At 42.7% G+C, this 72,089-nt stretch overlaps 2 protein-coding genes and 1 pseudogene across 8 annotated transcripts; 2 read left to right on the forward strand and 1 right to left on the reverse strand.

Moving 5' to 3' along the window:
• Positions 1-24,980: 24,980 nt before the first annotated feature.
• LOC137817723 (uncharacterized) lies at positions 24,981-32,269 on the reverse strand. Of its 6 annotated transcripts, none has more exons than XR_011082016.2 (7): positions 31,799-32,248; positions 29,960-30,105; positions 29,094-29,262; positions 28,339-28,437; positions 27,981-28,063; positions 27,589-27,795; positions 26,938-27,077 (listed from the first exon to the last, which is right to left on the reverse strand). XR_011082016.2 is itself a non-coding variant. In XM_068620956.2 (6 exons), the coding sequence occupies exons 1-6, from the start codon at positions 32,123-32,125 to the stop codon at positions 27,669-27,671; spliced, it is 951 nt and encodes a 316-aa protein (XP_068477057.1). In that variant the 5' UTR covers positions 32,126-32,269; the 3' UTR covers positions 27,501-27,668. The 6 variants fall into 6 exon arrangements, 4 of the variants coding, with proteins under 4 accessions (XP_090152401.1, XP_068477057.1, XP_090152403.1 ...); XR_011082017.2 differs by having other exon boundaries at positions 26,952-27,084; XM_068620956.2 differs by lacking the exon at positions 26,938-27,077 and having other exon boundaries at positions 27,501-27,795; positions 31,799-32,269.
• Positions 32,270-33,936: 1,667 nt separating this feature from the next.
• Positions 33,937-35,610, forward strand: LOC150023857 (uncharacterized). The gene is made up of 4 exons (XM_090296550.1): positions 33,937-34,072; positions 34,164-34,224; positions 34,320-34,538; positions 34,705-35,610. Exons 3-4 carry the CDS (start codon positions 34,362-34,364, stop codon positions 35,608-35,610), a joined length of 1,083 nt encoding a protein of 360 aa, XP_090152676.1. The 5' UTR covers positions 33,937-34,072; positions 34,164-34,224; positions 34,320-34,361.
• Positions 35,611-35,628: 18 nt separating this feature from the next.
• Positions 35,629-42,206, forward strand: LOC150023858 (uncharacterized; annotated as a pseudogene). Its single transcript, XR_016516341.1, has 3 exons — positions 35,629-35,649; positions 35,694-39,517; positions 41,987-42,206. The product of XR_016516341.1 is annotated as an uncharacterized LOC150023858 (transcript).
• The last annotated feature ends 29,883 nt before the right edge of the window (positions 42,207-72,089 follow it).

Below are 72,089 nucleotides of genomic sequence, written 5' to 3' on the forward strand. Positions count from 1 at the left end.
TGCCCACACATACACAACTAGCTGACCTTTTCACCAAAGCTCTCGGTGCTAAAAAGTTTGGAGCCATCTTGGTCAAGTTGGGCATTCAAGACTTACATGCTCCAACTTGAGGGGATATTACCGGACAAAATCATTATTAGACTTAATTACAGGAATATAATCACTATTAATGAGTCTATAATTAGACTTAATTATAGGAATATAATCACTATTAATGGGTCTATAATTAGGCTTAATTACAGATGTTATGTTAGAAAAAGAATCTGTACGGTTCTGTACGGTTCTAATGCTATGGTTATATATATGTATCATTGCTATAGATGAAAGACAGATTGAATAAAACAGAAAATATTTTTTCAATTTGCAAAGTAGTGGCAATGAAATTGGAACTGGAAACACCGAAACCAGTAATGGAATGAAAACATCAGTAAACATTGAGAACATTCCAGAGTTTTCCTCATATTTTCAGAGTGAATATGGGATGATGGGAGTAAGTGACCTAAATAGCATGTTTGGTAATGCCTAAGAATGATGAAACAGTTTGTTAATCTGAAAATAGCTAATGCGAAACTAGTGAAAAAAAATGTGTTTTTCCCCTTTAAAATAAGCTGAACCAAAATTAGAAATATGCTTTCAGTTACCTTTTCATGTGCTTGTGGAAAAACTTATGCAGGATAATGGAAAAGGTATTGGAGATGGAATTGCTGCTAAAACAACCATTTTACCTCTGTCTTTCCTGAAAGAAGGAAATCTGATTATCATACAGAAGCCAAAGCTGATGAAAGAACCAACTGATATCAACAGAAAGAGTTTGATTGAATCTGATTTACCATGGAGTGGCAACGAATTTGGAACTGGAAATTCCAAAACCAGTAATGGGAAGAGTACACCTGAAAAGCATGAGAAGGTTCCATTGTCCTTTGCACACTTCCAGAATGGCCACGAGAAGGAGGGAGTAAGTGACCTCAATTACTTGTTCGGTTTGTATATTTAAACCAACGATGATAAACTATGTGAAAAAAATGTGTATTTTCCCCCCTTAAACAAGCTAAACCAAAATGAAAAAGGATTTTAAGAGTGCTATTGAAAAATTGATGCAGGGCAATGGGAAAGGTATTTTAGCTCTGCCGGCCCCGGAAGAAGGAAGTGTGGTTGATGTAAGGAAGCCCCTGAGGAAGAATGAAGAAGCTGATAACAGAAAGATTTTGATTGAACCTAATTTCAAAAGGAGTGGTAGTGAAATTATAACTGCAAACATGACAACCAATAACGAGAAGAAAGGAGTCCATGGGACGAAGGGAGTAAGTGACCTTAATACCATGTTTGGTAGTGTCTAAATATGGAGAAACAATTTTTGTTTACTTGAAAATAGCAATGGGAAGACTTGTGAAAAAAAATTATCTCTAAAATAAGCTTAAAACCAGAATGTGAAAAATGTTATTTTTCCGCTTTTGATGCTTTTACAAGTGCAACTGGAAAATTCATGCAGGACAATTTGGAGGAGAATGCAGATGAAATTGCAATTGGAAAGATCAAATCCAAAAGGAAGAGTAGCTTGGAGAAGCATAAGCCTCAAGGTGACAATGACAAGATTCATGCTGAATTGGGCTGTCATGAAAAGATCAAATCCAAAAGGAGGAAAAGGTCAAAGAAGCATCATCCTGTAGGTGACAACGAGGAAAATATTGATCATAAGTCGAATTGTTTTGGCTTTGACATAGGATTTGGTAAAGACAAGTTGCCGGCAAGTGGAAAACTTAAATCTAAGGAAAAGAAGAAAGTAGTTGAGGATAAGATACTGGAGAATCATGATGACGATGATGCCGAAACTAGTAAATTCAAACACAAGAAGCGTGAACCTCAAGGTGACAATATTGATCCTGAGTTGTGTTGTTATGGCAGTGCAGGGAAGGGAGATCAAACTGCAGTTGAAAAGATCAAAACCAAAAAGAAAAGAAGGTCAATGAAGTGTGAGGCTCAAGTTGAGCACAAGGAGAAGATTGATCCTAAGCCATGTTGTGATGGCTATGACATTGGATTTGTTGAAGATATGCAGCTGGAAAATGGAAAGATTAAGTCCATGGAAAAGAAGGCTGTCGAGGATGAGTTGCAAGAGACTGATGTTGGCCCCAAAACCAGTATATTCAAACTCAAGAAATCAGAACCTGAAGTTCAAAACAATACAGTTCAGGTTGGTGTTAGATATGTTTCACCTTTTCAAAATGACAGTTCAAATAAGATTCATGCCAAACCATTGGATAATGGAATCAATCCTGAGCCCTCTGCTTTTCCTATCTCTAAAGACTTGATGGGGAATAAAGTGGAGGAAGATTGTAGCAGGGTACAGATTAATCAACAGGGACAAGAAGGGTGTCTTTTTTCTGTAGTTTTAACTTCTGCTGCAAATGGAAATGGATTTGAATCCATTAGCATTAAATTAAAGAAGAAAACTGTTGAGAGTGCCATGGTTGGAAAGGCTTGTCATTGCTCTCAGATTGACAATGTGGAGAAGAGTGTTGAGGTAGAAGCACTTGAACATGGACAAGGTTTGAAAGGAAATGGAAATGGAAACGATATCGAAACCATTAAAGTTAAATTCAAGAACAGAAAGTCAAATAATAAAAAAACTGCCAGGAGCATGAATGACGAGGTTCGAAAGGTTTCTCCTTGCTCTCACAATGACAATGAGAAAAGAGTCAATGTGAAAGCAGTTTATGATGAAAATGATTTTGATTCTGGTCCCATAGAGGGTTAGCACTAGATGTAGTGTGTAGCTTTTGTGTGGCTAGCTAGTTAGGGGTGTGTTTTGGATCAGTTTCCCACTCTCCCATAGTCATGAAGGTGCCACATTTAGACATATTATATTTTGTCACATATTATATTATACTTTGATATTTTTCAGTTTGGGTTATATTAGTTATATGGGTTGTCTTTGTAGAGCAGTAGAGCATCAAGCTGTTTTACTTGTTTATGGATTGTTGTGAATATTTTTTTAGAATTTTCTTCTGCTTGGTGTTTAATTTTAAGTAGAATTGAGTTAATAAATGTCGTTCATTTACAAAATTCATTTTCATAAACAAACTAACAAGTCTAATATGCCAGTGTGATTGTATGTTCAACTTGCATATAAATTACAATAAAATTTCATGTGTATCATTTTTCTTTTGCTTTCTAAATAAGACTTTTGATTCTAAATTTGATTATTAATGTTCCGTCCGGTTGACCGGGACGTCTTCGTGCGCGACCTCAACCGTCAGCTAGGGACTCCTTCCCACTGATTGCCTGTGTATTCCTGCAAAAAAGAGGACAAAGAGGCGCCCTAGCGGCCGTTTGCACTCCGACGCTCAAGTCAGCCAGCAAGAAACACCAAAACTGTCCACCTCCGTCTCTGAGCACCGCGTATGGCACTCTGAAGGTGGTAAAGAATAACTGTGTATTGTGTGTCTGTGTTCTCTCTCTCAAGCAACAATATTCCCCAGTCCCTTGTTCGTAACTGTTGAAGCACGAGCAAGCAACTAGAGAGCTCTGGTAAATTTGCAGAAAGTTCGAACCCTCTTTCCAACATTCTCCGCGCTATTTAAACTACCCAAGCATTTAAAGCGCCTTAAAGCGCCTTTAATTACAAACGTAACGCACTCAATCAGCGTATTTAATTTAGAAAACGTAGCGCATTTAAGACGTTGAAACGCTTGGGAGCCATTATAGTACCTGAATGCTCGAAAGGGAAACTGTATTGAATGACTTTAATTACCTGGCACCTGACTAAAGGGTGTTTCCATTCTGACATGGTTGTTGTACACGTGGAGGGTCTCACGACGCCGTGACCCCATTTGGGGGCGATTCTTCCCACCTGGGGACGTTTCTGCGTGTGAGTCCTCCTGCTTGGGAGTGCTACTGCGCTAGGGGTGACTTCTTGGGTGCCAACTCACGCCCCCCAATTATGTAGTCACTTACTTTGAGAGCGTATCTGCCTTCCTCTTGTACCCTGCACCCGGTAGCCCTGGGCGTGACTTTCCTCTTGAGTCGTATCTGTCCCACAGGCGTCTCTGGGGCGGCAGGAGCACTTCACGAGTCAGGCTGCCCTACACTGGTACTATTACTATGGCCTTGAAGCCACCTTTTCCTTTTCTTTATCACTGCCCCGGGTTATCGGGACCTGAGGCCTCCCCACGGCGTCGCTCCCTCCATGGTCTTTCCTACCCATGGGTATCGGGGAACCACACCGTGATTGCCTTGCTTTAGCACTGTTTGATCTGGCGACGCCCTGGTCGGGCGACGCCATCACCTAGGCGACGCCCTGGTCGGGCGACGCCATCACCTAGGCGACGCCTTGTCCTGGCGACGCTTCCTCTTGGCGATGCTGGCACTTGGCGTTTCTCCACCTAGGCGATGCCTTACGTTGACTTTGACTCTCCAGTCGTTGACTTTGACCCTCCAGTCGTTGACTTTGACCTTGACTTAGTCAACGCCCGGATACGGACGGTACACAAGCCCCCCAGTCTTAAGCTGAAGACTTGTCTTCAGCGTAAAGACTAAAGCCTCGCCCACGCCGTCCACGTGCCATCCTGATGACGTGTCATTCCCTGCTGACTCAACAAGTCTCGAATTGTTGACGGACGCTCTCTGAACCCTAGGAGCGCTCTTACTGACTGATTGGACCTCCTCTGAAATGATGATAATAACACCTTTTGGGGCTACCCTTCATCGCGCGCCACGTGGTCCATCTCACGGCCAACCTCTAGAGACCCTTGCGCTTCCCTGAGACGATTGATCCTTTGACACGTGGTACGATCTCACGGCCCTCAGTTAGCGCCTCTTGAGTTGCGGAATGTAACGTTTAAGTTACTCCAAACCCCGCGCTCACCCTACTGTTACATTCATTCTCTCTGTATCTCCGCACTGTTCATCGCCTTCAAACCCTTTTCTCTGCAATTGCGATTCTCTCTTTCCTGCGCTCTTCTACCGCCTCCACTCCAATAGCAAAGGTACGATTTTGAGTACTCACGACTCTTCCCTTTCGTCGCATTATATGATTCAATGAACTGCCTGGGACTGTTGTTATTCATGCATTACTGCGTTTCTCCACTTCTTCTTCCCCCTCTGAGTTTGCTCGCGTGGGTGATGTTTCCTGGGGCTCTCTCCCCTTCCTGCCATGGCTACACTTGCTAAACCCTTTTTCTTCTCTTCTTTCTCCAGCTATTTGTTTACACCATGACGCGCGCGAACGCGGAGCCTGATTCATCCCCCATGACCCCCAAGTCCAACTACAAAGCCTTCTACCCCTGGGCCCCCGACGAGCTCCTGAGCGAATGCACCAGCCTGACTTCCTTCCAGGACCTGGAAGCTCACCGTGGGGATCCCCATTTGTACAACTTTAACGCCTTCTGCCGCACACACGACGCCCACATATCCGTCCGTCCCGACAGGCCTGGGGAACCTGTTTGTTTGGACGACAGACCTAGGAAAGGGAAACCCTTCTTCTTCATGTACCAGACCGTGTTCAAACGCGTAGGAGTGCGTCTCCCATTCAACCCCTTCAAACGGGAACTTCTCACTGAAATCAATACTGCCCCCGCCCAGCTCCATCCCAACAGCTGGGCATTCGTGAGGGGTTTCCAAATTCTTTGTGGACACCTGGGTATCCCCCCTTCTGTAGATGTCTTCCTGCATTTCTTTGAGGTGAAGAAGCAGGGGAAGAGCTTCTGGGTAAGCTTTTCCGGGATCGCGGCAGGATCCTCCTCCCCCTTTTCCAAAATTCTTACAAGAACTGGAAAGGGAAGTTCTTCAGGGTGTGCAGCGCCAAGCACGATCCCACAGCTTTGGATGGCTTCCCCCTTTACTGGACGGAGCGCCCTAAACTGCTCAGGGCCAAAACCCTGGAAGAGCTATCTCCCGCCGATAGGGAGGTAAGCAAAGCGTTGGCCGGGTTGGGGATTGTTTTTGATACCTTGAAGCTGGTCGCTAGCGAGTACAATGCTCACGCCCTGACCACCTACTTTGGTAAGGGGCTTTCCCCTCATCTTTCTTGTTGTGAACAGCCTGCTATCGAACGTTTGTTCCCCTAGACTATTATGCTCGTTTTATATTGTGCCATGTTATTTGCATTTCACGCCTCCATGTGTGTTGTAATTTTGCATAGCTGCTTTGGTCCTAATTCTTGCGATTTGGTCTGCCTTGATGTAGGATCAGTGATGGGCGCTTCTAAGAGAATGATGTTGGCGAAAGCAATGAAGGAGGCACGTGCCGCCAAGGCGGGCGCCTCCTCCACCCCTGCTGCCAATCCGGTTCCCCCACCGACTCTGTCACCGCCTCCTCCGATCACCGCCGAGGCTCCCCTGAGTTCACCTCCGTCATCTCCACACAGCCTCGCAGCACTTCAGACTCCTCACTCTCCTCTACCTATCACCGTTGTTCCCCTAGTCACGGCCTCGTCACCGGCTCCAACCCCCCTTGACAAAGGGAAACGGGTTTTGGAGATTCTATCCGATGATGAGGACTCAGAAGGCGTGGCACCCTTCAGAAGAAGAAAATCTGCGCGGGTTCCTCTTTTGGTAGAGGCGTCGCCCCAGGGAGGGAACCCCTTCATGGACAACCCCCCAAGTGCGACCTCACTCCCTCCCATGACACTCCAAGAGGAAAGGGGCGAAGGCGCCGAATCTGCCCCGCCTCCGCCGCCGACAGAAGCCATTGCTTCCCCTGCTTCCGTCGCTGCCGCCCCTGATTTCATCGCCATCCCTCCTCCGATTATGCATCTAATGAGGGGCTTCAGTGGCGAGACCCTGCCAGAGGGCACCGACAGGAAGGAAGGCATGCCCTTCTACTTGGGGGCCTTCTTGGCGGTGGCCCTTGAATGGCGCGCCCAGGCCAGAAATGCGGTCATGCAAGCTCAAACTCTCCAGGCCTTAGAAACAAAGGCTACTACTCTGGAGGAGGAAATGAGGACCCTGGGGCGCCAGAACGAAACCTACCAAACCTCTTTGAAGCAAGCGCAAGAGTCCAAAGGAGAAACTGAGAGGCAACTGGCAGAGGCATTGGAGCTCCAGGCTGGCTTTTATACTCGTGAAGTCGCCCTCCAAGTCCAGGTAACAGGCCTTCAGGAATTGCTCAAAGCTGATGCAGAAATTCAAAAGGACCTAATGGACCGTTGTCGTGAGTAGGCTGACAAGACGGAGCGGATGGAGGGGGAAATGGCCACCCAGGCCAAAGCTATGGACCTTCTTCGGGCTGACTACGACAAATTACAGGTCGAGGTCAGTCGGCTTCGCGTGGAGAAAGAGGCTCTGGAGAAGCAGGTGACCTCTAGGGATGCCGCCGTTGAGGAGCTAGAGAAGGAGAAAAAGTCCCTTATCCAGGAGATGGCGGGTACTTTCGAGGAGGGATTCCAGGAGGCTCTGACCCAGGCGTCCTGCGAGAACCCTGGCATCAATATTTCGAACTGCGACCCCATGCACCATGTCGTCGACGGGAAAGTCGTGCCCATGGACGTGGATGACTGAACCGCTATCTCTCACCCGCCACCTTCACCTTCAAGCTTAATTCCTTTATTCTTTACGCTTGCTTTTGACTTTCTCTGTTTAAACTTGTAATTCTTTGAACCATCCGTACTCTTGTTACCAATTTGGGTGTTCGTATGATTGCTTTTGTGTCTTTGCCATATACGATTCTGCTTGTGCGATCTTATTCTCATCTTTTGCCTTCTTATGCTTCGGTTGTCTTGTTTGCATTATGCTCGCTTCTTTCACTTCGTTGGGCGGCTTTGTATGACCGGGAAAGGTCGCGTGCCAACCCTCACGCCCATGGAGAGGCTCACCTAGTGACGCCGTATCGTCCTCGGGGTGTCTCTAACACCGCAACGGTTCTCTCCTTGATCCTTAGCCCCGGTGCCCACGCCTAGGGAGAGGCCTGCTACAGCAGCACCGTATCGTCCCCGGGTGTCTAAAACGTCGAGTGCTTTGGGGGGGGGGGGGGGGGGGGGGGTCGTTCCCTCTATGGTCTTTCCTTCCCATAGGTATCGGGGAACACCCTGCCAGCACTTCGTTGGCGTTTGGCGATCTTATCTCCCTCCACAGTCTTTCCTACCCGTGGGTATCGGGGAGATAACACCGGCAACTAACTCTGCCCCCTTCAATCTCGTCTCCCTCCACAGTCTTTCCTACCTGTGGGTATCGGGGAGACGGTCCTGCTGATATTTGGGGTTGGCGACGCCCGCGACGTCTCATGCTGGCGTCGTCCTTTATGTCATTCCAGGCGACGCCTCGGGCGTCTCATGCTAGTGTCGCCTTGGGCGTCGTCCCTAATCTTGACATTGACTTTGACCTTGGGCTTGGTCGATGCCTGGGGCAGCGAAGAGCGCAAGGCTCTCCTCGTATCTTCCACGAGGCGCTCCCTGTATAGCTGATGAGACGTTCTGTCATTCAACTTGATCCACGTGGCGCTTTCGGTATGGCTGATGGGACATCCAGTCATTTCACTGAGTTCTGACTCCTGTTGTGCCCCTGACCCACTTTCGACGGCACATCGTACCACTGGGTATTCTGTTGATACGACGTTCTCAGATTTTAACCAGCGGTGCCAGGGTCAGCCTCTCATCTTCTGCCACGTGGCTTGATCGTGCGGTGCATCCATTCGCGTCGTTTGGCGCTCTAACCGCTTTATTTAACTCTTCAAACTCCGAAACTATCCTCATCATTTTCCCACTCTTCGTAACCTACTTACGCTCTCTCCTCTTGCACCCTTATTTCTTGCACCCTTTCTTTTCTCACGAAGGGTTGTTCCAGCATTCGCTCCCATCGCTCGACTCTTGCGTTTCCGGCAGCCCCTACACCCTTGACAATCCCTGATCTTGTTAAAGAATGTCTTCTCATGCTGCTTCGTCCAGGGTCAGTCCTAAGGACTTATACCCTTGGGCCTCGAGAGAACCTCTTGATGAGTGTTCATGCTTACTCGCTACCAGGGCCATAAGGGAGCACAAAGGGGATTCGTGTTCTTATGACCACCGGGCCTTCGCGAGGAGGCATGATGACGACATCGCTGTGCTCCTTTGCACTCTAGGGGAGCCAGTGTGTGGAGACGAACGGGCCAACGAAGGGGTCCCTTTCTTTTACTTTTACCAGGTGGTGTTCAAGACCATCGGAATGCGCCTACCCTTTTCCCGGTTCGAGAAGGAACTGCTGTCGGAGATCAACGTTGCTCCGGCCCAGTTATACCCCAACAGCTGGGCCTTTGTCAAAGCCTTCGACATTCTCTTCGGGTTTCTGGGTTGTGCACCCTCGGTTGACCTATTTCTTCACTTCTTTGAGGTGAAGAGGCAGAGACACAACCTCTGGGTAACTCTCAGTAATGTACCCGGGAGAGTTCTCTTCACACCCTTCCTAAGCGCGTTCTCCGGGTGGAAGGGTCGGTTCTTCAAGATCTGCCATACTGATCTTGTTCCCGACGCTCTGGATGGGTTTCCGCTGTATTGGGTGAGAGAGACGAGGGCCCTCAAAACCACACCCTTCAAGAAGCTGGCTCCAAATGATCAAATAGCTTGTCGGCTTCTTGCTGAGGCGGGAGGTTTTGACTCTGCCACTTTGATCAGCCTGGAGTTCAACGTTGGGACTCTCGAAAAGTACATATGTAAGAGTCGCTGCCCTAGAAACTCCGGCCCTTATTGTTCTCTGTACGTGCATGTCTTGCTTCATGGTATCTCTGACACATTTATCTCTCTTGGTGCAGGTTCGAAAATAAACCAAGAAAGGAGGACACGACTTACTCGAGCTCTGCGGACTGGGAAAGGGGCTTCGCCTTCCTCCAGTGCTGATTCTGATGACTACTGAAAAGTGGCTCTTTTATGACTTGCACGAGTTGTAATATTCGCCCCATTTGGGCTACTTCAATTGTATTGAACATTGCTTGTAACACCAACTTTTTCTATATCAATTGATTTTTGCAACGTCACTTTACTCTGCATACATTTCGCATATTGCGCGTTTTCCTTCGCCCTGCTCATCCACGGCTCCCGCCTCCCTCCAGGCGACGCCTTCTTTCTTGACGACGCCTAGACCTAGGCGACGCCTTCTCTCTTGGCGACGCCTTCCCTTACTTCAAATGGAGAAAAATACAGGCTAAGAACCAAGGCACTTCTTTTTCTCAAATTGGTTTTACCTTTATTAGGGTGACCTCATTAAAAAAACCCCCGAGAGGGAAAAAGAGCGTCCCCTTCAACTAAACTGTTACATAACTGGTTACATAAGTCAACTGAAATAAAATTTTAAGTTGGCTGCATTCCAACTGCGTGGAATAGGACCTCCATCTAAAGTCTCCAGGTTGTACGAACCGTTGCCCTTAGCCTCAGTAACTCTGAAAGGTCCGGTCCACTTGGGAGACAGCTTATTCTCCAACTCGTATGGGTAAGCTTTTCTCATCACTAGGTCGCCGACCTGAAACTGTCGCGGCTTCACCTTAGAGCTATATTGCCGCTCTACTCTTCTCTTCGTCGCTTCAGCTTTTATTCTAGCTTCTTCCTTGGCCTCGTCTAGCAGATCCAGGTTTACCCGCCTCTCTTCATTGGATTCCTCCGCCACAAAGTTTTGAAAACGTGGCGAGCTCTCATGTATTTCTACCGGGATCATCGCGTCCGACCCGTAAACCAAACTGAAAGGCGTCTCCATAGTAGAGGATTGGGGTGTGGTGTGATAGGCCCATACGATCCTTGGTACCTCTTCCGCCCACGCCCCTTTGGCTTTCTCTATCCTTCTTTTTAACCCTCTCAGCAGAACTCTGTTTGCCGATTCTACCTGCCCATTAGTCTGAGGGTGCTCAACTGATGCAAACACCTGTTTAATGCCTACCTCAGCACATAGGTTTCTCAACTGTTGACTGGCGAATTGGGTTCCGTTGTCGGATATCAACCGCCTAGGTACGCAAAAACGGCACACAATGTTCTTCCACACAAAATGTTGTACTTTGTGCGCTGTGATTTGGGCCACGGGCTCTGCCTCTATCCATTTGGTGAAGTATTCGATGGCAACGATCAAATACTTCATCTACCTGATCGCCAGTGGGAAGGGGCCCAGGATGTCGATTCCCCATGTATGGAAAGGCCACGGGCTGTATATGGACCGCAACTCTTCTGGCGGCGCCTTGTGCCAGTCAGCGTGCTTTTGGCATTGCCTACACCGCTGGGCGTGCCGTGCGCAGTCCTCTTTCACTTTTGGCCAGAAGAAACCTGTGCGTATTACCTTGGAGGTTAAGGATCCTCCCCCTACGTGGCTCCCGCAGATACCTTCGTGTAGCTCCACCATTATCCTGGTGCACTCATCGCCACTGACGCATGTTAGGATAGGGTGAGTGAAACCGTGCCTGAACAGCACACCATCCACCAAAGTATATCTCGCGGCATTTCTTTTGACTTTTTTACCTTCTTCAGGCTCCACTGGGAGACCCCCATCCGCCAGGTATCGCTTGTAGGGGGTCATCCAGGTGTCTCCCCTGGTCAGAACGGATACCTGCATCTGCCCTTCTTCGGGCGCGTCCGCGTATGTGCTGATGCGGGGCGCCCTCTGCGTATCCTGTGTCAAAGAGCAATGACTCCTTGGCCTTCCCCTAGATGTATAAACCTAGAGGACATCCACCCTGTTGTCTTCCACGAATCTACGCGGAGCTTTGAGAGTCTCCTGGATCACTGTCCTCTGTCTACCCCCCTTGCCTGAGCTGGCCAGCTTTGCAAGCAAGTCAGCTCTGGCATTCTGCTCCCTCGGGACATGTATTAGCTCAAGAGCGTTGAATGCTCCCTTCAACAACTAGACGTATTTCAGGTACACCGCCATCTGTGGGTCCTTCGCCTGGAACTCACCCGACACCTGCCCCGTAATCAGCTGGGAGTCGCTCTTCACCAGGAGGTTCTGTGCGCCCATCTCCTTGGCCAGGAGCATTCCTGCTATCAGGGCTTCATATTCTGCCTGATTGTTGCTTGCCTTGAAAGCAAAGCGCAGGGCCTGCTTGATCAGTATGCCGTCGGGTCCCTCCAAGACTATTCCCGCACCGCTCCCTTGTTGGTTGGAAGAGCCATCAACCGAGAGCAGCCACTGCGAACTCACCTCCACCTCTTGCTCACCTCCAGGCGACAGTTCCGCTATAAAATCTGCGTACACCTGCCCTTTGATGGATCCTCTAGGCTCGTACTGGATGTCGAATTCTGACAGTTCCACCGCCCAGCGCACCATTCTTCCTGCCACATCGGGTTTCTGCAGCACTTTCTGTATAGGGAGGTTGGTCATCACCACCACCGTAAAGCTGTGGAAGTAATGACGGAGCCTCCTAGCAGAGAACACTACCGCCAGCGCCGCCTTCTCTAGCGCTTGGTACCTTGTCTCAGCTCCCTGTAAGGCCTTGCTTACGAAATAGATGGGCTTCTAACTCCAGTCCTGCTCTTGGACCAACACGGAACTGATGGCCCGCTCCGTTACAGTAAAATATAACCGGAGGGGCACGCCCGCTACCGGCTTGCAGAGGACCGGTGAAGTCGCCAGGTACTCCTTCAGCTTAATGAAAGTCGCTTCGCATTCATCAGTCCATGCAAAACGACTGTTTCTCTTGAGGCACTGGAAATACGGGTGCCCCTTCTCTCCTCCGGCGGAAACAAACCTCGAGAGCGCCGCCATCCGCCCTGTCAGCTGTTGCACCTCCTTTACCGACGTCGGGCTCCGCATGGCGATAATAGCCGCACATTTGTCGGGGTTCGCCTCTATCCCCCTCTCGGTGAGCAGAAAACCCAAGAACTTACCGGCCTCTACCCCGAAAACACACTTCTCGGGGTTTAACTTGAGGCAGTACTTGGATATTGTGTTGAACAACTCCTCCAGGTCCGCCATGTGCTGCACCCTATTCTGCGACGCCACCACCATGTCGTCTACATAGGCGTACACATTCCTCCCAAGCATTGGCGCCAAGACCTTGTCCATTAGCCTCTGGTACGTGGCGCCTGCATTTTTCAGCCCGAAGGGCATCACCTTATAGCAGTAACTGCATGTCTCAGTCATGAATGCAGTCTTGCTCTCGTCTCTTGGGTGCATCTTGATTTGGTTGTACCCTGAAAAGGCGTCCAGGAAACTCAGCACCTTGCTGCCAGACGCACTGTCTACCAAGGCGTCGATGCTGGGCAGCGGATACGAGTCCTTTGGGCATGCCTTGTTCAGGTCCGTGAAGTCAACACACATCCTCCACTTTCCGTTCGCCTTTCTCACCAAGACGACGTTGGCGAGCCACTCAGGGTATTGAATCTCCCTAATGTGGCCAGCACTCAACAGCTTCTCCGTTTCGTCTTTCACCACCTGTTGTCGTTCCTCATTGAACTTTCTCCTTCTCTGACGCACGGGGCGGACCGTGGCGTCCATGCTGAGGTGGTGACACAGGAAATCGGGGTCGATGCCTGGCATGTCCGAGGCGGACCATGCGAAGGCATCCAGGTGGCGTGAAATCACTTCTGCCACCCCTTCCTGTTCTTCTGGGATTAGCGAACTTCCTAACTTGAAAGTCTTGCCGCCAATCTCCCTTTCTACGGCGTTAGCCGCGGGCTGCTCCCTGCTATCATCTTCGACGGGCGCCGCCTCTTCCACGGGCGCCGCGTCGTCAGGGCCTTCCTCCATAGGCGCATCTGCTTTGGGCATCGCCCTCTCCGCTATGGCCTCTTCAGGCGTCAACCCAGCGGGCGTCGCCTCTTCCATCGTCGTGTCCGCGCTCGGCGGACGTTCATACACCATGAACACGCCTCTCTTCGTTTTCAGGCTGTTTTCATAGCATTTCCTTGCCTCCTCCTGGTCTGACCTGATGACTATCACTTGGCCATTGAGGTCTGGCAGCTTCATCTTCATGTGGCGTGTGGAGGATACCGCGTTCAGACGGTTCAACGCCGGTCTGCCCAGCAAAATATTGTAGGCGGAGTTGGCGTTCACGACCAGGTACCGGATGCTTTCGGTACGGGAGGCCTCTCCGTCGGTGAACGTAGTCCTCAGCTCCAGGTACCCCCGGACTTCCACCTGGTTATCCTCGAACCCGTACAGGCACCCCGTATAGGGACTCAACAGATCGGGGGACAGCCGTAACTTATTAAAGGTCGACAGAAACATGACGTCTGCCGAACTTCCTTGGTCGACAAGCACTCTGTGCACCTTCCTTCCGGCTGTGACAACTGAGATGACAACGGGGTCGTTGTCATGGGGTACCACATCTCGGAGGTCTCTTCTCGTGAACATGATATCCGACTCCCACGGCTCCCCTGAGAGCCTCTCTTCGACTGAATTCACCCCCCTCGCGTATTTCTTCCGCTGGGAGGCGGTGGGTCCTCCGCCGGAAAAACCTCCAGCAATGGTGTGGACCTCACCAAGCACAGGCATCTCGTGTGCTGGTTCTTCCGCCGCCGGCGGCAAGGTGGCGGTCGTTGTGGGATCTGCGACATAGTCCTTCAAAAACCCAGTCCTCACCAGCTCATCTAGCTGGTAGCCCAACGACAGGCAATTATCAATGTGGTGCCCGAAAGCCTCGTGGAATTCGCACCAAGAGTCTTTACGGGGCCCTAACACCTTGTCGGTCTTCGCCGGTCGTCGGTCGCCTCTCAGCTATGTTAGGCACGGCGATCAAATCCTTCAACTCAAACACGAAGTTGTACCTCGCCGGTCTCGCTCTTTCTCTGGCGGGGCGATCGCCTCCTGCTGGACCCCGGGGCTGGGGCTTTCTGGCCTCGTAGGGGCGTCTCGCCTCTGGCTTCTTTCTTCCCGTCGTGGTCTCATTGACCCTGACGGGTTGGGCTCGCGCCGGTCCCCTTGGGCGTGAGGGCACGGCGCTGGTGCGCTTCACACATACCTCCCCTTCAGAGGCAATATGCTCTACTGCCCTACGCCGTAGTTCGGCGAAAGTCCTAGGGCGGTTGCGGATGATGGATTCTCCAAAGGGACCGGGGCATACGCCTTTCACAAATGCGTACACGATCATAGGCTCCTCTGTCGTACCAACCTTCACGACCTGGGCCCCGAAGCGATTGATATACTCCTTCAGGGTCTCCCCCTGATACTGCTTCACATCAAACAGATCGTAGGAAACCGGCGGCGGGGCCTTGTTGGCTAAGTATTGTTCCCTGAACAATCGCGACAATTGGCGGAAAGATGTGATATGACCCTCTGGGAGGCTAATGAACTAGTCCATGGCCATCCCGGTTAGGGTGCTCATGAAGAGCTTGCACTTGGCAGCATCAGAACCGCCTATCAGGACCATCTGTGTGTGAAACGCAGCAAGGTGCGTCTCTGGGTCCTCCATCCCGGTGAAGATCACCTTGGGTCCCGCGAACGTGTTCGGGATCGCGGCGTCTAGGATCTCCTGCGAGAAAGGAGTGGAAAACTCCCTTGGTGGGGAATGGTTCTCCATCTCGTCATGTCCAGGCCGCCTCCGATCATTTCTCAGGCCCTGGCACAACTCCTCATTCACACGGTGGAGCTCTTCGTTCCGCTCATGCGAGGCATCAAGGTCTGCCTGCATGCGTTCCTGTTCCATTTTCGAATCCGCCATGTCCTGCTGCAGCCCCCTCATTATCTCCAGGACCTGCTGCATGGATAGTTCTGCTGGGGCCGCGCGTGCTGTGCTTCGTCTGGTGGGGGCCATTGTCACTCCAACCTCCTTCAACGTTACTGTAACTTGGTAAATTTTCTCGAACTTGTGATGGGACTGATGTTTTATATCGGCCCCACGGTGGGCGTCAAATGTTCCGTCCGGTTGACCGAGACGTCTTCGTGCGCGACCTCAACCGTCAGCTAGGGACTCCTTCCCATTGATTGCCTGTGTATTCCTGCAAAAAAGAGGACAAAGAGGCGCCCTAGCGGCCGTTTGCACTCCGACGCTCAAGTCAGCCAGCAAGAAACACCAAAATTGTCCACCTCCGTCTCTGAGCACCGCGTATGGCACTCTGAAGGTGGTAAAGAATAACTGTGTATTGTGTGTCTGTGTTCTCTCTCTCAAGCAACAATATTCCCCAGTCCCTTGTTCGTAACTGTTGAAGCACGAGCAAGCAACTAGAGAGCTCTGGTAAATTTGCAGAAAGTTCGAACCCTCTTTCCAACATTCTCCGCGCTATTTAAACTACCCAAGCATTTAAAGCGCCTTAAAGCGCCTTTAATTACAAACGTAACGCACTCAATCAGCGTATTTAATTTAGAAAACGTAGCGCATTTAAGACGTTGAAACGCTTGGGAGCCATTATAGTACCTGAATGCTCGAAAGGGAAACTGTATTGAATGACTTAAATTACCTGGCACCTGACTAAAGGGTGTTTCCATTCTGACATGGCTGTTGTACACGTGGAGGGTCTCACGACGCCGTGACCCCATCTGGGGGCGATTCTGCCCACCTGGGGACGTTTCTGCGTGTGAGTCCTCCTGCTTGGGAGTGCTACTGCGCTAGGGGTGACTTCTTGGGTGCCAACTCACGCCCCCCAATTAGCTAGTCACTTACTTTGAGAGCGTATCTGCCTTCCTCTTGTACCCTGCACCCGGTTGCCCTGGGCGTGACTTTCCTCTTGAGTCGTATCTGTCCCACAGGCGTCTCTGGGGCGGAAGGAGCACTTCACGAGTCAGGTTGCCCTACACTGGTACTATTACTATGGCCTTGAAGCCACCTTTTCCTTTTCTTTATCACTGCCCCGGGTTATCGGGACCTGAGGCCTCCCCACGGCGTCGCTCCCTCCATGGTCTTTCCTACCCATGGGTATCGGGGAACCACACCGTGATTGCCTTGCTTTAGCACTGTTTGATCTGGCGACGCCCTGGTCGGGCGACGCCATCACCTAGGCGACGCCTTGTCCTGGCGACGCTTCCTCTTGGCGATGCTGGCACTTGGCGTTTCTCCACCTAGGCGACGCCTTACGTTGACTTTGACTCTTCAGTCGTTGACTTTGACCTTGACTTAGTCAACGCCCGGATACGGGACGATACAATAAATCTTTATTAAATTGACAAGAGTACGTTATAATCTATTGGATGTAGTCTTATTTCCTTTTCGAATTTGATGAAAATGTTCACACTTTCTTTTGACAACTTCAACAAGATAAATCCATTGAATATGATGTTGAATACTTGGTTTCTTTAGGAGATGGTAGAGAGGAAATATTTTAACAGAAATTCACTTTATTACAATATTTTTTACTCCTTTGAATTAATTCTCTTTGCTTATATTTGCGTATTTATAGATGATAAAACTATTTATAAATATGCAGCAATAAAGATATTTCAATAATTTATTAGTTTTTAGGTGAATGATAATGTTGGGAAGAGAAAAAAATTGAAGGAAAATGATGAATTTTTGTGTGTTTACAACAATGAAATAATTCAATTATATGATAGAAAGTATAATTTCAAAATACTAAATTACCATATTTTAGACTAATAAATGAAAATATAGAATCAATTTAATTGATTATAATATCAAGATTATATTTCGACAACCATATACGCTTCTCATAAACTACAACCACAACTCAATCTTCCATTACCCTATTGGAATCCTTATAGCGTTTTGCTTCTTGTTTTTTTAAGAGTTATTTTCCGCATATATATAAAAATAAAGGTGGACCTTCTAGCAACGAGGGAGTACACCCAACATGCATTAGAATACCACATAACTCAAGTGTGTCTTTGTACAAATAACCCTTCTTGAAGCTCTCTTGATGTTTATACTAGGTATAACTTGATGTCTGAAACTTGATTCTTACACTTGGCAAAATATGATGTTCGCCTTTCAAATATTTAAACATAGTGGTTTGTCAATAAATAATTGCTCAGAACACGAAGTTGAGCTAGAGATGATCAAGACACAAAATCAAACTAAAGATCCTTAAGTTGTAAAGTCGAGATAGAGATACTTACAGTGTGAAGTTGAACTATGTTTTAGGCTTAAAGTTGGCGTGAGGTTTAGGAATGACAAGTATATCCACCCTTGCGGGTGTTGATGGAAGACTGTCCAACTATCACATATTGAGCTGAAAGGTTGAAGAAGTTTGGGCCCTATTAGAGGGGAACACCCATATTTGAAGAGTCTTTTTCTTCTTCTTAGCCTTGTAAATAATTGTACAAAGGAGTTTAGAATATTTTTTGGCCTTTATTTTTGGGCCAAGTAGAATAGGATTTTAGGCCTTGTGTTTTAGGCACTGTAGTGTAGAATTTTGGGCTTTGTAACAAAAACCATGTTGGATGGCCTTATAAAAATCTTGCAAGACTCCAGGAAGGAAGCCACATATGGGAGTCTCCAAGAAGGCGCCACTTGTGTCTTGCTCTCCAAGTCTCTTTGCCACTTATCCATTTCTCATTAGAGTATTTTGAAGCTTGGGCTGCAAGTTATCCTTGCCACATGTCACTGTGAATGGTTAGATTTTTGAAACTTTCTCTCCAAGTTACTAGTGTCACATGTTAGTGCCACATGTCACTATATGAATACAAAGGATTATGAAGCATGCTCCCCAAGTTACTAGTGCCACATGTCATTATGTGAGTGGAGAGGAGTTTAGAAGCTTGTGGAACAAGTTTAGGTGCCTAAAACATTATAAATAAGAGTGCTTGCCTATGTAGTTTTCAAATTGGAATAAGAAATGTTATGCTGCCAAAATCATTGGTGCCTCTTATTGTTCTTGAGCCCTCTCTAGAGAAGTCTTCTTGCTCGACTCTTTTAGACTTCCTCCTAAGTGTTGGCCTAACCTCATTAGGAATCTAAACACCAAACTCCATCTCTCATACACGTCTCTTCACCTTCTTTTCAATGCTTTCTGTTGCATCTCTTACTCCATTCAAGATAAACAAAAGTAAAAAATCTTGAAGAAGGTACTATGCGCATGCAATTGAAACTAGAATTGAAACTAGAATTGCATCATTTGGAATCATGAGCTCATGTGTGTTGTTTTGATTTTGAGTCTTTCATCAATTTTAATCAGTAGAATTTGCTTAGAACTATTTGTTTTTCTATTTATGAGCTTTGCATGTCATGTTCAAAGTCTTGTGAATCCAAAATTGTCATCATTTTACTACTTGTGCTTAGTTTACAAATTGTTTGTATTAATGTCTAGTTGAATGCAGTGTAGCTATTTGATAAAATGCTCCGTGAAAAAAGAAATTGTGTTAGCTTTTGGTGCCTTTTCATTTTATGATTTTGAGTTTATAACTTACTAATAAATCAATAGTAGGTTTCATAACACATAATTTCTCTTTTGTCTTGATATCTTGTTCAATTTTACTTCAAGGATAAGGACGAGTATAGTCAAATTCACACTCACTCCACCTTATTGCCATCCCTAATAAGGTCGAATTAAATGTTTAAGACATTAGGTCAAGCTACAATACTTTAGGTGTGAGATCGAGTTACATAATACTCTAGATGTAGAGACAAACTAGAGATGATTAAGGCGCGAGGACGAGATCGAGCTAAAGACACTCAACACTCAAGGCCATGTTAGAGATGCTTAAAGCACAAAAGCATGTTAAAAAAAGTTTTAGGTGTAACCTATGTGATGTCATGTACTTTTATGTGGTTGAATTATGAACTATTTGATTAATGTCTTCGTGTTTATCACTGTGCATCAATCCATAATAAAAAAAAATGGTACTATAGTCAATTTTGCCTTAGTGACACCTATACCACGAGACAAATTGATGCACCTTGTCATTACCCACAAACATTATTTTGTTATGTTATGTTCTCTTTTCTTCTAGTTCAGATCACGAATGTGTTGTGTTGGATGTAAAATAGGACAATTGCAACAACAACATAATTAACTTTGAAGAAAACGAGTTGAAACTCCATGGAAAAACATGACACACCCTTGACCAACTTGAAATCCCTAAAACGTGTTTTCACATCTCCCAAATCCTCTCGCAACAACCCCTTTCACAAATCATCCCTCATGTGTTTCACCCATTTCCATCCTTCAATTCCAATATTTTAGTATTGGAATAAATTACAAATAAACCATTGCATTCACTCAATAGTATCACCTTAAGAAGTATGACCATATTATTGTCAACTCTAACTCTTTCATTACACAATTAAGTGGTTTTGACTAAGGGGAAACATTAACCTGGTTTTGAAAAAGGACCAAATTGAAATTTTTAATAATTATAGGATGAAATAATACATTAAACCATAAAAAAATATAGACAAAAGGAACAAAAAAAAAATTGTAATTCACTAAAATTAATGTGATTATAAATATAAAGTTAGTTTTAGTATATTCTATTAGCAATATTTTATTATGTGTAGAACTATATATAATTGCATAAGAAGTTTGTCTACAAATGTGTGACTAAACCCAAATGGGTAAAAGATACAATAGAAGAGAAAATTTCATTAAAGATTTTCCTGTGTGGCTACACCGACATAGCTATGAGAGGCATGCTCAGTGAAATTACATTAAACAGGTGTGGCTACACCCACATGGCCCTAAAAGGCATGTTAAAAGAAAAAAATTTGTTATAAATTTGTTTGGTTTTGATCTTAAAATTTTTAAAGATTGTAAAAATCATATAAAATAGGATATCAGGTGACGGGGCTTTGACTTTTGTACGAGGGTTGAAATATCCTGAAGTATTTCCTTTAATTATTATTTTATTTTTTTGCTGAAAAAGAAAAAAAATAGAAAAATTACTGTTAAAAGAGAAATTACATTAAAAGTTCACCAACCTAGATGTGGTTGTTTCCGTATAAGTGTGAGAGGCATGGTAGTACAGATATTACATTCAATTGATGGAATTCAATTTTTTTTTATCAGCAACAAATAAATGAAATAAAAGGGACACCTCAGGGGTGTCCCAACCCTTATACAAAGAAAGTCATCTAAGATACAATGCATAAAATAAAGCAATAGAATAAACAATACAAAGTTTAGCTAGAAAAACATCAGCATGAAGCATCGCATGTATCCTAGAAAAAAAGAGATACCTACACCTGGATAAAAAAACAGCATGTGCTGTCACAAAAAGTCCAATCTGCAGTTTTAAAGAGTACCTATGTTGCAGAAGCCACCGAAGACAAAACTTCTCCTACCTTATTGAATATTATCTACTCACTTCCCCCTTTCACCGACTCCAAATAGCATAACAGGGTGGCATCTCATAGTCCACTGTCATACCTTGTTTTTGAATCCAAGTCTTCCTTTCTGAACTTTCCTCTGAATCTGACATACCCCTTCCCCTTTACAACCTACCCCCTTACATTCAAAAGACAAACCATCAGAAACTTTAATTCCCCTCCGTTTAGGCACCATCATGACTTCAAAAGTTCCTCCCTCACATCTTTCGCCCTGCTTAACTCATCTGCTATGGTTTAGGAGTAACCCCCTGTGCCCTGAATCAGACTCAATAAAATACTACACTTTTGTATTGGAAACATCTTACTAGGTTCTGCCATGAAGATACGATTGCCATCACATGGTTTCTGGCTCCCCTACAAAGAAGATAGAATTAGCATTTTATACATTGGACAGGGTTTAGATGCCACTCCGCAAGAGAGTAATTAAAAGACCGCATCCTATGTTTCATCCATGACCAGGCTCTAACTTGTGCTAGATGAAAAATTTCATCATCATCCACTACACCATTTTTGAAGATTATAGTGTTTCGCTGCTCCCAAAGACATCTCACCACCGCTACCCACATGCCTTTCCACACCATATTCTGTTTGTAATTGAAAGCTTGAAAGCTGAACTGCTCCAAATGACATGTCAGCTCCCTATGTTGAGCACAGACAATTCCCATCCATCTAAAGCATCTATTCCACACACGTTGAGCTACCGAACACTCCACAAATAGATGTTGTACTGTTTCATTGCCACCCCCACACAATACACATAATTGGTTGTTTATCATCACCCCTCTCCTCATTAAGTTTGTCTTTGTTGGAAGTTTGTCTAGAAGGGCCCTCCACGCGGTTACCAGCACATTAGGATACGCTTTAATCTGCCAGAGCAAGTTAAAGATTGCATTTGGGCCATCTGTAGAAGATTTAGTAAGTCGTTCATATGCCGTCTTCACCGAAAAAACACCAGATGTGTCCCCTTCCCACTTCTGGGAATCCATCTCTTCCCTGATGAGTTTGGTTCTGCTTATCACTCTTAGCAGCTCATCTACTAGTTCAGACTCCCACTGAAACCTATACCTTCTCCAACCCAACGTCCATGTCCACTCATTGTCCTCCCATATTCCCACCTCAGACACCTTTGATTCCTGATTCAGCGATATAGAAAACAGTCTCGGAAAGTAATCCCGTAAAGTCCTGCTGCCAGTCCATGCGTCCTCCCAGAAACGTACCCTATCCCCATTCCCCAATTTCCAGCTAGTGGCACTATGAAACCAACTTACTTCTTCTTCCTCACCACAACTCTTGCACAGGTCTTTCCACCACCAAGAGGAATTCTTCTGGTTGTTACGGCTTGGATTTGAATCCATACCATACTTAGACAACAAAATATCTTTCCACACGCCTTTTTCTTCACTCATAAGCCTCCATTTCCATTTTGCTAAAAGTGCTGCGTTGAATTTCCTGATGTCTTTGATTCCCAGCCCTCCTTCCTCTAGTGGTCTGCAAATTTTGTCCCAACTCACCCACGGTATTGGCCTATTCTCCTTTCCCCATCCCAGAGAAATCTTCTTTGGATTCGTATAATACTCTCACAAACCATTTCTAGTGCCTTGAAAAAAGATAGATAATACAACGGTAATGACGTAAAAACCGATTTAATTAAGCAAATTCTGCCAGCCATAGATAGAAACCTCCCCTTCCAAGCACTAAGTTTTGTGTTTAACTTTTCTATTATCATCTCCCAGTACTTCTTCCTCCTTGGATTTCCTCCTATCTCCAACCCCAGGTATTTAAAGGGTATCTTCATAAGAGTGCAATGTAGGCTATTTGCATAAACTTCAAGAGTCTGCTCTCCGACATTAATTCCGGTCAACTTTGACTTGTGAAAATTTACTTTCAATCCTGACGCTAGTTCAAAGCATCTGAGAATTGCTTTTATGGTAATGACATTGGAATATAGATCTTCACAAAAGAAAATTGTGTCATCCGCGAATTGTAGCATACATGTCTCGACCTTCTCTCTTCCAACCTTTATTCCTGTAAGCAAATTGACTCTGAGCGCCTGCCTAACCAACCCAGATAACCCTTCAGCAGCCACAATAAACAAAAAGGGTGCTAGGGGATCTCCTTGCCTTAGACCTCTCGAAACTTTGAACTCCTCAGTAGGACTACCATTAACCAACACTGATACTGTTGCAGATTCCAAACAACCTCTCATCCACATAATCCATCTTCTATGAAATCCCAACTTTTGCAGCATGTCAAAAAGAAACGCCCAACTTACTGAATCAAACGCCTTCTCATAATCTATTTTGAAGCACAAGCCCCTCCTCCTACCCCTCCTCAATTCCTCAATGATCTCATTAGCTACTAAAACACTATCGAGTAGCTCTCTATCTCTCAGGAAGGCAGCTTGGCATTCATCGACAACCAAGGGCAACACCTTCTTCATTCGACATGACAGAACTTTAGCAATGATTTTGTAAAGCATTCCCACAAGAGATATAGGTCTAAATTGCTCAAGGGATGTCGGATCCCTCACTTTAGGCACAAGTGCTATGAATGATGCATTACTTCCCATGGGAAGGCATCCAGAAGCTTGGAAAAGGTGCACTGCTGCAATAATATCTTGTTTAAGAACCTCCCAATTATGTTTAACAAAATTAAAGTTGTACCCGTCCGGGCCTGGGCTTTTGGATCCCTCACATGACCACACGGCTTCCTTAATCTCTTCTTTCGTAGCTATAGATATAATACTCACACTTTCTTCCACAGATAACTTTTTAAACTGTACATTGTCTAACCTGACCCCGAAGTCATGTTTGGCTGCAAATCTTTCTTCAAACAATCTTTTTGCTTCCCTCCTTACAACCTCGGGTTCTTCGCACCACTGGTCCCCCACATGTACTCCTTTCACCTCATTCTTCATACGTCTCCATCTTAATGTGGCATGATAAAATTTGGTGTTGGCATCCCCATATTTGGACCAGCTTGTCCTAGCTTTCTGCCTATACAAAGATTCAGTCTTCTTATTTAAAACATTTAACTGTCCTATTAGGTCCAGTCTCTTCATCCTTCCCTGATCTTCAAATTCAGTTCCATCGTCTTGATTATCAAGGTTATCAATTTCAAATAACACCCTTTTTCTCTCTGTGATCAAGTGACCGAATACATCTCTATTCCACTCTTTGAGGTCGCACTTGAGGATTTTCAGCTTGTCTTTTAGCACTGTTATATGATCACCTTGAACCGTATATGAGTTCCACAAAGCTTTAACTAAATCTTTGAATCCTGGGTCCATGAGCCAAGCATCCAACGATCTAAAAGGTCTAGGTCCCCAATCCTTTGAGACACATTTCACCACTATTGCACAGTGGTCTGACACTTCTCTCGGCTGGATGTATTGCTTTCCCATAGGCCATTTTTGCAGCCATTCGTCCGACACCAATACTCTATCTAATCTGCTTTTTGATGTGCCATTAGCTTTGAACCATGTAAACTTCTTTCCCACTAATGGTAGTTCCACTAGAAGATTACTTTCTATAAAACTATTGAATCCTTTGATCTCGCTCTTTTGGCTTCCCCTTTCCCCTACACCTTTCCTTTCACCTGCAGACCTGACCGCATTGAAGTCCCCACAGAAACACCAAGCCCAACCCGGATTAGTGTTTTTCACGCTTGATAATTCCTCCCATAACTTCTTCTTGTCACTCATGTTGCATGCTGCATATACATTGACCACCGCACATTTTAGTCTAGAATTCACATGTTGGCCAAAGATCGCAATAAAACCGCTTCCCTCCACATGCCTTTCATATACAAAGAACTGTTTATACCACATTACTAGTAGACTTCCCGCCCCTCCTACTCCATCGTTGTGTATCCAACCCACTTCATTATTTCCCCACAAAGCAAAGCAACGAGCATTCGAGAACAAAGTTATTTTGGTTTCTTGTAGGCATGCCATTTCCACCCCCTCCTTCAAAATCAAATTTTTCAAGTATTTAGCCTTGATTCCTCCTCCTACCCCTCTTATATTCAGACTTACAATGATCATATGTAACCCCTTGTGTTCCCCTCATGATGTTTCCCAATTCCCACAAACCTCTGCTCCTTCTCTGAATAAAAGAGGATGCTTTATTGGACACCTCTGCTCCCAATTCTTCGCCCAAATTCGCAAGCTGAACACCGTGATTATCGTTGCCCTTTTGATTAGAACCTTCACCGCAAAATGATTGTTCACAACACACCTCCCCCTGCACAGACTCCTTTCCTGCTCGTTCGACGTCACCCTCTCTCCCCCTTGACCCTTTGTTTTTTACGCTCCTATCACCTTTGGTAACTAAAGATGAGTCCATGTCATCCACTCGCGTCCTTTCAGTCTTCACACGAAGTGGGCCTGATTTTGATTGGGCTGAAGTAGCAACAACCAATTCCTGACCAGCTTCATTCCACTTGGGCTCGGTTTGACTTTCTTGTTGGGCCTCATCCCTGCACTCCTCATGATTTACATACATATTTGTTTTACTACAATTTGAGGCCTCTAAAGCTACAAGAAAGTTGGTCAGTGCTACTTGGACAGAATTGCTTTTACATGCAATGTTAACCATGTGGGATACCGAAAAAGCTGACTCCCCTACCTCTGCCTCTACAAATTCTGCCTGCATCGCTTTTGCCTTATTCGTGTAAGCACTGTTACCTTCTACCTGCTCCAGATTTTGTAGCATTTCCCCTTCCTCTTCAAACTGTTCTTTTGTCTTATTAGGGATATTTCCTTGCCCATCTTCCGCTAGCTTCTCCGACCACCGCAGCGCCGCCTCTCCTGGCCTGCCCTCTTCTTCAACACTCTTTTCCGACCAGATTGTTCCCTCCACAAACGATTCCGAAGAAGTGATGCTATCTGAGGATTCGAAGAAATTGTACTTACACTTACATTTGCCTCCGAAGAAAACTGATTGCTCTTCCTCCATGTAAATGTTTAGGATTTGACCATTAATCTTCATTTCCTTCGCTAGTTTCACACTACACGTTTTGGGAATACGAACCTGAAGTCTGGCATACTCCAAGTTCTCCCAGTTTTCCGTTGCTTTGCCAACCTCCACCAAGGATGCTACTTCACCAACAACTTTCGAAAAGCAGTCCTTATTCCACAAGGAAATAGGAAGCCCGTAACACCTAACCCAGATAATTTTATGTCCTGCTACATGTGCATCGGTCCATGGTTCTACCGCCTCAAACACACTCTCAAACCATTGCTTATTGGTTCGAATGATATCCTCTACTCTAATTCCCTGGTTGGGTGTTATGAGAGCCATGTTGTCCCCCAGATATCTCACTTTTACCATGTTCATCCCTCCCAAGATAAACTCCTCACACACCTGATTGTAGCTCAGCTCTCCAGAGAAAAAGCCTACTGCACTATTGTTCAACCAAGGAAGAGTTTGTTGCTTTGTTTCAAAAATAGGGCCCTTCCATACGTTTAGCGAATCTTTTTTCACCACGTCCGCATAAGATTGATTTTTGTTGACCTCTCTCCACTCCTTTCTTTCCTTTCCCTTATAATACCTTCCCTCCTCCTTCTTGTTCCCTTCTCTGAGTTTGAACTTGTGACCGTTCCTTTCTTCCATGTTACTGCGTTCAGATTGCACTCCCTTTCCTCTGAGTGGAACCTCTGTGTGCACCAGATCAGATCTTCTGTAACGCGGAATGTTAACGTATAGCTTCATGTTGCCAACCCACGCTTGGTCCATCTCCCTTTCGAGCCTCCGAACATTTGCCACGTTGAACAGCCTGACGAACCCATATCTTCTCCCCCACCTATTCATTCTACGAGAGATAAAAACCTCTTTCACCCTTGCCCAGCGTTGGAACACTTTTACCATATCATATTCACCATAGTTGTCTGGGAAGTTCGAGAAAAAGAAAGTTGTGACATTGTTGAATGATTGTTGCGGCCTTCGTGACCTCCCGTAGCCGAACGGCCCTCCCACCATCTGCTTTCTATATAAACGTTAATTGATGGAATTCAATGTATCCAATTTGACGTTGAATTTTGTAAAGACCAATATAGAAGTATTAGTATTAGCATATCATCCTAAAATTTTCAGTAATATCTCACATCCATCAATGTTCTTTAAAAACCGCAAAATTAATAAGTTAGATCATTAATAGTGCACATGATTGAAGTTGCATATTCTAAATTGTTAGTGATGAAATTTGAGACATTCAAAATATTATATAGACTTACGAGTTCTTATGTTTTAGTGGGATATGTGATATCTTTTATCATATTAGGTGATGTCTAAGTTCTTGTAACCAAATAGTAAATTGAAGATAAAGTGTGATATGTTAAACTCTATCTCTCGGTGATTATTACGTAATTGATAAATATAGATTAGAGATTATAGAGCATGTTGTTAGGCTTAATCTCCTCTAACATAATAATATATAAGATATTAATCAATTACAAGATAATAATTGATCTATAATATAATTAATCAGTACCTCATGCGAGTGAGTATAACTATGCTTAGAGAGTGTTCACTTGTATTGGTTGGCATGGCAGTCATCACATGGAATTTCACTCACTCTGGTTCAACAGGAGTCTGCGAAATGGCCACTGTTGATAATGATGGCCGCAGGAGAAGGTATAAACCAGGCCCTAAAAATGGTATCAATGATATGGGAAGAAGCCAAGAACCTTTGTCAAACCTGCAAATTGGATTAGCGTTAAAATATATGCTACATTGTCTTTTACTCCCTCCATTCCACAATAACTGCAGTTTAAGGTTTTCCCACACATTTTTTTTAATCAAAATAGGTGAATGCAAAAACACATCGTTGTGTTGACTCTAATCTCAACATTGAACTAAAAACTTATATGGCAAGTAATGTACCATTTCCGCGCCGTCATGTCATTGTAAACCCAGAACGGTGCAAATGTGGAAAGTACAATAAAATCAATGGAGGTAATATGAATCTGCAACATGGAAACCCAACCTTAGCACCTAACATTTCCAATTTTATGAAAAATGGACAGTGTAAATCATGGACATGAGTATAAGACCAGCATTCTAATCTAGTCATAAACTTGGCCTAGTAGACTAGAAATTGTTGAATTTACATTAGCATATCATTTAGCAAAGATCATGATGACAAGATTGGAAAAGTCTATGGCATTGCTCATCTCATGCTTATGTAATGAATACAATGAATAGAAATGCCAACTTTTTGAAATGCTGAGTACGAACTTACAAATTTGCTTTCCCTGAAGTACTGATAAAATTCTTTCCACATATCTTGTCCTGCTAAACCAGCATAAATTATGATGGCTACTCCTGCAACAAGTGATATCTAATGTGCAAGTTCGGTAAGTTACATCCTCCAATACAATGAATTAAAAAGAAGAGACTACTGAGATTATGCCATACATTTGTCCATAAGCCTATCCCATGATCTTTCGTAATAGGGGCATGCGTAGAATGTTTAGGAAGAGAGATTTTCAATGAGGATTAATAGAGGGCCTTTTGTAAACTATTCCAAACCATCATGGTTCAGTTTCATCGTAAATCGATTTGATACGTTTCCAAATTCATATAGTGCAGGTAAGTTCAAGAATGAAAAGAATGGGAAGAGGAAACCAAAAAGTTAAAAATAGATTGATTCCATCAAATATTAAGGCAAAAAATAGTTTAATATAAAAACCTTCCAAATATTTTTCTTTCACTACACCAATGTATCCTGCAGGTTGTGTGTGTTTGTTTATGACATACAAGTATGATGTTTTTATATAGAATACTATGAGGCAACCTCTTCCATGGCATTTTTTAATCATTTTATAACTCAAATGTACACTGCATTTTAAGGTTTTCTCCAAAGATAAGCATGTGATTGCAAATGGGGTGTTTTTTCTTATGATCATGCAAAATCACCTAACTATGCAATCATTGTTCAGAATACTATAACTTCACTTGAACAACTTTGCAAGATGAGTTTTAGATGAGCATTACCGATGCAGTTACTTTTGATTCCAGAAAATTCAAGGGCCATGTTTTAAGCTGAGTTTCTTCAACAGGGGGTGCTGGTGGTTTCCAAAGTACAAAATAAGGAAGAAGTGCATATGCACCACCAAAACAGGAAAGTATCAGGAAGGGCCATACAGGAATACTGTTTTTTGAACTGTAGAACAACAAATGGAAGATATGAAATCAGCTTCAGGCATTGTCAAGTCAAATAGGACATATACAGAAGAAAACAAAAAATTATTGTATTTATCCCGGCACAAGGGAGGGTGACAAGGCTTAATAAAATATGTATTTACAAATTAATTCAAAAATGTTGGTTCACAAATTTTGTTGTATGATTCAACTAGGCAACAATTTGTATCATATATTGAATCTCAAATGGTTGAAAATCTCACATCGACTAAAAATATGATCAAATTCTAGTATATATATATATATAAGTGGATGCAAACTCTATAATACAAGTTGATTTTGTAAGGTTGAATTAGGCTTAAAATAGATGTTTTAAGTCATATGACATTGAACAGTATGATACATAAAAGATTTCGTACAACATGGTGCTTCCTGATATTAATCACGTGATTTGATTTGCTGTATTTTCTTTTTATTTTTCTTTTACCAATTCTAGTGAACGATATTAAGAATTTATATAAGCTTAAAATGTTAAATGAAAAGTTTCTTCCGTAAGGTCCCCTCCTTTCATTGTGTTCTTAAGTCATGCTTAATTCCTAGAACTAAAAATTTTCACAACACAACTCAACTAAAAGGTAGAGGTTTATGAGTGGCTTGAAATCTGATAGAAGAAATATATTATTTATGTTGGACAACTATATATACCAAAAGGGAAGTACCTTCTTCCTGTAGGAAGCAAGAGCATGCTATATACCAATGGCCACAAGCCCATTATATACCACAATGATACCAACACTTCATTCATTCTGAAGCCATCATCCCCTTTCAGATTCAGGAGTTTTTTAAGGAAATATGAGTCCCTTGACTGAATGAAAATAAAATCTCACAGGTTAAAACAAAAGGAAAGGAAAAATAAAGGCACAGGGAGATAGAAACTGCAAAGGCTACATTCTGTGATGAATCCAAGACCCTGGACTGGTGAGTGCATACAGTATAATCACATACTCTTACATCAATATACGAGTCTTTTACTCAACTGCGGGGTCAATATATAAATTTAAGGCTGCAAAAAAATAAAAATTTAATACAGTAATTGTAATTTCACAAAAATGAGGAGGTGTAACTATCTACCTTAAAATGACTCTGGGTGCCACTGAATACTTTTCTGCTCTTATTAGAGGACCAAAGAGTATATTGAATCCTTAAACATCCTACACAGTCTAGGCCTACACTAGCATAAAAGAGGCTGGCCAAATAATTGATTTGACCAGTGTAATGTCATATATTTTCATTCTTTTGTGGTGAACATAAAGAACTTTGGAAGCGTTCGTGGCTCAATAATGATTGTTATCTTAATTTGGAAGAACACAGATAATAACACCATTTACTTTTTCTACTGAGCCAAATAGAACACATGCTCCAAACCATGGTTTTAAACTGCACTTGCAATTGAATCATGGTTACTGAAATTGCAGGAAAGACCTTCCAAACCACAAACTCAACCAATCTCCAAACCAAAGTGATAACACACAATGGATGTAATCATATCAAATATCGTAATGTTACTTGAGTTTAATTTTGATACAATGTTGCTGTCAAGATTGAACTTAGACAGTCAAACAATTAGAAATCACACCGGAGTATTGTCTATGCACTGAGACTCTGTAAATAGTCTTTATATTGTCATCCGATTACAAGTGTCATATAAGACAAGTTTGTAACTACCCAATGATTCATACTTCGAAGAATTTTGATCAGCAAGTAATTATTACAATCCTTTAACATATAAACAATTTATGATTTGATGACAGTGCATCAGTGTTTTCTAATTAAATTCTCAAACTTTTACCATCGACTCTATCTACCCCTGATGTTGTAACTATCTACTCCAAAAACCTTTACTTCAGTCCTTCATTGTGTCCACTCTAGTCTTTTTCCGGTACTTTTCACTACTACACTAAACAAAAAAAAAAAAGCTAGAGAATCGGAAATTAAAAAAGAACACCCACATATCTCATTCACCAAAAAAACTAGAGAAATGGAAATTGAAAAAAAACACACACGTATGCCTCCTCATTACACTAAAAAAAACTAGAGTTTAGATATTGAAAAACAAAAGATGTGGACATTTTATTACTTAAGCACAAATGAGAAACCAACCCAAAAAACAAGTATATTAGTAAAAGAGCCTAATCACTTAAAACCCCACTGAGTTTCCTATTTTAGTTCATGAGGGACTCTAACATTGTTGAATCTTCTTATACCTGCCACTAGTTTCCCTCAGCTCAATGAGCCTTATTTTTGCTAACGATTCTAACAAAAATCCTTTTGTGGGTTATGACTATAATTTTGATTCTCAAATAATATTAGAAGGTTTTGCTGTTGAGGTTAAGATTCTATTTCCTCTACAAATTATTTTTGATTCTCAAATGAACTGATGTATTCAAATCACAAGTGATATACATATGAATATCCTATCCATCTGGAAATCTTGGTTCGAAAATACATCATATGATGATTAGCATATTCCAAATTGGAAAGAATAGGGAGGAACATACCGGGGTCTGGTTTGGGGTGAGAAAGAAGACATAGTAGATGAGTGCTGCCCACAAGAGAAAGAGCAAAAAGGAGGTTGTCCAGTCTCTTCCATCATTTCCACCAACCTCACTCTCTTTCTTCAAGCTATGGCAGATTTGGACACCACCCTTTTTCTGAAACGGAACCAAAAGGGTTTTGGTTCTGGTTCTCACACCAAGTGGTTTTGGCATTGGTGAAACTCTGAGAGGAGGAAAATTCTTGTGGGGTTGAAGTGAAGCTCTCAAATTTGTTTTCTTGGTGAGAGTAGGAAAGTTGGGAGAGAAGAAAATAGGTTGAGCCAACAACATGTTGTCTTATGGGTCCGGCTGGCTATTCCGACGACCATATGTATGTTTTAGTGCTTGCATCTTTTATCTCGCCCTCTCTCTGTCTCCTTAGAAAGAGACAATTTTATCAACATTTCACTCACCCTGCTAGATCATGTAATCTTTAATTAGCTAAATATATTGAGTTGTAAATATTTACTTTTTCATAACAGGAATAAGAGTACGTACGAACAAGGATTATAAGTAAAATGTTGGAATCACAAGTCGACATAAAAATATTTCGTAAGAGATAAAAGATGTTTCATAATAATATACAAGTGATTATAAACTAATTTTATAAAATTTAATTAGATTTAAAATATTTTTAATATGTATCAGCAATTCATAGATAATAATTTAGTATTATTACAAAATATTCTGCTTGAAGAATCAAATAATAAAGTTGCAGTATCATTGGATGAAAACTCATGCAATTTAAAAGTTTATATCAGCATAACTATGACCATAATGCAAAAATTAATTAGGATATTTTTGTAAATAAAAATGATGTCACTCACTATTCAAATATATTAAGTATAACCAAACAACTAACGTAAAATATGTATTAATAGAATAAAAGTTTAGCGATTAGATATGACATTGATTAGTAGTAGAACCACATTATAAGTGAAATAATATATTATGAAAAAAATATATAAGTAGAAGTTCTAAACTTACAAAAATTCCCACTTATGTCTTTACCAAACTTCCATCCTCTACATCGATCTTGAAGAATGTAAAAAAAATGTTGGTAGAATAAAATAATAACAATAGTATATTGTTTTTATGAAAATAAATAACATGTATTCTAAAAGTGTAAATCACTAAATGTTCTTGTCGGTTCACCTGTATTAATTAGATGTGCAAGTTCCGCTTTTAATCTGAACCGGTATTCCCTCCCGATACCTAAAGATTCGGTTCGGCCAAGGATGCATACCTTAATCAATATTCCCCTAATACTTATAAACTCGGTTCGGCTAAGAACGCATACCTTAATCGGTATTTCTTTCCGACACCTATAGCCTCGGTTTGACCAAAAACACATATCTTAACCAATATTCATACTAACACCTAAAATATCCGGTTCAATTAAAGATACATACTTTAATATTTTCTCCCAATACCGAAAGACTCGATTCAGCAAGATGCATCCATTAGTTTGAGATTTCCTTTGTTTTATAAAAAAAATTATATATGACCTTAGGACATAATCTTTAATTTATCATAAATTTAGTTATATATATATTTTAAATATTAATATAAATTTTTCCTGTAATATTTTAATTTTTTAAAAATTCATATGTATTTATGTTTTCTAAATATATTATTATACAGTTCGCGTAATCACATTTTTATAGTATATGATTATAATTTAATAAATATATTATGATAGTTAAGATATTAAGATATAGATATAAAATTAAAACTGATGAGTAATTTGAAAGGTCTGTTGTATAATTGTTTTTTGTACATATGTTGATATGTAAAAAATACAAATATAAATAAATTTATAATAATATAATATAAAATATATTTTATTTACACATATATAAAATAAAATAAAAAATAAAAATACATAAAATTTAGCCCTGGTATATTATTATTAAAATATAATTCATATTACGTTTTAACAGTAATGTATGAAAAACAATTAAAAAGGAATTATGAATGTGATTGACAAAAAATACATTAAAATATTTTTTATGAGTAGAAAGAGGGAAACAGTGGCGCGGTCGTTTTGGTTGCTCTTGAGAATATGAGTAGTTGCAGAATGGAGAAATACACAACCTTGAATCCAACAACACCAGAAACCCTTTTCCAGGGTTACTTCCTTTTTCCTTTTTCAAAACTAAATTTTGGGTTCTGGCTATTTAACATTACATGCTTTCTATCTGATATATTGATTGAATGCGTGATTTTGGGTTCTGGGTATTCAATATTAAATGATTTTAGCTTATAGTAATTTCTTATGTCAAGTTAAATTTTACATATTAACTACTCTGTCATGCCTGACTTGCAGAAACCTCTCATTTTGGCTCTCTCCAATCCTACCTCACAGTCTGAAGAGGCTTACCAGTGGAGTGAGTTAAAGAAACTGATCATCACATATTTCCCTAGACCTAGTTAAGCATTCTTTGATGCAAATTGTGCTTAACACTCTTACATTTTTTCCCAGACTTTGGTTTGTCTTTAGTTATAGCAGGAGAATTTTAGGAGAATGGAGTGCGTTTTAGCGCTGCCTGCCCAGAAAGAAGGACATGTGATTGAAGTAAGTGGGAAGATTAAAGAAGAAAGGGGAATTGGAAGTTACAAAAGCAGTAACGAGAGGAAGAAGACATCTAAAATGCATCAAAAAGTTCCAAACTTTAATAAGAACGACTATGGGAAGAAGGGAGTAAGTGACCTTAATTAATACGATACCTTCTTTTGTAATGCTAAATAAAAATGAACAACTTTTGTTTATCTGAAAACGGCTATGGAATGGGGGAGACTTCTTAAAAAATGTGTTTTTCCCCCTCTTTTTCCTTACTTTTATGAAGGCACGTGAAAAATTTATGCAGGTCAATTGGGAAGAGAATGGAGATGAGATTGCAGTTGAAAAGATCACATCCAAAAGGGATATAAAAAGGCTGAAGAAGCATGTGCACGAGCCTCAAGGAGATGACCAGAAGAAGGTTGATACTGGATTCTGTTGTTATGGCAATGAAGGGAAGGGTGACGAAACTGTGAGTGGAAGGATCAAATCAAAACATAAGAGAAGGTCAAAGAACCATGAGCCTCTTGGTGCCTCTGAGCGGAAGGTTGATGCTGAATCCTGTAGTTATGGCAGTGAAGAGAATGGACATGAAATTGCAACTGAAAAGATCGAATCGGAAATGAAGAGAATGTCCAAGAAGCGTGAGCCTCATCAAGGTGACAACGAGCAGAAGATTGGTCCTGATTTGTGTTCTTGTAGTTGTGACATTCGTTTTGTTGGAGATAAGCTGCTGTCAGATGGAAAGATTAAATCCAAGCAAAAGAAGAAGAAAACAGTTGAAGATGAGCAGCGGGAGAACGGTGATGACACTGAAACCAGTAAATTCATACTCAAGAGACGTGAACCACAGTATGACAACAGGGAGAAGATTGATCCAGAATTGTTCTGTTCTGTCCGTGACATTGGATTTGTTGAAGATACACTGCTGGTAGATGGAAAGATTAAATCCAAGGACAAGAAGAAGAAGAAAGTGGTTGACCATAAGCTGCAAGAGGATGACTTTGCCATTGGATTTGTTGAAGATAAGTTGTTGGTAGATGGAAAAATTAAATCCAAGGAAAAGAGGAAGAAGAAATTGGTTGACAATAAGCTGCAGAAGAATGGTGGTAATACCGAAACTAGTAACTTCCTACTTAGAAAGCACGAGCCTGAAGGTGACAACAGGAAGAAGATTGATCCTGATTCTTGTTTAAGAAGAGAAAAGCTGTGAAGGATAAGGTGAAGGAGAATGGTGATGATGCTGAAACCAGTAAATTCATACTCAAGAAGCGTGAGCCTCAAGGTGTCAATAAGGAGAAGATTGATCCTGAATTGTGCTGTTATGGCTGTGACATTGGATTTCTTGAAGATAAGTTGCTGGTAGACAGAGAGGTAAACTCCAAGGTAAAGAAGAATAGAGCAGGCGAGGAGGAGCTGAGGGAGAATGGGGATGATGCTGAAACCAGTGAATTCATACTCAAGAAGCGTGAGCCTCAGTATGACAACAGGGAGAAGATTGATACGGAATTATGCTGTGATGGCTGTGACATTGGATTTGTTGAAGATAAGCTGGTGGTAGACGGAAATATTGAATCCAAGGACAAGAAGAAGAAGAAAGTGGTCGACCATAAGTTGCAGGAGGATGACTTTGCCGTTGGATTTGTTGAAGATAAGCTGTTGGTAGATGGAAAGATTAAATCCAAGGAAAAGAGGAAGAAGAAATTGGTTGACAATAAGCTGCAGAAGAATGGTGATGATACCGAAACCAGTAACTTCATGTTAATTAAACATGAGGCTCAAGGTGACAACATGGAGAAGATTGATCCTGATTCGTGTTTTTATTGCTTTGACATTGGATTTGTTGAAGATAATTTGCTGGTAGATGGAAAGATTAAATCCAAGGAAAAGAATAAGAAGAAAAAAGTTGTCAAGGATAAGCTGAGGGAGAGTGGTGATGATGCTGAAACCAGTAAATCTGTACTCATGAAGCGTGAGTCTCAAGGTGGCATTAAGGAGAAGATTGATCCTGAATCGTGGTCTTATTGCTGTGACATTGGATTTATTGAAGATAACCTGCTGAAAGACGGAAAGATTAAATCCAAGAAAAAGAAGAAGAAGAAGAAAGGTGGTGATGATGAAACCAGTAAATACATACTCAAGAAGCGTGAGTGTCAGGGTGACATCAGGGAGAAGATTGATCCTGAGTTGTGCTTTATGGCTGTGACATTGGATTTGTTGAAGATAAGTTGCTGGTAGATGAAAAGGTTAATTCAGTTGAGGAGGAGCTGGGGGAGAATAGTGATGGCGCTGCAACCAGTAAATTCAACCCCGAGAAAATGGGACCTGAAGTTCACAAACATACAGTTCCAGTTGGTGTTCAATATGTTTCACCATATTTTCATGATGATAGTGCAGAGAAGATTAATGCCAAATCGTTGGATAAGGAAAGCAAGTCTAATCCTATTGCATTACCTACTTCTGTAGAGTTGTTGGGGGATAAACTGGAGGAAGATGGTTGTGCTGTACAGATTGATCAGCTGGGACATGAAGGTTATGTTGATTCTGTTTATTTATCTGCTGCTTCTAGAGACTTCTTTGAGGATCAGCTGAAAGAAAATGGAAATGAATTCAAATCCATTGGTATTAAATCCGAGAAGAAAAAATCTAATAGCCAGAAAACTTTTTTTGAGAGTGACAATGCTAGAAAGGTTTCTCCTTACTTTCAGAATGACAATGTGAAGAAGACTGTTGAATTAGAAGCACCTAATAATGGTGATAATAACATTGTCGCTTCAATGGGTACTTGTGGATGCATGGTTCAAGACAAGGAGGAAGTGAATGAAGATAAATTTGCAATTGGAAAAAATAAATCCAAATGCATGGGAAGTTACGAGAAGCTTGAAATTGTTGAGCATGATCCAATTCAAAAAAATTCACCTTTCATTCAAAGTGACATTGAGAAGAAGGTTGATGCTGATTCATGTTGGTGTGAGATTGAATCCCTTGCTTCACCGGGTATTGGTAGAAGCTTCTTTGGAGATAAGATGCGGGCTGATAGAAATGAAATGGAAAATGGAACAACTAAATTCAAGAAGATCAAAGATTTCAGAAATAAGTTGCAAGAGAATGGAAATGATGCTGAAACTAGAAATGTTAAATTCATGAAGACAGAGTCTGTGATTCAGAAAAATACAGCCCTTTGTTTTGAATACGTTTCCCCTTTATTCCATAGTGACAGTGTGGAGAAGATTACAGGCAATTCGTTGAATATGAAAAGCAGTTCTGATTCCATTGCTTTACCCATCTATGGACATTCCATTGAGAATCAACTGGAGGGAAAACATGGGGTGGAGAAAATTAAAGAACGCGTACTTGATAGTTGTATTGACCCTCTTGTGTTTCCAGTTGCTTCTGGAGACTTTGTGGAATGGCATGAAAATGAAAATGAAATTGAAACCCTTAAAGTTGAATCCAAGAAAAAGAGAAAATCCAGTAATAAAAAAACTGCTGAGGAGCAGGGCAGGGTTCGGAAGGTTTCTCCTTTTTCTCAGAATGACAAGAAAACAGTCAATGTTGAAGCGCTTGATCATGAAAATGATTTTGATTCTATTGCCAACTCTGGTGATAAAATTGCAATTGAAAATTTTAAATTCCAAGGTAATAGAACATGTGCAAAGAACAAGATAGTGAAGCATGCTCAAAATCTAAAGGTTTCTCCTTTTCTTCAAAGTAACAATGGGAAGAAGGTTGATTATGGATCATGTTGTTATGACAGTGTGATTGGATTCAGTGCCTTATCAAGTACTGGTGGTGATTTCCATGAAGATAAGCTGCCAGAGGATGGAGATGTAATTGCAAATAATCTGCAAGTGAATGGAAATGACACTAATGCTTGTTATGTTAATTCCAAGAATATGAAATCCATGGCTCCAGAAAATGTAGTCCAAGTTGGTGTTAGATATGTTTCCCCTTATTTTCAGAATGACAGTGGGAAGAAGTTTAGTGTTCAACCACTGAAAAAGGAAATAAAGTCTGAATCCATGGGTTTACCTATCTTTGGAAATTTCATGGAGGATAAACTGATGGAAAATAATGGAGGGAAGAATGTTAAACAGCATGTTCATGCTGATTCTGTTGCGTTTAGTTCTGGAGATTTCTCTGAGGTTGAACCTCAAATAATTGGAAATGAAATTGAAACCATTAAAATTGAATCATTGAAGAGAAAATCCAACAGCACGAAAAGAGCCGAGGGGCATGCCAAGGTACGGAAGGTTTCTCCGTATTTTCAGAATTACAAGGAGAAGGCAGTTAATGTAAAAGTCCAAGGGCTTGAAAGTGACATTGATTCTGTACCTTTAATGGGTGCTTGTACTTTGGGAAATAAAATTCCAATTGAAATGTTTAAATATGAAAGCAAGAGAACATCTAATACGGAAGGGACAACTGAGCTTGCTCAAATTCAAAAGGTTTCTCCTTTCTTTCAAAGCAACAATGTGAAGAAGGTTGGTGCTGAATCATGTTGTACTGGCGGTATGCTCCTTGAACATAAGCTGCTAGGGGATGGAAATGTAATTGAAAATGGATTGATTAATATCAAGAAGAAAACAATTTCCAATAAACTGCAGGGGAATGGAAAAGATACCACTAGTAAAGTTAAACCCAAGAAGACAAAACCTCTAGTTCAGAAGAATGCTGCTCATGGTATTAGATATGTTTCCCCTTATTTTCATAATGATAGTGGGAAGATGAGCGTGAAATCAAAACCTCTAGTTCAGAAAAATGTTGCCCATGCTATTAGATATGTTTCCCCTTATTTTCATAATGATAGTGGGAAGAACATTGACGTGAAACCTTTGGATGAGGGAAGCAAGTTTGAATCTATTGCTTTACATGCCACTGAAAATTTCGTGGAGGATAAACCAGAGGAAAATAAATCTAGTTGCAGTGAAAAATCTATTGAAATTAAAAAAAATCTTTCTGCTTCTCAGAAGTGGGACGAGGCTTACAAAAGAAAAACTCCTGATATTACATGGAAGCCTCCCCGCTCTGCGACTGTTCTCATTCAAGAGGATCATGCTCATGACCCTTGGAGGGTGTTGGTCATTTGTATGCTTCTCAATCGGACTTCTGGTAGACAGGTATCAATTATTTGCATAATAATTTCACAGCATCTGTAATCTTACATTTTTTGCATAGTTTATTTTGCATTTTAGCCCTTTGTTTTACTCTTGGCCCAAAGCTGGCATCATATAATATGCTTTTAAGTCCATCTATTTGGAGGAACATAAATGTTTCCAGCTCTTGTATTTGTAGCTGTTATATGGCATCAGTGAGTTCATCTGTTTATCTGCAATAAAAGACACGGTAAAAAAAGGGCTATAGTTCTTGTTATTTCCTTTCTAAAATGATTTTATGTGGGGTTACTATTGCCATCTTTGAAATGAAAGATTAGACGTTAATGTTTTATCTCTTTGGTCTTAGGGAATTATATTTTATTCTCACTTGGTCTAAGAAAATTAGGGTTTATCTTGCGGTGAGTGGTAGAATTGTTGCTTCTAATAAAAGCCTGATGACTAATTTTATAGTGATAGTCATGTTAGTTCAAAGTTCTCAGCAATGCTAATCTCATTGAAATTAATATTTAGTTCTCCCCTGTCATCTTATTAGCGACTTGCTAGATTTGCACAAGTTTTGGTGACTTGTATATACCTATCACATGAAAGGAATATTTAAAATCTATTGATGCACAATATAGTATGGAGTTCTGTTGCATTATTTTTCCTCTTTGAAGTTAGCTAACATTCCATATTTATAATATGATTGTGTATAGTTAATGTTGAATTTGGGGACCCCAGTCAATCTGTTAAATCTCCTTGTAATCTGGCCTAATAAAATCTCAACACCCTTCTGCAATTATATGCTCGACAAGTAGCATATCATAACTTTCCCCAAGTGATTCTTTAGGCCTTTTTTACAGAGCCTCTTAATGCAGACACGTGGTTCTTGTTATTGCAATACGTAGATCATAATTCTTAGCTGAATAATATTGTGATTGTAGTTTTGGTGAGTCAGCCATTATTTTCTTCCTTAATATTTCCAATATCTTTGTATCTAAGTAAGAACAATTAAGCCTACATAGTCATCTTTCTTGAAAGAGGAGTGCTAACAACTCTCTCTAACACTCCTAATACACCCCACTATTTGATAAAATTTATTGGAAACTACAAAATTAGGAAATATTCATAAAATAAGCAGCAAGACCAAAATTGTAATTGCAATAAATTTTAGTTAATAGTAGAGATTGTGTTTAAAAGAGTGTGTACTATTTTCTTTATAAATTTACAAGGATTAGTTTTGTAAGTGAAAAGGTGATGCTAGGTTGTTAATAAGTTCTTCACTCTTCCTACCTTGTAGATTTGCTAACCGTGCTTGTATTCTATTCACCATTTCTTATGAGTGATGCCATGTTGCCTTGAATAAATAGGTGATCATTGAACAAATGAATGAAATCATCATTCAGGTGTCAAGTTCTTGACATGTTTCAAAAGAGAAAAAATAGTTTATGGATCTGTGTATAGAGTATAGAGGAATATAGATGCCATCCTTTTCATATCTTGAGGGCCTTTTGCTTGATTGCTGTCAACGAAGAATTTTCAATATTATGGGGAAGACATTTGAATGGGAAATGTTCCATTTAATCTACGAGTTCTTTTAAGTCACATTTTTACTGTGTCAACTTTTAATTATTTACTCAATCAATTCTATTATATCCCAGTTTATTCTTCAAATTGGGTTTCATTTCAATCATAGAGGTGCTAGCGAATTACAGTCTTGCGTGTTTACTTTAGTATATCTCTTTCAGCTAAACTATGCAGTTTAGACCATGGCTTCTTCTGCCGGTTTTTTCTTGGAAATCTTTGTTTTAATTTCTTACCTACTCTAATCTTCAGAGTTTCCTCCTTTCCAAACTCATTCGAAGTCCTAAGCTTTCTTCCAGTGTTTTGTTTGGATGTCTACACGTAACAGGATTGTCACATATCACTTTCTGCAGATTTTAGGTACTTTTCTTCTGGTGAATACTTCAAGAGTGCTGGTCATGTATTCTTCCGATTCGTGTTTTAACATTGGTTGCTGAAATTGGATATTGAATCCATCAATTTAGTGTGTTTGGTTTGACATTTGCAGCCTTAGATCCACGTTTCTGAAGTGAAAAATGAAACTTATCCAAAGTAGCCTCAACTTGAATGTGGTTCATAAATCTGAGTTTGACTTGATCTAATGCGAAACCAAACATGCTGTCATTTATGGTATATATGGTGAATAGTGTCAATTAGGTAGGTAAGGTGACTGTTTGAGAATGTGTTAAATTAAGGAATCATGAAGCCTAGTCAATCCCTCTTGATGAAACCATTCCATATTTGTTATTCTACAATTAAAATTGTACCATTAGAACCGGTGGTTGGTTATTGGCAGAGTTGAACTTCTGCTTTTGTTGAAAACTCTAATGCATTTTGAAGTTTCCTTTCAATTAAGATGGGCAACTAGGTGTAGTTTAAATGTTGAAATTATATCTATATGTACTAATGGATTATTTTTGCAAAATGCAGACAAAAAATATTGTGTCAGACTTTTTCAAGTTATGCCCAGATGCAAAATCTTGCACAGAAGTTTCACGCGAGGAAATTGAAGAAACAATAAAGACATTAGGTTTTCAACACAAAAGAGCAAAAATGTTAAAGCGTCTCTCTGAGGAATACTTGGACGAAAGCTGGACTCACGTAACTCAATTGCATGGGGTTGGGAAGTAAGTCATCTTGTCTGCTATATATACTAATAATACATATTACCTTGATTGTGTCAAATTTTAGAAAAAAATTAGCAATAAGACAGTAATCAAGTAGTTCATAAATTATATATATCTTTACAAGGCCGGTTGACCCTATAAAACAACTGGTTAACTGAAATTCCTAGTCTAACTGATGATCTCCTCTATTGTCTCGGTTTTGGATTCGTTTGGTTCTCGACCTTGGAGCGGGGTACCTACAATGACACTCCATGCTCAAGTTAGTGTTATACAATGATGGATGTTCAAAATGAAAACGTTCAAAACACTCCATGCTCAAATTAGTGTTATACAATGATGAATGTTCAAAATAAAAACGTTCAGAAGTCCTTACCTTGGGGTACCTCCCTGTTTATACTCAATTTTTATGGGCTATATTTCTGAGGAAGGCCCAAGTACTCCTTAACTGTAGTTTCAAGTATGTTTTGGAGTAATGTAATGTTGTTGCTAACTGCGTTTAATTATTGGGAGGAGCATGCGTCATTAAGTATGTCGGGAGCGTGTTGTATGTTTATGTCATCTAGATATAGCGGCCTCGCTTGCGGAGGATGATTTCGACTTTATCAGTAAAATATACACTTTAAGAATTATATATTATGACTATCTTAATTAATATAAATTGAGTATTAAGTAATTTAGAATTATATAATTTTTGTAGTCATTTTCTTAGTGACAAGAACATTCAATCCATGGTGAGGTTGTATGAATGTGCCATAGTAGGTGTGTGTAACTTAAATTTGTGATTTGATCCCTTTCCGTGTGTGTGTATATATATATTTATGTGTGTCTTTTATTGGCTCTGTGTGTATATATATTTATGTCTTTTCTTGCCTCTGTTGTTGATGATACTCTGATTCTTTTTCAATCAGGCATGCAGCAGATGCATATGCTATATTTGTTACAGGGAAGTCGGATAGAGTGAGACCTACAGATCACATGTTGAACTATTATTGGGAATTCCTCCGTAGAATCTATCAAGCATGAATTGGAAAGACTTGGGATCATGGAATGGAATTTCTAATGTTGCTTTGTTTTTTTCTGTCTTCTTTTGGTATCAGTTAGAAGAGTGTTTTCCTTCTCTTTTTGGAACCACAAGTCTTAAGTTTCGAAATTGTAATGTTTTGAGGAAGAATGTTCTATACTGTTTCATTAAGTATGCCGGACAACATTTTGCATAGGATTTTTTTATTTTACAGATAATTACTTCTGTACATCACTTTCTCTTTTGGTTCAAGTTGTTTTTCATTTTAAATGTACAAAATTCTGTTTCTTAATCGTACTAAATCCTTATCTATGATAATTTTACACTACTATCTAATTCAATTCACTGTTGTAATGATTTTTAAGACATTTATTGCAAATGTCAGTAAAATTAAAATATATATATATATATATATATATATATATATATATAATATTGTCATTGGATGAATATGTAATATTATTTTACATTTTATTAATCTATTTTATCCCTTAAGCTTTCTACTGTCATTTTCAGTTAACCATAATTTTTCCATCAACCTCTGATATATTTTAAAACTCACTAGTTACCAAATCTTGTCATTTGTTGCTCTTGACTGTTTAAACTGCTGGCAATTAGTTATTTCACTTTTTCAATTCTGTTTTACTTTTCTATCCAAGTTCTGTTATTTGAATACCTTTTGGTACTTTATCCTTCTATTAGACAAATTCTCCCTGCACCTCCATTGCCTCCTTCCTGCACCTCCATATAATTTTGACATATCAAACACATCCTTGAGAATAATTTTTATTTTATTTTGAATATTAGTTTGTATATTATTATTTACAAATCGATTTATATAATCCAAACAAATCAGTTTGTATAATTTAGTATACAAGTCCGTCCGAATCAGTTTGAAACATTTGGACTGGGATATTCAAGTAAAAACTTTAAATTCTAGAATGCTAATCTGGTATGAAAATTTGGAGCTCTAGTGATTTTGTATCACATTTCCCATACAACCAATAGTTCTAGTGGTATATATATATTAGTCATTAAGACCTACCAAATATGAAATAATCAATTTTTTTGTTAGGAACAAATTTATAGACAAGTAGCCTTTCTCTCCCTTCCAAGCATAAACAAGTAGCATAACTAAATTTGTGTGCTGAAGCTTGGCCACTAAAAGCACTTCATTCTTAAATTTTGTGCCTCCTTTGCTGGATCCCCTTGACAACCTTTTGACTGCAATCATCTGTCTGGGGAGCCTAGTATGGTTTAGCATGTTTTGATTGAAATTTGATGTGTTTGAGTTATGGAAAATGTTGGTTGAAAAATCGATTATCTAATTGCTCCAGTGTACAACTGCCCAGGTGGCAAAGAAACTAATATTAAAATGTTGTGCGGGGCCAACTATTTTTTTTAAATGTTTAATATTTGGTTCAAATTTCCATTACGGTTAGGATTTACATTTACCCGAAGTCTCCCTTTTTCAATTTCTTCTTCCTTTGGTGTCGTGGTTCAGCAGTGCACTGTTCCCTCTTTGAATTTCTTCTTCACAAAGGTGTCGTGGTTCTCCAGTGCACTGTTCCCTCTTTTAGTTTTTTGTTGTATTGGTTTCGTGTCCCGTGGTTTCGTGGTGCTGTTCGTCGTCGTCGTCATTCGGTGTGAGCTTGGTGGACGCCCTCCATATCTTTTCACGGTGGTTAGGTGATAAAGGTAATATATTTTTTATTCAATGGATTATGAAGTGAAACATTGTTGTTGTGTGATTTTGATGATGTTGTGTGATTTTGATGATGTTGTGTGATTTTGATGTTGTTCTAGAGGGTTGACTAGGATTGTCATATTACAACATTTGTTAGAGTGACAATAGTATGGTTTGATGATTCAATTTTAGTTTGAGTTTCTTGAAGCTTTTCTTCCTTGAATGCTGAACTGTTGGTATTTTTTTTATTAGTAGACACACTGATATAAAATTGATAAATGTTTTTCACAGTGATGAAGTTAGAGCATATAAATTGTATGGTCTAATCGTTGAACAAACGAGTTTTGTATTTGTTGGTTTAGGGTTTAGTATGAATATATGGTTGGGGTGGTTAGAGTCCATCAAGTTATTGAGTGTGATTGTATAAGTTGGTAGACCATGAACATTTGCCATGTGCTCCATTTCCTGCATGTATTGCATCTTGAGCTTTGAAGCTATTGTTAGTAGAGGATAATTGTTTGAAACACTTTGCAGGCAAGGCCAATGGCCAATGTAAGAATATAATTCCAAACAGCTTCGTACAACTAGATTAATTGAAAACAAGAACACGATAGGGTAACCTCATCATAAAAACTACATGCAAATTACTTATTACCCCAACTTTGTGTTGTGCACAGATATGTATTATGTCTTTCATGCTATTGACAACCTCTGAAATCTGTCAAGCTTTGTAGTAAGTAATATATTGGTTGAGAAAATACATAGCATAACAAATAAGAGGTTTTGTCTATAGCACTGAACACTGTACATACACTTTCAGGTAGTATTTAATATCATACCTGCAAACATCTCACATATCTTTTAGAAAAACCCAAGTGATTCAGCGATTGCAACTCCAAAATTTGTGGAAGCTGGCACCATGCTGTCAATACCCTGATTCAAAATAAACATTACATTAGGCTTTGAAGCTTGAGTCTAGTGTCATTGTAATTGTTTGTTACCTAGATGTGATATAGACTGTGTTGGGTCTATTAATGTCTAAGTTCAAGAGGGGAGGGGTGAATTGAACATATAAAATTTTCGCAAACACAAACTGTTTTCAGTATATCAGAGGTAAAAGAACAGATTGATTTTAGAATGAATAGATTGATTCTTCAAAACAGACTGACACAAACAGAACTGCACCAGATTGGGATTAAGATCAAATAGTGAAAGATAGCTAAATCAGATTGGTTCACTTTTAACAGTTTTGAAGAACACACTATACCAAAAGAACAATCAAATTATTCAACACAAAGCTTTAAAGGCAATGAATCTTTAACATGAATTTTATGAAGAAAACTGTTAGTTCTTAATTCAATTACAAACTTATATTCAAAAGATTTGTTTATGATTAGAGAATTTTTCCAGATTAAGATGAACAGTTTTTACTAAGCCCAAAATTAACAAATTTGATTTCAAATGAACAGATTTCGTTCTTGACAAAATTAAGCAAAAACCAAAAACAAATGTAGGGATGGGAAGAAAAGTACGAGAGAATTTTTATACTGGTTCACTCATCAAGAGCTACGTCCAGTTCAACTTACTCCAAGGTGGAATCCACTAAACATATACAATCAATTACAACATAGACAACAGTTCTTGAACCCTACAAGAACTTCAACAAGCAAGGCTGAAAAACACTATTTCAACACACCTTGCACTCCAAGAAACACTATCAAAGAGTGACTAACACTTACACCTATTTCAAGAATGAATAAGGGAAAGATTACACCTGAAAGTATGATGCAAGAACATAAACCAGTTGTTCTATTTGCTTCAAGACAACACCAACACCTTCATCCAGCACAAGGTTCTTTAAGAACAAGCACACATGTATTTTCCTATTGAAAAACCTTTGCAAAACCTTTTCAATTCTCTTTTTCACACAAGGAATGTTTTATCTCTGTTAAACTGTGATTGCTCAGCACCCTTCCATGTGAAAAAAAATAACTTTTCTCTATATAGAAAACAGTTCTTAACTACTTTTCAAAAAACAGTTGAAAATCTGTTATGAAAACAAAAGATTCAGTTTAAAACTAAACAAATTTATTTTAGGAAAACTGCCAACTCAGCTAACTGAAATAACTGACTGAGTTGTACCTTTGGTGCCCTAACCAACTTTCCAAAATCCTTTCAGCAAACCAAAAATAAACCTATTCTTTTACAGAGAAACAAATTTATTTTAGGAAAACTGTCAACTCAGCTAACTGAAATAATTGACTGAGTTGTACCTTTGGTGCCCTAACCAACTTTCGAAAATCCTTTCAGCAAACCAAAAATAAACCTATTCTTTTATAGAGAAACAAATTTATTTTTGTGCAATATCTTGATTTTTGAGAAAAACTCTAAAAAGCTTTTGGAAAAACCTTTAACCACTTCAAGTGCTTGATCTAACCTTGACTAGGCATCTAGGGCATGTCATGTACCAAAAGGCAACCTTACACATACACAAGCCTAAATACAAGATCATCTAAACCCATTACAAACTTCAAAGCAAACTAGCTATTTTCTACATCAAACACCCACTAAAACTAGGTAGAGAAGAAGCTTCATCCTTCTTCAACAATCTCCCCCTGTTTGATGGAGACAAATACCCTTTGCTTTGCATAGCTTTGAAGAAAGATCATGATCAATAACCTATATAACACTAGATACCAAAACAAATACAAGAGCTTTTAGATATTAAAACAGAATGTAATTGTACCGTCCCGTCCCCGGGCGTTGACCAAAGTCAAAGTCAAAGTCAATGCTAAGTCAAAGTCAACATATGGTGGGACCCCTTAAGAAAGAAAGTCAACAGATTGATCGCTTAAGGCGTCGCCAAGCTGGGGCGTTGCCAAGCTGAGGCGTCGCCAAGATTGAGACATCGACAGTGTTACCCCCCGATACCCATGGGTAGGAAAGACCGTGGAGGGGGCGACACCACGAGAGGCCTCAGTACTTCAGAACAGTAATAAAGAAAAGAGACAGGTGGCTTCAAGGCCATAGTTCTAGTACCAATAAGGAGTAACACGCCACCTCTGGGAGACCCCTGGGACAGATACAACCCATGAGAGGGCCACGCCCAGGGGTGAACCATGTGCATGGTACGAGAGAAAGATAGATACACTCTTAGGGCAAGTGACTAGAGGTTGGGGCGCATGAGTTGGCACCCAAAAAGTCTCCCCTTGCGCCAGATGCACTTCGAGGAAGGAGGACTTACACGATGGATTATCTTTAAGTTGGGTTACGACACTGTAAGGCCCTCCATAGAGAATATCGATCAAGTCAGAAGAACACATGACAGTAAGTACCGAATCATCAGGGTGTACACGTTGCCCTGAAAGTTTGCTAAGGTACGCGTTTATTTAGCTTACGCTTTGAACACTTTAAAGCACTTTAAACGCTTTAAATTATTTGAACGTTTTAAACGCGTTGAACGTTTTTAAGCGCCTTAAATGCGCTTTAAGACGCTTTAAATGCTTTAGACGTTTAAAAGGAGCTTTAGGCGTTTGAGACAAGGGGAGGAAAGTGAGAGACTCAGATTTACACAGACACTCTCTAGTTGCTTGCTCGCACACCCACTGTACACACTGGCAATTAGGGAAAAAGGCATCAGTTATTTAGTTACGCAGTTATTTTGACCACCTTCAGAGCATCCAGTCACGGTGTTCCGATATGGAGGTGTGTCACACTTGATGTTTCTCGCCAACTGACTTGATCGTCGGAGTGCAAACGGCCGCGAGGGCGCCCCTTTGTCCACTTCTTTTCAGGTACTCACAGACGGTGCAGAACGAAGGTGCCCTAGCTCACGAGGACAAGCCATGCACGAAGACGCATCCGGTCAACCGGCGAGAACATTTGGCGCCCACCGTGGGGCCGATTTAAAACGTCAGTCCCATCACAAGTTCAGTTTTCAGTTTCCAGTTCTCAAGACACTTTCTCTAAGACTTATCCAAGACCCACCGTTCGTCGCGAACCTGGGGCAGTTGTACCAAGTGCTCTGGGTTCAGTTCATTTCCTTTGGAGTTACACGACAGTCAGAAAGATTTCCAGAAACCGCAAAAGATGAGACCCACAAGGCAAGGTTCAAAACGCGCAGGGAGTGATGACCTAACCATGCAGCAGGTCATGGACATGGTGCAGGGGTTGCAGGAAGCGATGGTTGCGTCAAAAGTGGAGCAAGAACGCATGCAAGCGGAGCTCGCGACATCTCAGGCGAGGAATGAAGAGCTCCACCGCACAAATGAGGAGTTGCGCCACGGATGGCGCGACATAGAGGAGCCTGAGCAGTTTACTCCACCAAGGGGGGTTTCTCACACTGTTCTCACAGCCAATTCTGGGAACATTAGGCGCGGTCATGATGGTTGAACGACCACTCATTTCAGATACGCCGATGGAAGAGGTATCCAAGGGGGGCTCACCCATGGAGAAAATAGCGGAGGAGGCTTCGTCTGAAGAAGCCAATGAGGCGACGACTATGAGTGAAGGTAGCGAACCGGTAGACAATGTGGTAGAGAGACAAATTGGCGGCAGGATATTCAAGCTAGGGCGCTTGTTGAGCCAGGAGGAGCAGGATGAAGTGGCAGCAGTGATTGGACGCCACCTAGATGCGTTCGCATGGTCCGCCTCAGACATGCCAGGCATCGACCCAGACTTTTTGTGCCACCATCTCACCATGTACGCCAAGGTTCGCCCCATACGACAGAGGAGGAGGAAGTTCAACGAGGAAAGGTGCCTCGTAGTAAAGGAAGAAACGCAGAAGTTGTTAAGTGCTGGGCACATCCAGGAGATACAATACCCTGAGTGGCTGGCCAACGTCGTCCTGGTGAAGAAAGCGAATGGGAAGTGGAGAATGTGCGTCGACTTCACAGATTTGAACAAAGCGTGCCCCAAAGATTCATACCCACTGCCCAGCATCGACGCATTGGTGGACAACACCTCAGGCTGCAAGATGCTGAGTTTCTTGGATGCATTCTTAGGTTACAATTAGATCAAGATGCATCCCAGGGATGAAAGCAAAACGACGTTCATGACAGAGACATGCAGTTACTGTTACAAGGTGATGCCATTTGGGCTAAAGAACGCAAGCGCCACCTACCAGAGGCTAATGGACAAGGTCCTTGCTTCCATGCTGGGGAGGAACGTGAAGGCCTACGTAGATGACAGGGTGGTGACCTCACGAGAGAGAGGGCAGCACGCAGCAGATCTGGAAGAGCTATTTGCTACCATATCGAAGTATCGCCTCAAGCTGAACCCCGAGAAGTGTGTCTTCGGGGTTGAGGCAGGTAAGTTCTTAGGTTTTATACTGACAGAGAGAGGGATAGAGGTGAACCCTGATAAGTGTGCAGCTATTACTGCCATGAGGAGCCCAACCTCAGTGAAAGAAGTACAGCAGCTGACTGGGCAGATGGCAGCTTTGTCAAGGTTCGTATCTGCTGGAGGTGAGAAGGGCCACCCCTACTTTCAGTGCCTCAAGAGGAATAGCTGGTTTGCATGGACAGATGAGTGCGAGGCAGCGTTCCTCAAGTTAAAGGAGTACTTGGCGACGCCACCGGTGCTCTGCAAGCTACGGGTAGGCGTCCCCCTTCGTTTGTACTTCGCCGTGACTGAGTGGGCTATCAGTTCTGTGCTGGTCCAGGAGCAGGACCAAGTGTAGAGGCCCATCTACTTTGTCAGTAAGGCTTTGCAGGGCCCAGAGTCGAGGTACCAGTAGTTGGAGAAGGCGGCGCTGGTAGTAGTGTTCTCGGCCAGGAGGCTCCGCCACTATTTTCACAGCTTCACAGTGGTGGTGATGACAAACCTCCCCATTCAGAAGGTACTTCAGAAGCCAGATGTAGCTGGAAGGATGGTTCGCTGGGCGGTGGAGTTGTCCGAGTTTGATATTCAGTACGAGCCTAGGGGATCCATCAAAGGGCAAGTCTACGCAGAACTCTCACCAGGAGGCGCCCAAGAGATGGAGTTAGGATCACAGTGGTCCCTCTCAGTGGATGGGTCCTCCAATCAACAGGGGAGTGGCGCGAGGATAGTTTTGGAAGGACCTAACGGGGTGCTGATCGAGTAGGCCCTACGCTTCGCCTTCAAAGCAAGCAATAACCAAGCTGAATACGAGGCGCTGATAGCTGGAATGCTCTTGACCAAAGAGATGGGCACGTAGAGTCTCGTGGTGAAGAGTGATCCACAGTTGGTCACAGGAAAGGTGACTGGGGAGTACCATGCAAAGGACCCGCAGATGGCGGCATATCTGAAGTATGTCCAGGTGTTGAAAAGAGCGCTCGTCGCCTTTGGCTGGTGCATGTCCCAAGAGAACAGAATGCCAGAGCTGACCTGCTAGCCAAGCTGGCCAACTCAGGCAAGGGGGGAGGCAGAGGACAGTCATCCAGGAAACGCTCAAAGCGCCGCGAAGGTTCGTGGAAGATAACAGGGTGGATGTTCTCCACATTAGCACAGCAAGAGGAAAGCTAAGGAGCCATCGCTCCTTGACCCAAGATACGGCAAGGACACCCCGCATTAGCACATATGTGGCCTCGCCCGGAGAAGAAAACCAGACGCAGGTATGTGCCTTGGAAGAGGGAGACACATGGATGACACCCTATAGGCGATATATTGCAGATGGGATCCTCCCAGCAGAGCCTGGAGAGGGAAAGAGGATAAAAAAGAATTTTGTAAGGTATACTCTCGTGGATGGAGTGCTGTTCAGGCACGGGTTCACGCACCTAATTCTGACATGTGTGAGTGGCGAGGAGTGTATGAGGATCATGTCAGAACTCCATGAGGGAATTTGCGGAAGTCATGTGGGAGGAAGATCATTAGCTTCGAAGGTGATTCGCACAGGGTTTTATTGGCCCTCGATAAGGGAAGATTTGTAAGATACGCCCAACGATGCAAGCAGTGCCAGATGCATGCTGACTGGCATAAGGCGCCTCCAGAGGAGTTGGGATCGATTCACAGCCCATGGCCCTTCCACACATGGGGAATCGACATTCTGGGACCTTTCCCCCTGGCGATAAGGCAGATGAAGTACTTGATAGTAGCCATCGAGTACTTCACGAAGTGGATAGAAGCAGAACTGGTGGCCCAAATCACTGCACATAAGGTACAACACTTTGTGTGGAAGAATATTGTGTATCATTTCGGAGTGCCAAGGCGTCTCATTTCAGATAATGGCACTCAGTTTGCGAGCCAACAGTTGGGGAAGCTGTGTGCAGAGGTAGGAATCAAGCAAGTGTTTGCATCAATCGAACACCCCCAGACGAATGGGTAGGTAGAATCAGCAAATAGAGTTTTGCTGAGGGGGTTGAAGAGAAGATTAGAGAAAGCCAAAGGGCCGTGGGCAGAAGAAGTGCCAAGGATCGTGTGGGCTTACCACACCACTCCTCAATCTTCCACCATGGAGACACCTGACAGCCTAGTATACGGGTCAGGCGCTATGATCCCAGTAGAGATCCACGAGAGTTTTCCGCGTTTCCTAGGTTTTGTGGTAGAAGAATCCAATGAAGAAAGAAAGGTAAACCTAGACCTGTTAGACGAGGTCAGAGAAGAGGCGAGAATAAAGGCTGAGGTCGTGAAGAGAAGAGTGGAGCGCCAGTACAACTCTAAGGTGAAGCGGCGACAATTCCAAGTTGGTGACCTGGTCCCTGAGTAAGGGTTAAGGGATTCCTTCGGGACGCCCCCTCCTCAGGTATGAATAGCTAGCCCCGGTGTCAGATGTTAGACATAAGTTATAATCCGGGCGCCTAGTCCTTGAGCAGGGGTTAAGGGATTCCTTCGAGACACCCCCTCCTCGGGTATGAATAGCTAGCCCCGGTGTCTGATGTTTAGACACCTCGCGAGGAAGTGGCGGGGGGCGTTTCCTTCGAGCGTGGGCATCAGACAGTAAGAAGTTACGGAGCAGTGGAGAACCAGGTCACTTGGTGTTTTTAGACACCCTGAGGACGATACGGCGCTGCTGTGCCAGGCCTCTCCGCAGGCGTGGGCACCAAGCGCACAGAGATAAGGGCTAAGTTGCCTTGGTGTTTTAGACACCTCATGGACGATACGACGCTGTTGTATAGGCCTCTCCATGGGCGTGGGCACCAAAAGCGTGACTTTTGTCCCGAGGGTTTAGACACGCTGAGAACACCCAGAGTAGGTCTCTCCTCGAGCGTGGACACCCAGTACAGGTAAGATAAGTCCTCCACGCCCTCAAGCAATGTTGAGGCCATAGAACAGATAAGTCCTCCCTCGCCCTCGAGCGATGTTGAGGCCCTAGAGACGAACAGGTAAAGTCCTCCCCACCTAGGAGCGATGGCGAGGCCAGAAAAGAGATGAGACCCCCTTCTTAATCTTAAGCGATGATAAAGCTAGCAATGCCTTTTCCGCAGTAAGTACCTGGGGACTCAAGACAAGTAAGTAAAGGTCGAGTTGAAAATTTTTTCCAAGTTCAGAAGGCAAGAGAAATTCTAAGAGTAAGGAAGAAGGTCACGTGCTACCTAAAGAGTTAAAGCCAAAAGCGATGAAGAGATGTATCGAGGGTAACACATTCGATATGGTAAAGAAAACAGAAGCAGATAAAAGTGCAAGGAAGGTTGAGATCGCACGAGAATTTAAAGGCGACGTTCGAATAACATTCAAGCAAATAAAGTTAAGTGTCAGAATTACAAGTATAGTTTAAAGTATTGTAAATACAAATTTACAAGCAAGATAGAAGTCTATTGAGGGCAGTTCATTCTCCAAGGTCGAGGGGCACCACCTTCCCGTCAACGATATGATTGCCAGGGTCGCAGTTGGAAGTATTGATCCCTGGGTTCTCACATGTGGCTTGGGCCAGAGCCTCTTTGAAACCCTCATCAAAGGTTCCGACCATATCGTCGAGGAGGCCTCGGTTGGCTTTCTCCAACTCCTCGATCTTGGAGTCCTTGGTCGCTAGCTGCTTTTCCAAGAATTCCTTCTCCACCTGAAGCTTGTTCGCTTCAGCTTGAGATTTGTCATGTTCAGCTTGGAGAAGGCTGAGAGCTTCTGTCTTTGAAGCTAGCTCCCCCTCAACTTCGTTCAGCTTCACCCCAAGGGCCTTAGAGGATTCAGCCACCTCCCTCAGATTAGCCACCTCAGGCCTGCAGAGGGGCCATGGAGCCCAGAAGGTCGGCGTGCTTCTGGTCAGCCTCGCGCAGCCTCAGGGTGGCCGCTTCCTCCACTTTTCAGGTCTCCGCTAGGGAGGCTCGGTATGCATCCTCCAGCATCAGCTTTTCTTCCTTCAGGGTGGCCACCTCTCGCTTGAGAGCCTGAAGGGTTTGCATCTCGATGGCCTTGGTTTTTGCTTGTGCGCGGCAATCGAGTGCAATAGCCAGGAAGGCCCCCATGTAGTAGGGCATACCTTCCTTCTTAGCTTCGCCAGAAGAGCTTCCAGGCGACCTCTCGTTGAATCCCCTCATCAGTTGCATGATTGTGGGGGGAATCGTCAAGACCTCTGGGGCGAGAGCTCGTGCAACAGTTTGTGTTGGTGGGGGTGTGGATTCTGCCCCCTCCTCTTGGGCTACTTGTGGTGGGGGAGATGTGGCGCTGGGAGGGTTGTCCCTCAGCGACTCTCCATGTTGGGGGGAGGCAGATCGTAAGGAGATGACCTTGTTGGTCCTCCTCCTCTTGAAGACTTGCCCCTCGCCGGAGTCTTCGTCATCAGAGGGGGCCACAAGAACACCCTTTCCCTTGTCAAGGGGGGCTGGGGTAGAGGTACGGGCCACAGCCAGTGGGACTGCGGCAAGGGGTGGAGATGAGTTGGTTGTTTGGGTGGTGTGAGGTGAGTTGGTTGTTTGGGTGGTATGTGGTGAAGTTGGACTTTGCGGGTCAACCATTGGGGTGACGGAGGCGCCAACAGATATTGCCTTGGGGCGAGCCTTCAAGGTCTTGGCCAGTGCGATACGCCTCGATGAGTCCATCACTGATGCTGCACCAAACAAACGAAAGAGCAAAGGGTTAGAACTAATACCAGTCAAAGGCACATACAACACATACAGGAATTTGGACCAGACAAACAGCACATACAACAATCAGAGAAAGCACATTAAGAGGCGAATATAAAGAAGATAAGTAAAGGCGTAGATTTCCCTACCGAAGTACTCAGAAAGGGCGTTCGCGTTAAACTCGCAAGCTATGAGCTTCAAGGTGCTAAAGACGACTCTCAGGCCGGCTAAGGCCACGCATACCTCTTTATCAGCAGAGGATAGTTCGTCCAAAGATTTGGGCTTGATCAGCTTGGGCTTTTCCACCCAATACAGGGGAAAGCCATCCAGGGTTGTGGGGTTGTGTTTGTTTGCACACACCCTGAAGAATTGGCCCTTCCATCCCTTGTATGAGTTCTGGAAAAGGGTGAGGAGTATCCTACCAGCGACTCCAGAAAAGCTCACCCAGAGGCTTTTCCCTTGTTTCTTCACCTCAAAGAAGTGGAGGAAGACGTCCACTGAGGGTAGGAGGCCCAAGTACCCGCACAGAATCTCGAAGGTCTTGATGAATGCCCAGCTGTTGGGGTGTAGCTGGGTAGGGGCTGTGTTGATTTCGGTAAGCAGCTCCCTCTCAAAGGCTGTAAAAGGAAGGCACAGACCGACGCGTTTGAACACCGTTTGGTAAAGAAAGAAAAAGAGTTTCCCACCGTTGGACATCCCGTCCACGCAGACCGGCTCCCTAGGGGTCCCGTGGCGAACGAAGATGTGGGAATCGTGGCTACTGCAGAAGGCATTGAAATTGTATAGTCATGGGTCACCCTGGTGGTCCTCCACGTCTTCAACGGTGGTTAAGGATGTGCACTCAGCTAAGAGTTCGTCAGAGGCCCAAGGGTAGAGGGCCTTATAGTTGACCCTTGGGGGCCAAATGTTCCCGCCGGTTGACCGGATGCGTCTTCGTGCATGGCTTGTCCTCGTGAGCTAGGGCACCTTCGTTCTGCACCGTCTGTGAGTACCTGAAAAGAAGTGGACAAAGGGGCGCCCTCGTGGCCGTTTGCACTCCGACGCTCAAGTCAGCTGGCGAGAAACATCAAATGCGACACACCTCCGTATCGGAACTCCGTGACTGGATGTTCTGAAGGTGGTCTAATCACTGAGTAACTAATACTGTGCTTCCCTAATTGCCAGTGCGTACAGTGGGTGCGGGAGCAAGCAACTAGAGAGTGTCTGTGTAAAACTGAGAACTGAATCCCCTCGTCCCGAACGTCTCAAGCCCCTTTTAACGTCTAAAGCATTTAAAGTGTCTTAAAGCGCATTTAAAGCGTCTTAAAGCGCATTTACGTCGCTTAAAACGTTCAACACGCCTAAAACGTTCAAAGCATTTAAAGCGTTTAAAGTGCTTTAAAGCGTTCGGAACGTAAACTAAATTAAAGCGCGTACCTTAGCAAACCTTCAGGGCAATGTGTACACCCTGATGATTCAGTACTTACTGCCATGTGTTCTTCTGACTTGATCGATATTCTCCGTGGAGGGCCTTACATCGTCGTAGCCCAACTTAGGGATAATCCATCGTGTAAGTTCTCCTTCTTCGAAGTGAATCTGGCGCAAGGGGTGACTTTTTGGGTGCCAACTCATGCGCCCCAACCTCTAGTCACTTGCCCTGGGAGTGTATCTACCTTTCTCTCGTACCATGCACGTGGTTTGCCCCTGGGCGTGGCCCTCTCATGGGTCGTATCTGTCCCAGGGGTCTCCCAAAGGTGGCGTGGGTACTTCACAAGTCAGGTTACTCTTCTCTGGTACTAGAACTATGGCCTTGAAACCACCTGTCTCTTTTCTTTATTATTTTTCCGAGGCATTGAGGCCTCTCGAGGTGTCGCCCCCTCCACGGTCTTTCCTACCTGTGGGTATCAGGGGATGACACCGTCAATGTCTTATCCTGGCGACGCCTTAACCCGGCGACGCCTAAACCTGGCGACGCCTCTCCTTGGCGATGCCTCACCGTGGCGACGCCCATGCCTGGCGATGCCCATGCCTGGCGACGCCTCAAGCGGTCAACCTGTATATTGACATTTGACTTAGCGTTGACTTTGACTTTGACTTTTGTCAACGCCCGGGAACGGGACGGTACACAAGCCCCCCAGTCTGGAGCTGATACTTGTTCTCAGCTAAAAGACTAAGGCCTCGTCCTACTGTCCACGTGGCACTCTGATGACGTTACATTCTCTGCGCCAGAGATGTGACGCCTTAAGTTGCGCTTTAATCTTTCAACACGTGGCACGATCTTATGGCTGAGGATGCGTGTCGTTAGCGCTTCTTGAGTTAACTTTATATCTTTCAAAAACGCGCGCTCAAGGCACTGTTCCATCATTTTTAATACTCTCTGCACTGTTCATCTTCCCTGCGATCCTCGCGACTCTTGCACTCTTCCTCTTCGTGAAAGCTTACATTTTTTCAACCTTAAACCATAAAGGTATGGTTTTTCTACTCTGATCGCCTTTATGCTTTACAACACTGCTATTACGACTGCCTGGGACTATTTATATTCATACATTTCTGTGTTCTTCTCCTCCACTTCTCTGTTTTCCCCTTTCTGAACTGCTCGTGTGGGTAGGGGTTTTCTTAGGGTTTCTTTCTTCCCCTTTCTGTATTAACCCTATTCACTGAACCCTTTTCCTTTCTTCCTTCTTCAACTTTTCTTCAAATCATGGCGCGTACAAAAACGACGTCCAATCCCCCCCCACAGGTCAACTATAAGGCCCTTTATTCACGGGCTCCCGAAGAGTTGCTCGAAGAGTGCTCTAGTCTCACCACCATGAAGGCCTAGTGGGACCATATCGAAGGGTCAAGGGTCTATCAGCATCGTGCCTTCGCGAGGAGGCACGACGAAGATATTACTGTGCTCCCCTACATCCCAAGCGAGCCTGTGTGTGGAGACGACCAGGTTGCTCAGATTTTGAAGTCCAAAGGAGGGGCTTCGGCGAAGGGAGTTGGGGAGTCCCTAACTCCAGCCTCTGAGACAACCCCCTCCTCTCCCAACCCTTGCCCCCAACCCTCAACGACTGCATCAACTCCACCAGCCCTTCCTTTTCCTAACCAACCTCTAAACTCATCACCTCCCATCGAGGCCATGCCTCTTGCTTTAGCCGAGGCTGATGCTCCATCAGCCCCCCTTGATAAAGGGAAAAGGGTGGTAATAGTGCCCTTTGATGACGATGAAGACTCCACTGAGGGGAAAGTCTTCAAGCGACAAAGGACAACCCAACCTGCCCCTCAGCCTGCCGTCTCTGCCACTTCCTCCTCTCATGGGGCAGAATCTATGAGGGATGACCCCCCAAGCGCCTCCTCACCTCCTCAATCTAGAGCTTTGGAGGGTGGGGCCGAAGCGAAGGCTGCATCTGTTCCCCCACCCGCTCCAGAGTTCCCCTCGCCCATTCGAGACTCACTGAGAGGCTACCTGGAGAGAGTGTCTCCGCGTGGCCAACCTGAAGCGCCCAAACAAGAGGGCATATATTACTACATGGGTGCCTTCATGGCTTGCGCCCAACAATGGCGTGAGCAGGCCAGGGCCAAAGCTATTGAAGTCTCCACTCTTCAAGCGCTGGAGAAAAAGGTCGCCTCCCTGATAGAGAGGAAAGAGAAGTTGGCACGCCACTGGGAGCGTCAAGAAGACGCATATAAGACCTCTCTGAGGGTGGCACAAGAAGCAAAAGAGGAGGCTAGTAAACGACTGCACGAGGTGGCGCAAGCTAACGCCGAACTCCTCGATCAAGTGGTGCCCCTTCGTGCTAAGGTTGCAGATCTGGAAGACGCAGCGAAGGCTTCTGAAGCACATCAGAAAAAACTTGAAGCCCAATGCGTTGACCGAGAGCAAAAACTTGGGAAAACTAAGGGGGAGCTAGCCGCAAAGACCGAAGCATTCCTTCTTCTCCAAGCTGAGAATGGTAAGCTCCAAGCTGATGTAAGCAAGCTTCAGGTGGAGAAGGAGTTTCTAGACAAGCAGCTAGCCACCAACGACTCCAGGATTGAAGAGTTGGGGACGTCCAACAAAGAACTGCTCGAGGATATGGCTAACACTTTTGAGGAGGGATTCAAGGAGGCTCTGGCCCAAGCCACGTGCGAAAACCCGGAGATCAACACCTCAAACTGCGATCCCGGCCACCAGATCGTCGAGGGGAAGGTAGTGCCCCTCGACCTTGGGGAATGAACTGCTCTTGATTAACCTTCTTTTTGTAAATATGTATTTTCCAACCTTTTACAATATTTTGAACTTCATCTGTAATTCTCACACTTAATCTCACCTATTTAAATGCCATTTGTTGAATTCCGTCTTTACATACTCTACTCGTGTGCTTTTAACTTCTCTTGTTCTTTCGTATGTTTCTACTTTCTTTACTACATTGAGTGTGTTATCTCCCCTACATCTCTTCAATGCTTTGATTATAACTCTTTAGGCAGCACGCGACCTTCTCTCTTTACTCTTCCCTTCTGAGTCGCGGTGCCTACCCTTCTACTGCTCTCTTAACCTAGAACTTCACTCAGCCTTCATATTTGCTAGGAATCTTCCTCATGAAGGCGTCGCCTGCCTCGTCATTAAAGGAGGATTTAACTTTGCGCGTTCTTCTTATCTTTGGTAACTCGTGTTTTCATGCTTCTTCTTCTTCTTGCTCTTTACTTACTTGACTTGAGTCCCGAGGCACTTGCTGCCAAGGGCATTACTGGCCTTTTCATCGCCTCAAGAAGAAAAAGGGTCTCTTCTCTTTCTGGCCTCGACATCGCTCAAAGGCGAAAGAGGACTTGATCTCTTCTACGGCCTCAACATCGCTCGAGGGCGAGGAAGGCTTATCTGTTCATCTGGGGCTTTGACGTCGCTCGAGGGCGAGGAGGACTTATCTCACCTGCACTGGGTGTCCACGCTCGAGGAGAGACCTGCTCTGGGTGTCCTCAGCGTGTCTAAACACTTGGGACAAAAGTCGAGCTTCGGTGCCCACGCCCATGGAGAGGCCTATACAATAGCGTCGTATCATCCATGGAGTGTATAAACACCAATGCAACTTGGCCCTTATCTCTTCGTGCTTGATGCCCACGCCTAAGGAAGGGCCTGCTACAACAGCGCCGTATCGTCCTCAGGGTGTCTGAAAACACCGAGGCGACCTGGTTCTCCACTGCTCCGAAACTTCTTACTGTCTGATGCCCACGCTCGAAGGAAACGCCCCTGCCACTTCCTTGCGAGGTGTCTAAGCATCAGACACCGGGGCTAGCTATTCATACCCGAGGAGGGGGCGTCCCGAAGGAATCCCTTAATCCCTGCTCGAGGACTAGGCGCCCGGATTTTAACTTATGTCTAACATCTGACACCGGATCTAGTTATTCATACCTGAGGAGGGGGCGTCCCGAAGGAATCCCTTAACCCCTGCTCAAGGACTAAGCGCCCGGTTTTTAACTTATGGCTAACATCTGTTACTAGGGCTAGCTATTCATACCTTAGGAGGGGGCGTCCCGAAGGAATCCCTTAACCCCTGCTCAAGGACTAGGCACCCGATTTTTAACTTATACTGAACATACCTGTCGTCTTGATCTATGGGTATGAGCATGTGCTCCAGCTACTTGCTCTGAATTTGACGTTTGCTTCCTTATCTGGCGACGCTTACACTGGGCGATTCCTCAGTTTGGTGACGCCTCATCTTGGCGACGTCTCTTCTTGGCGACGCATCATCTTGGTGGCGCCTTATCTAGGCGACGCCCACGCCTGGCGACGCCTTGATCCTTTATCTTTAGTTTCTTTAATCTTTGATCTTACATTGTGTGAAAGGGAAAAGCTGAGACATAGTTTTCTTGAACCTCTTTCCTTTATTTTTGGGTGACCTCATTAAAATCCCCCCGGAGGGAAAAAAGAGTGTCCCCTTTACAACTCAACTGAAATAAAACTTTAAATTTGCTGCATTCCAACTGCGTAGGATGGTGCTTCCTTCTAGAGTCTCTAGATTGTACGAACCATTTCCCTTGGCTTCGGTCACTCTGAAGGGCCCGGTCCACTTGGGAGACAACTTATTCTCCAATTCATACGGATGGGCCTTCCTCATGACCAGGTCACCAACTTGGAAATGTCGCTGATGAGCATATATTTATTCACACTCACTAACCTTATTCATAGATTATTGGACTATAATAATAAATAAATCCATTGTTTTAATTAATATTCTTATAATTGGGTTTATTTGGGCCTTAACTATTATTATTGTTAATTTTGTCTTTTTAGAGTAAATTATCTAGAGGAAGCATCTACCTTTGTGAATGGGCCAAATATGCAAAAGTCCAAGTTGCTTCTTGAACCAAAACAGAAAAAATATTCTGAGGAGAAGAAAGAGAAAATAAAAGCTACAAGATTCCAGAAACAGAATTGGAAGCAAATCTTCTGCAAAATAAAAAGAATTATGGAAAGTAAAACTGTTTAGAAAATCTAAACTGCAATATTTTCACAAGATCTTTGGAGCAGAAAAGCCTATAAAAGGACACAAGCATCAAGGAGAAAAGAGAGAGCTTCATAGGGTTTTCTTAGTTTATTTTCTTCTTTGTAATTCTTTTGTTTTGCCTCCGCATGGAAGGCTAAACCATTTTGGTTGATTCCTCTGTAATTTCCCATTGAGCTCTGAGGTTTCGTTCAATAAAAGTTTCTATTTTTAATTCTCTATAGCAGTTGTTTTTATTGTCTAATCTCCTGGAAAACTAGTTTTTGTGAGAGGTTGTACTTGAACGCATGATTGAGAGTCTTCCTTATCTTAAACTTTGGTTTCTTAGTTAGTTCGCATCGTTCTAATTAATTTCTTGGGCGCATGATTCAAGAGAGAGGAGGTAAGCATTCCCATGGAGTATACGCATGGAACAAAGTGGGTATTGATTAAACTAGTAGACGCATGCTTTACTGGTGAGTTTCAGTTGAATTAGATCGGCGCATGTTCAATCTGGTTTAGCTCTGTTGGAGGATTGAGAAAAGATTAATCTTTAGAGAACCTGTGAAGAATTCAATGGTGGAAGAACTTGGGATCAACCGCTTTTTATTTGCTATTTTAATATCTTTTATATTTTTTGCACAACTATCTCAAACCCCCTTTTCATCTTTATTGTTATTGCTAACTTTTATTGCTTGCAGATAGATTTTAAACCCTGATCAACTGATTTTACTATTGGATTCGTTGGGAGACGACTTGGGGACATTTGTCCACGATTATACTATCATCTCTCTAGTGTTAGACAAGTCTACGCTAGAATCATATTAATTTGACAGCAAAACGACAGCTATCAGTCGCCGCTTCACCTTAGAGCTGTATTGATGCTCCACTCTCCTCTTCACGGCCTCAGCCTTTATTCTCGCCTCTTCTCTGACCTCGTCTAACAGGTCTAGGTTCACCTTTCTTTCTTCATTGGATTCTTTTGCCACAAACCCTAGGAAACGCGGAGAACTCTCGTGGATCTCTACTGGGATCATAGCGTCTGACCCGTATACTAGGCTGTCAGGTGTCTCCATGGTGGAAGATTGAGGCGTGGTGCGGTAAGCCCACACAATTCTTGGCACTTCTTCTGCCCATGCTCCTTTGGCTTTCTCTAATCTCCTCTTCAATCCCCTCAGCAAAACTCTATTTGATGATTCTACCTGCCCATTCGTCTGGGGGTGTTCGACTGAAGCAAACACTTGTTTGATTCCTACCTCTGCACACAGCTTCCCCAACTGTTGGCTCACAAACTGAGTGCCATTATCTGAAACGAGACGCCTTGGCACCCCGAAACAACACACAATGTTCTTCCACACGAAGTGTTGTACCTTATGTGCTGTGATCTGGGCCACCGGTTCTGCTTCTATCCACTTCGTGAAGTACTCAATGGCTACTATCAAGTACTTCATCTGCCTTATCGCCAGGGGGAATGGTCCCAGAATGTCGATTCCCCATGTGTGGAAGGGCCATGGGCTGTGAATCGATCTCAATCCCTCTGGAGGCGCCTTATGCCAGTCGGCATGCATCTGGCACTGCTTGCATCGCTGGGCGTATCTTACATAGTCTTCCCTCATCGAGGGCCAATAAAATCTTGCGCGAATCACCTTCGAAGCTAATGACCTTCCTCCCACATGACTTCCACAAATTCCCTCATGGAGTTCCGACATGATCCTCGTACACTCGTCACCACTCACACATGTCAGAATTGGGTGCGTGAACCCATGCCTAAATAGCACTCCATCCACAAAAGTGTACCTTACAAAATTCTTTTTTATCCTCTTTCCCTCTCCAGGCTCTGCTGGGAGGATCCCATTTGCAATATACCGCTTATAAGGCGTCATCCACGTGTCTCCCTCTTCGAAAACACATACCTGCGCCTGCTTTTCTTCTTCGGGCGAGGCCGCATATGTGCTAATGCGGGGTGTCCTTGCCGTGTCTTGGGTCAAAGAGCGATGGGTCCTTAGCTTTCCTCTCGCTGTGCTAATATGAAGAACATCTACCCAATTATCTTCCACGAACCTTCGTGGCGCTTTGAGCGTTTCCTGGATGACTGTCCTCTGCCTTCCCCCCTTGCCTGAGCTGGCCAGCTTGGCAAGCAGGTCAACTCTGGCATTCTGTTCTCTTGGGACATGCACCAGCTCAAAAGCGACGAACACTCCTTTCAACACCTGAACATACTTCAGATAGGCCGTCATCTGCGGGTCCTTTGCCTGGTACCCCCCAATCACCTGCCCTATGACCAACTGTGAATCGCTCTTTACCACGAGACTCTGTGTGCCCATCTCTTTGGCCAAAAGCATTCCAGCTATCAGCGCCTCGTATTCAGCTTGGTTATTGCTTGCTTTGAAGGCGAAGCGTAGGGCCTGCTCGATCAGCACCCCGTTAGGCCCCTCCAAAACTATTCCCGTGCCACTCCCCTGTTGGTTGGAGGACCCATCCACTGAGAGCAACCACTGTGATCCTAACTGTGATCCTAACTCCAACTCGGGGGCGCCTCCGGGTGAGAGTTCTGCGACGAAATCTGCATAGACTTGTCCTTTGATGGATCCCCTGGGTTCGTATTGAATATCAAATCCTGACAACTCCACTGCCCAACGAACCATCCTCCCAGCTACATCTGGCTTCTGAAGTACTTTCTGAATGGGGAGGTTCGTCATCACCACCACTGTGAAAATAGTGGCGTAGCCTCCTGGCGGAGAACACCACCGCCAACGTCGCCTTCTCCAACGACTGGTACCTCGACTCTGGGCCCTGCAGAGCCTTACTGACAAAGTAGATGGGCCTCTGCACTTGGTCCTGCTCCTGGACCAGCACAGAACTGATAGCCCACTCAGTCACGACGAAGTACAAACGAAGGGGGACGCCTACCCGTGGCTTGCAGAGCACTGGTGGCGTCGCCAAGTACTCCTTTAGCTTGAGTAACGTTGCCTCACACTCATCTGTCCATGCAAACCGGCTGTTCCTCTTGAGGCACTGAAAGTAGGGGTGACCCTTCTCACCTCCAGCAGATACGAATTTTGACAAGGCTGCCATCCGCCCAGTCAGCTGTTGTACTTCCTTCACTGAGGTTGGGCTTCTCATGGCAATAATAGCTGCACACTTATCAAGGTTCGCCTCTATCCCTCTCTCTGTTAGCATAAAACCTAAGAACTTACCCGCCTCGACCCCGAAGACGCATTTCTCGGGGTTCAGCTTGAGGCGATACTTCGATATGGTGGCAAACAACTCTTCCAGATCCGCTGCGTGCTGCCCTCTCTCTCGCGAGGTCACCACCATGTCATCTACGTAGGCCTGCACGTTCCTCCCCAACATGGGTGCAAGGACCTTGTCCATTAGCCGCTGGTAGGTGGCGCCCGCGTTCTTTAGCCCAAATGGCATCACCCTGTAACAGTAACTGCATGTCTCTGTCATGAACGCCGTTTTGCTTTCATCATTGCGATGCATCTTGATCTGATTGTAACCTGAGAATGCATCCAAGAAACTCAGCATCTTGCAGCTTGAGGCACTGTCCACCAATGCGTCGATGCTGGGCAGTGGGTATGAATCTTTGGGGCACGCCTTGTTCAAATCTGTGAAGTCGACGCACATTCTCCACTTCCCATTCGCTTTCTTCACCAGGACGACGTTAGCCAGCCACTCAGGGTATTGTATCTCCCTGATGTGCCCAACGCTTAACAACTTCTATGTTTCTTCCTTTACTACGAGGCGCCTTTCCTCGTTGAACTTCCTCCTCCTCTGTCGTAGGGGCGAACCTTGGCGTCCATGGTGACATGGTGGCACAAAAAGTCTGGGTCGATGCCTGGCATGTCTGAGGCGGACCATGCGAACGCATCTAGGTGGCATACAATCACATCTGCCACTTCATCCTGCTCCTCCTGGCTCAACAAACGCCCTAGCTTGAACATCCTGCCGCCAATCTATCTTTCTAACACATTGTCTACCGGCTCGCTACCTTTACTCATAGTCGTCACCTCACCGGCTTCTTCAGGCGAAGCCTCCTCCGCTATCTTCTCCATGGGTGAGCCCCCCTTGTGATGGCATTTCCTATGAGCTCTTCTTGGATTTTTGTTGATGATGGTGCGGAAGCTTAATGGAGGAGATGGACAAGGTCCTCCTAGAAGGTGTGGTGACCTTGAAGGTGCATGAAGAGTGTGGAAATGGGGAGGTTCGACCAGCCCCTTTGAAGGTGGTGAAATGAAGATTAAAACCTAGAAGCTAGGCAAGGAGTAATGTATGGCACTAAATTGGCAGCATAACAATACTCTATTCAATCTTGAAAATATAAGGTGTAGGCTCCTCCTTTTATAGGCTAAGGAGGACCATAATGCAACCCTAATGCTAATCATAATGAAATGCAAATTACATCACATGGAGCACATGGCCAGCCATGTGGAGAAACATTCTAGAACGTGAGCAAATCTAGGGTAAATCACATGGAAACAAGTTTATGCTATTCACACTACACTAATACTAAGCTACCCCTAATGGGCCTTCATGTAGCATAATCAAATCTGCATGGATTCGCTTGGCCATGGGCTTAGCAATTTGGTCCTAGACGCTCCTTTCATTGGCCTAGACGCTCTCCACCTTGAGCTAGACGCTCCTCCCCTTTGGCCTAGACGCTCCTCCCTTAGCCCTAGACGCTCTTGGTTTGGCTTTGGATGCTCATGTCTTGGCTTTTGTCTTTCTTATGAGGTTGTGCTTGGCCCTCTTCCATCATCTCCTCCCTCTTGAAAAGGATTTGTCCTCAAATCCAAAGCTTTTTCTTCAACTAGGGGGATGAGTGTGGCTGGATGGTGTCCATCATCTCCTCCTTCTTGAGAAGATCTATCCTCAGATCTACAGACTTGATCTCGGATAGCAGCCTCTTGCTTCGCCAAAGCTTGTCCTCCTGGATCAAATGTCCACCTATAGAAATCATCAAATAAAGCATAGGTGTTAGTTTGAAAATCAATTTTACTATGCTGCCATTTTTGTTTTTCTTTTGGTTTTGGCAACTTTGGACAATGTTTCTATTTTGATTGTTGTATGTGTTCTCTAATCATCTTATGCATTTTGAAATGTGCATTTGTGGTTACTTTCTTTTTAGGCATAAATCCTATAGGAGATGGTAACAACTTAAAAGGAGAAAGATGATTTAGCCCACATATAACCTCAAAAGTAGAAATACAAGTAGTTTTGTGAACTACTTTATGGTATGTATGCTCATCTCTAGAGTTGTGTTTGTCCTTTATGATTATTCTAGGCATAGTAGAAAGAGCTAGATTTTCAATTGTATTTTGACCATGCCTTTGAGGATGATAAGAATTTAAAGTGTACAACCTAGTTGCAAGTTTTCCAAAGAGAATCCTCAAATCATGGTTGGCGAAATTTGGAGCTCTATCCAACACTATGCTTGAGGATAAACCATGAAGATGTAGCACTTCTCTAGAGAAGAGTTTATCCATATCCATGAATATTGAATTAAAACCTTTTGTTATCCTAGGAAGCTCTAATATGAAATTTGTGTCTTCCCAAGGATCATTTGCAAAAGGGGAAGGAGTATAGAGTTCTTGAGACATTGCCTTAGGTGTAGTTTGAAAACAAGAATTGTACCTAAGGTAATGTCTTTGAACCTCTTTTCTCATGGGTGACAAAAGTTTTCCTTTTAAAAGATTTAGAGTTTTATTAACTCCAATTTGGCCCATGAGTTCTCCTTCATGAAGAATTTTTCTCTTATGTGTAAAGATAGTCTCGTTGTTACAACCATTGTTTATGAAAATTTGTACACTTGGCAATGGTTGCCTCAATAAGACATGACAAGCTTCTTTAGGCACTACCTCACATAAAAATTTGTTTTTGTAGATGCTTATAGATAACTTGACATTCACTTGGTGATATCCTAGCACATATGAGAAATAGTCCACTTCATCTATGCAAGCTTCTTTTAAAGACTCTTCTTTTTTTATTATGCTTGCAAGTGTTCCTTTACAAGAGGTAATGATGAGAATCAAATAAAGGAGGCTTTTATTAATGAAGGAAGAGGACATTCGCCTTCACATTTAAAGTTCTTCCTTCTAGTCTTCTCAAAATTAAAAGAAGACATAAAATAAAGATGAGGCCCAAGCCCAAGCCCAAGAAGGCCAAAGCCCAAAAATCCCAAGTCCATCCCATGAGGGGCAAGGCCAAACATTAAATAAAAGAACATCATTTTATTTACTCTTGTAGGAGGTGTGGATATTAAATAAGGAAGTGTGAAAATGTAAAGTAAAGTCACATTATCCATGTGACTTAGGAGAGTAGGTGTAGGTGTAGTTTTTAGGAGGTGTCATAGTAGAAAAAGGTCACACCTCCCATGTGACTTGTTTTTGGTGGGAATTTCAAATGAGTTTATTTGAATTTTCCCACCTATTTTTCAGCACCTCTAGGCTATAAATGAAGGTGCTTAGCTTGTACAATTCAGATTTGAATTTTGATTAGAGAAACTATACTCAATTTTTGAGAGAGCATTGGAGAGCTTTGTGCCTTCCTCACTAGTCTTATCTTGAGAGTCCCATGGTTACCTCAAGTGGCGGCTTGCACACTCATCTTGGAGTCACCATGATGTGATTCCACTAGCCACATAGAGAAAGGTTCTTGACCTTCTTAGGAATCACCTTGAGTTGGACATTATAGAGGCACTTTTCTTAGAGTTGGATCATTTGTTCTAAGACAAGAACTCACCAAAAACTAGTACCAAATCCCAAACTCATTTGGATGAACCAATTTTAGTCAAATTGAACCAAAAAAGAAGAGAAACTAAAAGGAACCAAACAGAATTGAAATTAAAAGGCAAGAACAGAACATAGGTGCTGGAAAAACAGAAAAACCGAACCAAAAAAACTCAAGAACACAAGACAACATGAACAATTGAAAGAGAAGAAAGGAAGGAGAAGAGAGTGCTCATGAAGATGGAAGGATGTTGGATGATCTCGCCACTAGAAGTGTGGAATGCTCCTAGATAAGAGTGATGTCGCCACTTGAGGACTCCATTGATCCATCAAGATAAGACTAGAGAAGAAGGCTCCAAAAGCTCTCCAAAGGTCACTCAAAATTTGAGTAGAGTTTTCTTAGATTAATTCCAATCTCAATTTTACAAAGGAAGCACCTCTATTTATAGCCTAAGGTGCTGAAAAATAGGTGGGAAATTTCAAATAAACTCATTTGAAATTCCCACCAAAAACAAGTCACATGGGAGGTGTGACCTTTTTCTACTATGACACCTCCCAAAAACTACACCTACACCACTCTCCTAAGTCACATGGACAATGTGACTTTATTTTACATTTTCACACACCTTTATTTAATAACCAAACCTCCTAAAACTATACAAGAGTATTTCAAAGCTTGGCCTTGCCCCTCATGGGATGGACTTGGGCTCTTTGGGCTTTGGCCTTCTTGGGCTTGGGCTTGGGCTTTGGGCTTGGGCCTCATCTTTATTTTATTTCTTCTTTTAATTTTGAGAAGACTAGAAGGAAGAACTTCAAATGTGAGGGTGGATGTCCTCTTCCTCCATTAATAAAAGCCTCCTTTATTTGATTCTCATCATACTCCTCGAGTTGGAGAGAATTCGTCCACGAATTCTGAATCCCTGCATATAACAAAGTCAGTTTAGTTTTACAATTAAAAGTGGAAGAAAAATGTAAACATGACTTAGCATTTGTAAATAATGGGATTTCAGAAAAGGAGGTTCTATAAATCGACCAAGTTGGAAAAATTTGTTTGGGAATGATGTGATGTTTTGGAAAAAGACCTCTTAAATGGTGACAACCATTAGGAGGTATGAACAAATCATCCCTAACATTTTTTAACCAAGATGGTGGTGAAATAGGAACCTTGGGTAATGAAAAAGATAAGGAAGGAAAACACCTTGGAGGTGAAAGGATAAGACCCATGTCAACTTGGCCTTCTTTGTCTTTTTCTTGTTTACTTGTGGTAGGTGGATGAGTTAGGTCTTGTTTTACCTTGTTGATCTTTAAGATTTGCTTTTGTGGACAATGAAGAGCTATGTGCCCAAAACCTAAACATTTAAAACATTTGATATTTGAAGTTTTGGTAGGTGACTTAGGAGTAGAAAGATTTGTAGTAGAAACTTTGTTTGGAAACATGGTTTGTTTGGAAAAATTGGAAGGAGAAATTTTGTTTGCATCCTTCCTAGAAGAGTTGTAGAAATCATCATCATGAGTATTTTTGAAAGTTTTGTTCAAAAGATATGATTCTACCTTGATGGCTTTGCGAAACACGCTCTTTAAAGAAGAATATTCTTTTAATTCTACAAAATCTCTAATATCTCTTTTCAAACCACGTACAAACCATTTAATCTTTGACTCTTCATTAGCATGCATATTCATTTTAGTCAAAGTTGTTTCAAAATCTTTAAAGTATTCTTCTACCATCCTATGTCCTTGAGGAAGCCTTTGGAACTTCAACAAGTGTTCCTTCCTAGAAGGAGGAACAAACCTCGCGCGCATACACTCTTTCAAAGCATTCCAAGAAACCACGGGAGGTTTCTTGCGATACATAATGTCCATTACAATTTTATGCCACCATTCTTTGGCATAGCCCAAAAAGGATAAAGAAACTAATCTAAGTTTTTGGTCATCTTGGACCTTATACACATGAAAATAATGGTCAACCTTAGTCTCCCATTCTAAATACACATTAGGATCACTATCACCATTAAAACTAGGGACTTTTTTACAAGCAATGTTGAACACTTGGTGATATCTTTGGTCACGGTTATAGCTCTCTTCATGAGAATGATGGTGATGCCACCTTCTTCTATGTTCTTCTTCACCAAGGACTGAAACTTTGCAAGGAGAATGCTGCTTGTAATATGCACCACTTGAATAGCCAGCCATTTTGCAAATAAAAAACAGCAAACACACAAAAAAAGCAAACAAGTTAAGAAACAAAATTAGCAAAAACAGTGAGCTTGGCAATGAAACTGCCGAAGTGAAATGAGGCTGAAAAAAGAGATCACTCTCAAAGAAATAATGTTCTTGCACCAATCTGATCTTGAGGCCTTGGAATCCTCAAATGAAAGATATCAAAGCAAGCACACCAATCTCAAAAGCAACCACCACAAAACCAATGAAACAATAAAGACAAACAAGAAAAGGTATAAGCAAAGAAAGGTAATTGCAAAAGGAAAACTATATGTGAGACAAACTCAAAGAGTAAGAATGAAAGACAATCAAGAAAATAAAGAACTCAATGAGAAAAGTAGGCACACAAAAGAAAACCTAAGGAAAAGCACTAGAGGAGATGAAGAAAACAAAAAATTTAGCTACTGGAAAATTTTTTTTTTATGCAAACTGTGTTTGATATTGACTGATTTAACTGGAACGTTGTAGAGCGAACTGGATTATGAAATTTATACCACAGAAACTTCAAGATGTTAACTCAATAATGGCACTGGAATCAATTAAAAACAGTAAGCCAATTGAGAGAAATAAATTTTTTAAAATCACTGCCAGATTACCGTATTTTTTTCGGCAGGAATGTACACTTTTTTTATTTTATTTATCATTTTTTGTGTACTTCATATTTTTGAATGATTCTTTTTTCTATTCTTTTCTAACACTTTGAATATCTCAAATCCAGAATTTCAGAATTTTACAGTACGTAAATCAGTTGCAATAAGGAAAAACAGTAAGCACTCTTTTCAGAAACAGAGGAATCCTAATAGGAATAAAAAACAGAATGATGAACTAGCAAAGACATAATAGAAAATGATGTAGTGGAACTTGTATAGGTCTAGAATACAAGTATGAACTCAATTCTAAAAAGAAAATGCACAAAGGATCAACATCAATTCAGAAAATTATATGACACCAAAGCAAGAAACAATCAAAACAATAAAAGTACTACTAGAAGTAATGACATATATGGAATAACATGACTAAGACAAAACTTGACATGATTCAAAAATTAAAAGACACAACACAAATTGTAACAAGTGAAAGGAAGCTTAAGGTATACTCTAGGAAGGATAATGCCATTCCAAAAGAGCAACCATACTCATAAGAATTATGAGTGCCGTAAACCTTTCCACAAACACTTGGAGCAAAAGAAAAACAGCAAGAAAACTCAATTAAAATTCTAAAACAGAAACTTAAATTGCAAGAAATTAAAAGAGCTCTTGAAAATAAAGTGCACACAACTCAACAATTAAACAAGAAGAACCTAAGACTCATGATACCACATGATGTGATTCCACTAGCCACATAGAGAAAGGTTCTTGACCTTCTTAGGAATCACCTTGAGTTGGACATTATAGAGGCACTTTTCTTAGAGTTGGATCATTTGTTCTAAGACAAGAACTCACCAAAAACTAGTACCAAATCCCAAACTCATTTGGATGAACCAATTTTAGTCAAATTGAACCAAAAAAGAAGAGAAACTAAAAGGAACCAAACAGAATTGAAATTAAAAGGCAAGAACAGAACATAGGTGCTGGAAAAACAGAAAAACCGAACCAAAAAAACTCAAGAACACAAGACAACATGAACAATTGAAAGAGAAGAAAGGAAGGAGAAGAGAGTGCTCATGAAGATGGAAGGATGTTGGATGATCTCGCCACTAGAAGTGTGGAATGCTCCTAGATAAGAGTGATGTCGCCACTTGAGGACTCCATTGATCCATCAAGATAAGACTAGAGAAGAAGGCTCCAAAAGCTCTCCAAAGGTCACTCAAAATTTGAGTAGAGTTTTCTTAGATTAATTCCAATCTCAATTTTACAAAGGAAGCACCTCTAT

Source organism: Phaseolus vulgaris, chromosome 10 (genome assembly GCF_051622355.1).
Source record: "Phaseolus vulgaris cultivar YP4 chromosome 10, ASM5162235v1, whole genome shotgun sequence".
NCBI lineage: Eukaryota > Viridiplantae > Streptophyta > Magnoliopsida > Fabales > Fabaceae > Phaseolus > Phaseolus vulgaris.

Bases quoted from the DNA above. Each gene is read 5' to 3' on its own strand.
- LOC137817723 (XM_090296275.1), bottom strand. From the start codon at position 27,077: ATGGTGGGAGGGCCGTTCGGCTACGGGAGGTCACGAAGGCCGCAACAA.
- LOC150023857 (XM_090296550.1), top strand. From the start codon at position 34,362: ATGGAGTGCGTTTTAGCGCTGCCTGCCCAGAAAGAAGGACATGTGATT. The intron at 34,539-34,704 runs GTAAGTGACCTT...AAATTTATGCAG, and splicing joins ACGACTATGGGAAGAAGGGA to GTCAATTGGGAAGAGAATGG.